The sequence below is a fragment of the Erythrolamprus reginae genome, chromosome 2 (genome assembly GCF_031021105.1).
Source record: "Erythrolamprus reginae isolate rEryReg1 chromosome 2, rEryReg1.hap1, whole genome shotgun sequence".
Lineage (NCBI taxonomy): Eukaryota > Metazoa > Chordata > Lepidosauria > Squamata > Dipsadidae > Erythrolamprus > Erythrolamprus reginae.
The window spans coordinates 109393945-109466033 of NC_091951.1; the positions used below are offsets into that span (position 1 = coordinate 109393945).

Sequence of the window (72089 nt, forward strand, 5' to 3'; positions counted from 1 at the left end):
TTCTGGAAAAAGGAAGGTGATCCAATTCCAGATGATCTGCAGCTGGCTGTTCTTAAATGGTTTTCCTTTGGGATATGGTAGATCACTTTGCACATGTGGAAAATATTGTGCCACCATTCATACAAACACGGGGCCTCCGCAGAGGGGACATAGGAAGGAACCTGCATCGTGATATCATGACTCATATAGCTTCCATATCTGCCTCAAGTATGTATCTTCTTCATGCACAAAACATATTTATGGAACATTACTTCATGGTACATTTTGCAGCACTTATACCTTTCTCTCTCTTTTTCTCTGGTCAAAAAGGGGGAAATGACTTTATAAGCTCTCATGGAATGTTTCAATATTTTATCTGTTAAAAGACAAAATCACATGTCTCGATAGTCACAGATAGAGTAATATTCATGATCCAAGAAAGAAAAGACTCCAAGATTCCTTCCAGATAGATCTTTTAATGTACATTGGCAGCAATTTGTGATGGCTATTTCACAGGGCGTCATGAAGACATAGTTATCCATTACATATCTAATCCCATTATAATAATTTTGACTCTATTCCTTTCCGTTAGCTCAGGGGTCCCCAAACTTTTTACACAGGGGGCCAGTTCACTGTGCCTCAGACTGTTGGAGGGCCGGACTATAAAAAAAACCTATGAACAAATCCCTATGCACACTGCACATACCTTATTTAAAGTAAAAAACAAAATGGGAACAAATACAATATTTAATATTTATTCTCCCTCTTTCTCTCTCTCTCTTTCTCTCTGTCCTTCTCTCTTTCTATTTCTCTCTCTTTCTCTCTTTCTCTCTGTCCTTCTCTCTTTCTCTCTCTCTCTCTTGCTTTCTCTCTCTTCTCTCTTTCTCTCACTCACTCTCTTTGTATCTCTCCCTCTCTCTGTCTCCCTTTCTATCTCTCCTCTACCTTTCTCTCTCCCTCTCTCCATCTTTCTCTCCCTCTCCCCCCTCTTTCTTTCTCTCTCTTTTCTTTCTCTTCTCTTTCTCTCACTCACTCTCTTTCTATCTCTTCCTCTTTCTCTCTACCTTTCTTTCTCTTTCTCTCTCTACCTTTCTATCTCTCTCTTTCTCTCTGTCCTTCTCTCTTTCTTTCTCTTGCTTTCTTTCTCTCCCTAAAGGCGGCAAAGGAAGGGGCTAATTTCAGGCCCGCTTTCCTCCCCACCCCCTTTCTTCTCCACTGTCTCTTCGCTCAGCAGATGACCGCGGTGAGTGGACAGGAGATTCGGGAGCTTATTATATCGATCAGTAAAATCTCGTGAACTGCCGCGGGCCTGTTAAAAGACCTCATCGGGCCGCATCCGGCCCGCGGGCCGTAGTTTGGGGACCGCTGCCTTAGCTAATGAAGATTTTAGATACATACTAGGACCCAGAGCACACACTATTGTCAAGGATATTAATATTCCGTAGCATCTCTGAACAATTCTAGATAAAGGTCACCTGGAGCAATGGTGGAATTGATACAACAGGTTGGCAATGAGCTGTGTAATTTTCAGTTAGAGAGAGTGCATTTCTGACAGCTACAATACCCACATTTTCTCTTTGAAGTTACTCTCCCTTCCACCTGAGGTTATCCTGATTCTTATTTGAACTGAGAATTCACGAGAAGGAAAAACTGTTCTATAGTATGCATGCAGAATCTGAATTGGTCAAGTAGGCAGATATACCATATTTTTTGAAGTATAAAATGCACCTTCTTCCCCCCAAAAAGAGGCTGAAAATTTGGGTGTGTTTTATACTCTGGATGTAAGTTTTTTGAAGGTTCTTTTTTTTTTTTTTAGCCCTAACGAAGCACTAAAAATATTTCCCGGTTCTTACTGGCTTAAAGGCTTTTTTTTCATTGCTAATCACTTTGAAGAATGTTTTTTCCAGCCCTAACAAGGTGCTAATGATCTTATTGGCTTGCAGACTTTTTCATTGCTACTCCCTCCAAAGATGATTTTTCCCATCCCTAACCAGGAGATAAAATAATGTGTTGAAGCTGACCAGATTAAGGATGCTAGCCAGATGAATACCTGCTAGGCAGGTATTTTTTCACCTATTTTCCTCCCCCAAAACTAAGATGCATCCTATGTGCTGGTGCATCTTATACTCTGGAAAATACAGTAAGTACAGGTGGTCCTTGACTTAGGACCTCAATTCAGCCCCAAATTTATGTTGTTAAGTGAGACATTTGTTAAGGGAGTTTCCCCCCCCCCCCCGCTTTATGACCTTTCTTGGCCCAGTTGTTAAGTGAATCGCTGCAGTTGTTAAATTAGTAATAATAATAATAATAATAATAATAATAATAATAATATATTATATTTGTATGGCGCCCCTCTCCGAAGACTCGTAACACAGTTGTTAATTGAATCTGGCTTCCCCATTGACTTTGCTTGTCAGAAGGTCGCAAAAGGGCATCACATGACCCTGAGGCATAGCAACAGTCATCATTATGTTTGAATTTTGATCAAATGATCTTGGGGATGCTGCAAAGGTCATAACTTTGAAAAACGGTTATAAGTCTTTATTTTCAGTGCTGTTGTAATTTTGAACGGTCACTTAATTAAGTTGAGGACTACCTGTGTTATAGGACATGTTAGAATAGAATAGAATTTTATTGGCCATGTGTGATTGGACACACAAGGAATTGGTCTTGGTGCATATGCTCTCAGTGTACATAAAAGAAAAGATACTTTCATCTAGAATCATAAGGTACAACACTTAATGATAATCCAGGTACAAATAAGCAATCCAATCATATTAGGAACCAGTCAATATAAATTGTAAGGATACAAGCAACAAGTTACAGTCATATAGTCATTTATGGGAGGAGATGGGTGATAGGAATGATGTTTTTTGCAATAAGACAGTTACCAAGAATAAAGGCTATGGATGACACCTAATAATCCCCCAAACAGATAAGTTAAGAAAGCAATCTCATAATATGAAATATTCATGACAGTCAAGAACAGGAATTTAAATTCCCAAAATAAATATTTACCTATTGAAGAACAAGATTTAACAATCACTTTAGCCAGTGAATGAAATGCAAAAAGTTATTGTCGAATGTAGTATGGGTATCACTACGAGGGTCGCCCATAAAGTAATGCACCACTTTTTTTTTTCTCAGCCTATAGTAATGGTATGAATGCAAAACTTTAGATATACATTATTTGAATTGTCAGGAGTGCATGTGTAAATTTTCTGTTTCTTCAGACAGATAGCATAGCTGCAGCAGTGTTTCAAAATGGCGTCTGTAAGTGATGTACAGCAGCAGTGTTTCAAAATGGCGTCTGTAAGTTATGTACAGCAGCAGTGTTTCAAAATGGTGTCTGTAAGTGATGTACAGCAGCAGTGTTTCAAAATGGCATCTGTAAGTGATGTACAGCAGCAGTGTTTCAAAATGGCATCTGTAAGTGATGTAGATTGCAAGTAGCGTGTCTTCATTGAATTTCTCACTGCAGAGAAAAAACTGTTGGGAACATTCAGAAACATTTGTGTACTGTTTATGGAGAATCTGCATGGATCTGAATGGATGCCATTCACAGAAGTCATTTTGAGGATGACAAAGAGCTGATTCGCACAGTGCAGAAATGGCTTCATGACCAGAACAAGGAGTGGTACCGACAGGGCATACATGCCCTTGTGTCTCACTGGAGGAAGGCCATAGAACAGGATGGAGATTACGTGGAAAAATAGGGAGTGTAGAAGAAACATCATTCTTTCGTGTAAGTTTCATTGTGTTCAATAAATAATTGGTGAAGAAAAAAAAATGTGGTGCATTTTTTTCTGGGCAACCCTCGTATTACCAACATTAGCCTAAAAACAGTTAGAGTCAATCCTTTCTGCTGGTAATCAAAAAGCAAATTTTGCCTTTTAATAATTGGAGAAGTTAGAATATATTACTTGAGAACAACTTTTCACAGAACCTTCATGTTATACATCTTTTTCATTCCTATTCTTTGGCTGATCTACGAATGCTAAGATAGATCTTTGGTATGAGAAGTGCCAAAAATTCTGCAGGAATTTAAAATAAACACCATTTATTTAATAAGTGCCATTGGATGCTGTGGTTTGTCAGTATTGTTGCAAACACCTTCATTCCCCCAAAACGCCTAAAGCAGTGAAATAACCCAGTCTGTTATTTCTCCTGTCCTTCCAATAATAGTAGAATTAATTAATTAATTCTCATAAATTAAAGCATGCTGGAATGACATGATTTCTGCTTCTTTTGGGACACAAAAAACACAAAATTGGAGGGAAGGATTATTTAACTTGGGAAAGCAGAATGGATGGTACACAAGGCTTGAGAGATCAATAGATAAGGTGCTTTCCTCTAACTATGACAGTGACAGCATTTTGGCAATTCAATACATTCTTATTTTTAGGAGGGGAAAACAGCAATTTTAAGTGGGCACCATTCAGGTTCACGCCAAGAGATGAATTCCTTCTGGTTCGAACCAGTTCTATAGAACCGGTAGTGGGAATTTTCCCCTCTTGCCAAACTGGCAGTGATGGCCAGATGGACACGCCCCTGAACCAGCTCTCTCAGTGGCACCATAGGCAGCGCCATCTTGTTTTTTGCTTCTGCTCACAAGCAGAAAATTGGTTTTTAGCTTTGCGCATGCACAAGTGCAGCACACAATGTGCACGCGCCCACATGGCTTGTGAGAAAGCGAACCAGCAGCAAGGTAAGTCAGAACCCACCCCTGTGTGGGCCCTATGTGGAGATGAAGCTGTTATTTACTAAACCGGCGTCGATAGCTGTCCATCCCCTATTGAGTGCTTGATGCTCCCATTCAAGGTAGTAGCCTTGAAAGTGAAGGACCTCCCCCGAATCGATCCCTCTGCATAGATCCTCTCTGGCTTTTTCTGACAATGGAAGAACATAAGGAATCCATTGCGGTAGTTCTTATTCATCCAGCCGTAGAGCAAAGGGTTTGCAAAAGTGGAGCACATAGCTATGACGTGAAATACCGTATAAAGGAGTTTATAATCATGGAGGGCAAGAGCCATATCTAAGTCTGCGGCAAGCTGGAAAGCATGGAAGGGTAGCCAAGAGACGGCAAACACCACCACGACCATGAAAAGCATCTTCGTGGTCTTTTTCCGGCGACAGTGAGTGTCATTTCTAGCAGAAGGACTAATGTGGCTTTTCAGTTTGAACCATATCCTGATGTAGGCATAACAGATGATAGAAAGAGGGAAGACGTATTGCAGGATGAGCATGGATAAGCTGTATATAGTGGCATCTCTGTTGTCAGAAGGCCATTTCTCTGAGCAGACAGCTATTCTGAGGTTGATGGATGGAATTTCCTCGTATCTGTATTCTCGGAAGATAGCCAACGGACTAGCTAGGAGAGCAGCAACCAGCCACGTAATCGCTATGATGGTGAAGCTGAGTTTCTTGGATATTCTACTGTCTAAATGAAAAACAATGCATCTGTACCTATCGAGGGCAATCACAGTTAGCGTGAGAATAGATACATGAACACTTAAAGCTTGAGCAAAGGGAACCATGTGACAAAGTACAGCCCCAAACTTCCACTCATCCAGCAGAGTGTAAGCCAAAGTAAAGGGCAAGCAAGTATCCACCATTAAATCGGCCAGAGCTAAGTTAGCTATGAAAAAGTTGGTTACAGTCCTCATGGTTTTGTATCTCACTATCATGTAGATGACCAAGGAATTGCCAATGAATCCCAGCAGAATGATGACAGAATAAGCCATTATCAGTATGATTTGGACTCCCAGGATCTTGGTGCTGTCCATCATAATTTCACTGGATCCGACTTGAAATCCTTGACTAGGGGTAACAAGACTGTCTGCATGCCAGCGAGACTGTGATTTCTTCTCTAAGATACACTCTTCCAAGATGATGGTGCTATTGACTTGATCAAGCAACCCCATGCCTATTTTTTGTATTTATATAGGCTCTGGGTTGACACTTAGTATTAGACTTGTATGTTTGTCTGCAGAAAAAGAAATAAATATAAGATTGAAAAAGATGATATTTAAAGACATTATTTTATCATCAAGTACAGCATTTCAAAGCAAGTTCTAAACTTTTGCAATATTAGAATGATTAATATTTGGTTTTCATGAATAGTTGATTGGAATACCTGAAAGAAAAAAAAATAGCCTCTGTAGATCCCATTATATCTGCAGGATAAAATTAAAGCCAAGCAAAGAGCAAAAAAAAAAAAATGACCCTAACTAAATCCTCATTATTTTTCACAAAAGATGGCCTTTTTTCCCTATCTCTTTGCAATTCTATTTATCTAAAATTGAATGGGTTAAAAAATAATCCTTCCAAATGTCATGCTCATATCATCACATAAACCAGATCACCAGTTTGGCTATTAGCAATTGCTTGTGATTGGTCTACAATCTGCCTTTGTGCTCTCTTGTGACCTTGCCTCTGCTTGTCAGGGTAATTCTATTTGCATGAAGAATGGCAAGGAAAGTCAAAATATAAATTAGCAATGAACTAGAAATACAATGAACTCTGCAACTGTTTTGTTCATCAGTATGCTTAAGGCTTCAGTTCCTTGTCCATAGAATTGGATATAAGTATATGATGGGACTGAGTGAGCAAGATCCTCCACTAAAGACTAACCTGGACAACATATTAGAAGTTTTCGATCCAAGGGATGTTGAGCAACAATAGGAGTCTGGATTTGCTATGTAAATAAAAGAAGGTTAGACATGTCTTAGATGCCTTAGAGTAGGGGTCCCCAACCCCCTGTCTGTGGACCAGCAATGGGCTGTAGCATGCGAGAAACTGGGCCATGCAAACAAGCAAACTCCCATCTGCAGAATGCAGAGAGCACATGAAACCATGCCCCCTCTAGTCAGCAGAACTATCTCTCTCCACAGAAATGTTCCCTGGTGCCCAAAAGGTTGGGAATAGCTACCATAAAGCCAGTCTGAGGAGAATCCTCTCTAATAGGCAGAGAACAATAAGGTAGCTAGTCTGAGCACTACAAACATAGATCTGCTTGTTTGCACCTGACAGATACTTTGTTCATGTAGCACAGTAAGCTATGGTTTGCTTATTCAAAATAATAATAATAATAATAATAATAATAATAATAATAATAATAATAATAATTTAGATTTGTATGCCGCCCCTCTCCGAAGACTGGTTGACCAGATAAATTGCAAATAGTTCACAAACATTGGACGTCTGGCCCACGGGTTGCATGTGGAGTCGAGAATTCTCTGATTGTTAATTTTTAAAAAAACCTTTTTTAGTTAAAAAGGTACTGTAAGACCCACAAATGACCAATTCACTTTACTCTATAAATAAGCAAACTGTTTTGGGGGGGCTTAGTCTGTTGTATGCCAATCTATATTAGGGAATTTTTTAAAGGTAACTCTGCATGAAGTCCATAAGGAGTTGGGCAGCCTACAAATCAAATCAAATCAGCCAATAAACAAACAAACAAATAAATTTGCTGTTTTCTGCTTTTCCTGCCAACTGCTAAGTTCATAGACTGAGATGATGAGCTCACCATAAGGGACAAGGAATCTCTTCAGAATTGGGGTGTTCTGCTGCAAAGACTAATCTAAGTCAAGACTGGTCATAGTGTGAGACTGAATGAAGCAATTGCTTAAGGCAGTCAATGTTTGGAAAGATGAATGGAGTAGCCCAATGGCTCCTGTTGATCTCCTAGGACAATGATACCAAACCCTTTCGACACTGGGTGGCCAAACTGGAACATGCGTGCATGCACGTGTATGTGCCCATGATGGAGCACCAGAAACCCAAAGACCAGCTGGCTGGTATGTGTATGCCTTTTGGGGGGCAATTTTGAGACTATTTTTGAGCCCCCCAAACGTTCCAAAATGGCATGAAAATTGCCCAGAAAATGGCCTGAAAAACAACCTGGAAACAGGCCAAAATGCTCTGAAAAGTCCCCTCAAAACTCCCAGAAAATGCCCTCAAAAAGTGACCTTTTTCAGGGTGTTTTTAGGCCATTTTCAGCACCCCAGTGCCTGAGAAGACCACCTGACTTGCACCAGAAACCAGAAGAGCAGCTGGTGATGGTGCACATGCCCAGAGAGAGGGCTCTATGTGCCACCTCCAGCATGCATGCCATAGGTTTTCCATCACGGTCCTAGGATGTTCTGTTGGATGAAAGATTGTACAGTGTGTACATTATCTGAGCCCCTAAATAGATACAGCAAAACAGATTATTCAACTGAGAGAAACCAGCAAAAAGCAGTGAATGTCTTAAGCCATTCCCTGAGAAAGATAAAATACTCACTGTAAGAGATATGATAAATGTAAGATCCCTTTTGTCTCCATGTGACTTCTAGAAACCTTACTATACACTACTGTATGATTTACTCAATCCTTTTTGAGATTCTTGAGACAAAATAACAAAATTGACTCATCCATGCTTGTCAGTAATGTCGCAGCTGGGCTTCATATACAGTATGCATGTAGCAGAATAAATACAGATTATAAATTTATGCCCTAAACCTTTTAAGAATATTTTGCCAAAGCCATAGGAAAAAATATCATCAGTTTGATCATTAGGCCCCATTCATTGATTTTATTCTTCATTTCCAGCCCCATATCTCTAATGGCTTAAAATTCAATGATGGTGAACCTATAGCATGGGTGCCACAGGTGGCACGCGGAGCCATATCTGCTGGCACACAAGCCGTTGCCCTAGCTCAGCTCCAACTTGTATGTGTGTGCCAGCCAGCTGATTTTTGGCTTGTACAGAGGCTCTGGGAGGGCTTTTTTGGCTTCCTGGGAGCCTCCGGGGGGATGGGGGAGGGCATTTTTACTTTCCCCCCGGCTGCAGGAAAGACTTTGGAGCCTGAGGAGGGCAAAACATAAGCCTACTGGGCCCACCAGAAGTTGGGAAACAGGCAGTTTCCAGCCTCCAGAGGGCCTCTGGGGGAATGGAGGAAGCTGTTTTTGCCCTCCCCAGGCATTGAATTCTAAGTGTGGGCACTCACACATGTGTGGTAGTATGCACCCCTGCTCTTTCGGCACTCAAGCAAAAAAAGGTTTGCCATCACTGGCTTAGATACATGTAATTAACCTCTTGGATACCTATGGAGGTTTTCATCTTGGTTTGAAAGCAAATGTATTCAATTATTTTGCAGAACAAACTTGGTAACTCCTCTTGGAAGCTCCAACAGGAATTTAGACAGCTTGGCTGGAAACCTCAGTTGCTTGGGACGTATGATGATGAGTGGGAAGAAGGGCTTGGTTAGATTGGTCTCAGCTACTTCCTCTTCTTCTCAGCTCTGTGTGAGTCTGTGTGCATGTGTGTGTGTAAATATTTTACCAGCTCTTAGAAGCTGACACGATGGAATTAAATTAGAAGAATGAGCTTGGCAGCAGGCTCGGTAGTGTGATGCCTGAAATTAATCTGCCTGTATGATACTCCGGATATAACACTTGTTGCTTTATCTTCTTCATTGCTGTTCCAAACATTTGTAATTTTTCATGTCTCCCTTAAGCTGTAGATGTCACGTTGACCCAGGATTTTCTTTATGAGTTTCTAGAACTGCCTAGAACTAGTAAGATGCAAGACGGACATAGTTTAACCTAGGTTTTCACATGTTACCAAGTTAAATTGTACAATTTAACTTCAAAATTACACAATTGGAATTATCGTTACCATATTTTATTCTTGGTCCGATTGATGTTGCTTGCTGTTTTTTCTGCCTTTTTCTCCCTTTGCTGACATCTGTTTCCCCCCCTACCTTCCAGGGACATGGGTTCCAGGATGGAGGATGGCCACCGCGCACAGCTCCATGCCCTGGATCGCCATGGCCAGCCAAGGTCCTGTGGGGGGCAATGGGCAGCAGTGCAGGGGGCATGCAAGGTGCCCCCCATTGCCAGGGCCAGCCCAACCCCCCGGGGTAAGGTGAAGGCCCCGGTGGGGGGGCGCCAAGGCAGGCACTCTCCTTTCAGTTCTAGCCCAAGGGATGCGGCAGGCCAGTGGCGGGCCAAGGTGAGCTGGTGATGGCGGTGGCAGCGAGGTGGGCAGGGGCTGTAAGGAAAGGTGGGAAAATTTGAAGAAAGTTTGAAAGAAAGTCCCTGCAATGCTGAGCTGCTGCGGCTTCTCCCCGGGCGATGGCATTGCTCCCGCCTGATCCAGTCCGGCTCAGGAGCTCCAGGAGTTACCCAAAATTATCTCTGAAGTACCCTGGATGCTCCCCTCCTGCTCTCCCCCAGCCGCTGGCCATCCCGCTCTTCCATCCAAAAATGGTGACATTTTGGAAAGGCGGCGGGACATGGGACAAATCATTCAAAAGCAGGACTGTCCTGCCTAAAGCGGGACATCTGGTCACTTTAATGAAGCGGCTAGATAGAAGCATTTTAGATTAGGCTGATGCAATATTTTCTATTATTCAATCTAGACGTCTATTGTAATAAAAATACAGTGGTACCTTAAGATACGAACTTAATTGGTGCCGGGGGGAGGTTCGTAAGACGAAAGGTTCGTAAGACGAAACATTGTTTCCCATAGGAAACAATGTAAAGTCAATTAATCCGTGCAACAACAAAAAAAACCCGCAAAAAAACGCTGCCGCCTGGCTGTCACCATTTAAAACAGCCGTGCGGCAGGAGATAGGCTTTGAGTTTTTGGCTGGGGGGGGAGAAGTAGGACCTTCCTAACTCCCCCCCCCCAGCCACAAGGAGCGGCGAAGCGGCGAAGTGACGTGGAGGAATGAAGTGACGTCCCGCTCATCGCCCGTGTCTGGCAGAAGCTTCTGCCCGAGTGCTCTTGGCCGGCGGGATTCAAAGTGCTGGGGTGGGAGGTGTCCCGACAGCCCCACCCCACCCCAGTGCTTCGCCTCCCGCTGGGCAAGAGCGCTCGGGTGGCAGCTTCTGCCAGACACGGGCAATGAGCGGGACGAGCCGCGCGGAAGCCTCTTGCAGCAGCTGCCACAGCCATCGGCTTCCGCGCTGCTCGTCCGGCTCATTGCCCGTGTCTGGCAGAAGCTGCCACCCGAGCGCTCTTGCCCAGCGGGAGGCGAAGCACTGGGGTGAGGTGGGGGGCTGTCGGGACACCCCCACCCCAGCACTTTGAATCCCATCGGCCAAGAGCACTCGGGCAGAAGCTTCCCCCTCATCGCCCGTGTCTGGCAGAAGCTTCTGCCCGAATGCTCTTGGCCGGCGGGATTCAAAGTGCTGGGGTGGGAGGTGTCCCGACAGAAATGGGCTCCGAAGCGGCGCAAAGTTATCCTGTCTCTCCACCTCCTCCCCCTGCAGCCGCCTTCCCAAAGGAGCTTTCTGGCTGCCCAGGGGGCGGGGTTAGCTTTGTGCCGGGGGAGCGGGGGCTGCCACCCGAGCGCTCTTGCCCAGCGGGAGGTGAAGCACTGGGGTGGGGGGTAGGGCTGTCGGGACACCCCCCCACCCCAGCACTTTGAATCCCGCCGGCCAAGAGCACTCGGGCAGAAGCTTCTGCCAGACACGGGCGATGAGGGGGAAGCTTCTGCCCGAGTGCTCTTGGCCAGCGGGATTCAAAGTGCTGGGGTGGGAGGTGTCCCGACAGCCCCACCCCCACCCCAAAGATCTTCCCGTCTGCAGAGGCTGGCTGAGCCGGAAGATCGCAGCGCACGTTGCCTGCGCTGGCAAGGGAAGCCAAGCCGGGAGCGATCTTCCGGCTCAGCCAGCCTCAGTGGATCAAGCCCGGCCCGGCAGCTGCCTTCAGTCTCTGAGCCTCGCCGGCCGGGAAGATCACAGCGCGCGTTGCCTGCAGCGGCGAGGGAAGCCAAGCCGGGAGCGGCGGCGACGCTGCTCCGGTTGCCTGGTCCTCTCCTGCCTCCCATGCTGATATTCCCCGCTGCGTCGGGCGCCGCCAGCCCCGAGTCAGACGCACCCTCCCCGCAGCACCCAGCCGCTGCCCGCCCCGTCCTAGCCGGAGCCTGAGCCGGGTCTGCTCGGTCGCGCCTCCTCGCCCGCCGCCCGCCCAGGATGCAGACCTGCTGCCTCTCCCCGCGCCCACCGCCGGCCCGATCCTGCGCCTCCTGCTTCCCCCCCCCAGCCAAAAATACAAATGCGGTCGCCCGCGGAGCAATGAGAAGCTGAAGCCGCTGGTGGTTTCAGACTCCCACTGCTCCACGCTGCTCCGCCCTGCCTGTCATGCGGCGGCAGACCCTCTTTGTGTTTTTCGCTGAGGGTGGGCGCAGGAGGACCTTCCTGACTCCCTCCCCCAGCGCCGGACCTCCAGCCAAAAACCCAAAGCGGCCTCCCAACCTGCCGCCGCCGCCGCCCGGCTGTTACCTTTTAAACAGCCTCCCGAAGTCGAACGCCAAACCCGAACTTCCGGGTTCGGCTTCGGGAGGCTGCTGGGAAGCCCCCCAGCTGTTTTAAAAGGTGACAGCTGGGCTGCGGGGCTTTTCAGTAGCCTCCGGAATGCCGAACCCGGAAGTTCGGGTTTGGTGTTCGTAAGACGAAAAAAGTTCGTAAGAAGAGGCAAAAATTTCCTCAACCCCGGGTTCGTATCTCGGGTTGTTCGTAAGACGAGGGGTTCGTATCATGAGGTATTACTGTATACATCAAATTATAATAGCAACAGCCCATTAGATCAGATCATTATCACACTGAAATATAAATTTATTTTCAATACCAAGTCCTATGGATTCAGTTCTTCGAACTCAAGTTAAATACATTTGAAAATAGTAATAAGTTTCATTTTAGCAATAATATGCTGTTCACCTCTAGTTATTTATTCCAAATTTTCATTTTCATTGAGAATTCAAGAAGGAAGAATATTAGAATTCCAAATTAAAATAATCCTTGGCCAGCTACATTGACACAGATGAGCAGTTCCATTTTGCTTTGAAACAGCATTAATATTCATGCAAGCTGCATGTACAAATATCAGTTCACACAAAATATCAAACATATAGTATTGTTTCTTTTGTGCAAGCCCACAAGAGCATTTTCTCTAAAAATTGTCATTTTATAACCCAGTTACTTTCATCTCTTTCAAATGGATTGATTCAAATGAGTAAGGGATATCCAGCAGATTGTTTGATAAACTGATTTCTTAATATCTATGGAGATACTCAGTCATCCATGTCATGGTTGTTCCAAATGTGCTTTTTTCAAGAGGCAACTGGACTTTCTTGAAAAAAACACCTTTGGGTGTTTTCTAAATATCTTACTCTATCCCAAATAACATCTGACCAATGGCATAATGTCGAAACAGCAGCCCAACAGCCACTAATATAGCCAAGATAACCTAAGACAGTGATGACGAATCTATGGCACATAGAGCCATAGATGCTGGCACGTGAGCCATTGCCCTAGCTCAGCTCCAACATTCATGTGTGTGCTGACCAGCTAATTTTTGGCTCACGCAGAGGCTCTGAGAGGGCATTTTTGGCTTCCAGAGAGTCTCTGAGTGTGATGGGGTAGAGTGTTTTTACCCTCTCCTGGCTCCAGGGAAGCCTTTGGAGTCTGGGAAGGGCAAAACACGAGCCTACTGGGCCCACCAGAAGTTGGGAAACAGGCTGTTTCTGGCCTCCAGAGTGCCTCCAGGGAGTAGGGAAATCTGTTTCCACCCTCCCCAGGCATTGAATTATGGGTGTGGGCACTTGCACATGGGCGACAGCACGCGGACACACTCTTTCAGCACCCGCAAGGAAAAAAGGTTTGCCATCACTGACCTAAACTCTCTGTTCTCTGAAAGGGATTTTTTTTTAAAAAAGGCTAATTTTTAAGAATTAATTAACCAATGATGCCAATAATTATTGCAATGCTATTTCAGTTTGATCAAAGGCAATTTGCAACGCTTTGGATTGTTCAGAATCATATCATTCAGTACTATCTCACCAAAAGCAAACGTATTAAACTCACTGAAATGTTCATAGCCAGTTACCACTTTCTGCTGGGTTACACAACGCCACCTCTGGCATTCATTTTGTTTTGTAAGAATGAAGCAATGGCTGTGCAGACTCACTGACTGGGCCAGGCAGAAATATTTATTGCAGTGTCTTGACTATGTCCTACAGTAATAAAATCCCTAAGAGGCTATTAATTTTTTTTAACCTGATAAACATTGGAGAGCTTTTCATATATGTGTTCCCCCATTGAAATAATAATTAGGCAGTATTGCTCCAAACAGTAAAGACAACGTCTAATGTGGTGAACAAAATGCAAGACTTGGGCTGAGAATTATGTGAATTATTGAGCTGTTCAGTTATAATTTGAACATGGAGCAAGCTCTTGGGGTTATCAACTTTTTTTGGGGGGGGAGGCTAAGTCTTAAAAAGAAAGCCTCTGTCCTGCTTGTTTAAACTGGCTTCAAACATAATGTAATTATTATTTTTGGTTTGCATTTTGAGACACTATGGTTTGTGTTTAACCAGAGCTTTCACCCTTGGTATTGGACCAAAAGAATGGACACCCCTTAAGTACAGTATCAGAAAGATTATAAATAGATCCATCCAGGGTAATACAAGAGGAGGGGTTGAATGTCTGAAATTTTACATATTGCATTTCCAGCGGGGGAGATTATGATTATTCTATTTTACATTATTTGCCCAAATAGTTGCTTGTTCAGATAAGCTTGTCTTGATTGTATATTAGGTAAAATCACAAAATCTGGGCTGCACAAATTTGAATGACCAATCAATAGCAACAAATCATCGGACGTTTGTTGTTTAAATCAGTGAAGGGCTGCAAAAAAATTGGTTTTGTGGGTGTGGCTTGCCAGCCATGTGACCAGGTGGGTTGGCTTAAAGGTCATATGACTGGCTTAAAGGTGGCCAACTTGATGTCATTCATGTCAAGGGTTTGGGTTAGGGTTAGAAACATAGAAACATAGAAACATAGAAGACTGACGGCAGAAAAAGACCCCATGGTCCATCTAGTCTGCCCTTTTACTATTTCCTGTATTTTATCTTACAATGGATATATGTTTATCCCAGGCATGTTTAAATTCGGTTACTGTGGATTTACCAACCACGTCTGCTGGAAGTTTGTTCCAAGGATCTACTACTCTTTCAGTAAAATAATACTTTCTCATGTTGCCTTTGATCTTTCCCCCAACTAACTTCAGATTGTGTCCCCTTGTTCTTGTGTTCACTTTCCTGTTAAAAATACTTCCCTCCTGAACCCTATTTAACCCTTTAACATATTTAAATGTTTCGATCATGTCCCCCCTTTTCCTTCTGTCTTCCAGACTATACAGATTGAGTTCATTAAGTCTTTCCTGATACGTTTTATACTTCAGACCTTCCACCATTCTTGTAGCCCGTCTTTGGACCCGTTCAATTTTGTCAATATCTTTTTGTAGGTGAGGTCTCCAGAACTGAACACAGTACTCCAAATGTGGTCTCACCAGCGCTCTATATAAGGGGATCACAATCTCCCTCTTCCTGCTTGTTATACCTCTAGCTATGCAGCCAAGCATCCTGCTTGCCTTTCCTACCGTCCGACCACACTGCTCACCCATTTTGAGACTGTCAGAAATCACTACCCCTAAATCCTTCTCTTCTGAAGTTTTTGCTAACACAGAACTGCCAATGCAATACTCAGATTTAGGATTCCTTTTCCCCAAGTGCATTATTTTACATTTGGAAACATTAAACTGCAGTTTCCATTGCTTTGACCATTTATCTAGTAACGCTAAATCATTTACCATATTACAGACCCCTCCAGGAATATCAACCCTATTGCACACTTTAGAGTCATCGGCAAATAGGCAAACCTTCCCTACCAACCCTTCCCCTATGTCACTCACAAACATATTAAAAAGAATAGGACCCAGAACAGACCCTTGTGGCACACCGCTTGTAACCTGTCTCTGCTCAGAATACTCGCCATTAACAATAACTCTCTGATGTCTATGCTTCAGCCAGCTTGAAATCCACTGAACTATACAGGGATTAAGTCCAATCTTCACTAATTTATCTATCAGCTCTTTATGTGGAACCGTATCAAAGGCTTTGCTGAAGTCCAGATAGGCAATATCCACGGCACCACCTTGATCCAACACCTTTGTGACATAGTCAAAGAACTCAATGAGATTAGTCTGACACGATTTGCCTTCAGTAAAGCCATGCTGATTTGGGTCCAATAAGTTATTGTTTTTTAGATGCTGATTTATCCTCTTTTTGAGTAGAGTCTCCATCATTTTAACTACAACTGATGTCAAGCTAACTGGCCTGTAGTTTCCAGCTTCTTCTCTACTGCCCTTCTTGTGGATAGGCACAACACTGGCCATTCTCCAATCCTCAGGAACATCTCCTGTTAACAGGGATTGGTTAAACAAATCAGTCAGGGGTGTAGCAATGACAGATCTGAGTTCTTTAAGAACTCTGGGATGGATGCCATCTGGACCCATTGCCTTATTTATCTTTAATCTTTCAAGTTCTTCTAAGACATCGGCTTCTAAGATCACTGGAGCTGAATCCGTACAGCTGGAAGCAATGCTATATCCCTCTATAGTATTATTTTGTAAGGTGTCCTTTGAGAAAACTGAACAGAAGTAGCTATTGAAATGGTCAGCGATCTCCTTATTCCCATTAATGCATGTATTATTCCCGGTACTAAGCTTTGTGATGCTGCAGTTTTTCTTCTTCCTATCACTAATATATCTGAAGAAGGTTTTATCCCCCTTCTTTACAGATTTTGCTATTTCTTCCTCTTTTGAGGCTTTAGCAGCATATATTATCTGTTTCGCCTCCTTCTGTCTCATTTTATACACCTCTCTATCAGCTATACTTCCAGACTCTTTATATCTCCTATAGGCAGCCTTTTTTTCATTGACTATAGCCCTTACATCATTGCTAAACCATAGCGGTTTCTTCTTCCTTTTACCTTTAGTTACTTGCTTTACATAAAGTCTTGTGGCTTTTAGGATGGCCTTTTTTAATACAGTCCACTGGGTGCTCGCTCCTGCCATTTTATCCCTCCCCTTTAATTCATTATTTAAATATTCCCCCATTGCATTAAAATTTGTTTTTCTGAAATCCAATACTTTGGTTGCAGTATAGGATTGCTCACAATCAGTTTTTACATCAAACCACAAACATAGATGGTCGCTGCAACCTAAATTTTCTCCCACCTTGACCTCTGAAACCCGATTCCCATTTGTAAAAACTAAATCTAGAATATTCTCCCCTCTAGTTGGTGTCTTAACTAGCTGTGCCATAGCTGCTCCTGTAAAGGCCTCTACTATATTCTTACTTTTGCATGTAAAGGCACTGGGGATATTCCAGTCAACATCAGGCATGTTGAAATCACCCATAACCACAATATCTCCCTTTACTGCCATTAGGGTAATCTCATCCACCATCTTGTTGTCATGTTCCTCAGATTGCCCTGGAGGCCTATAGATCACCCCAATTCTAATGACAGAACCGTCTTTATTTTGCATGCAAATCCAGAGGGTCTCCAGATCTTTACATGTATTTTGAATTAGTATTGTTTTTAGACTTTCTTTAACATAAATGGCTACTCCACCTCCCCTTCTCTCTATTCTATCCTTCCTATACAGTGTATATCCTGGTATGGATATTTCCCATTCATTGGAATCCTTAAACCATGTCTCAGTTATGGCAATCAGATCCAAATTATCTCTAGATATTATGGCCATTAACTCACAGAGCTTGTTGCTCAAGCTTCGAGCATTTGTGCACATTACCCGAAGAACATTATTTTCATTATTAGTTTGCCCCTTATCATCAACAACTACATCTATATTATTTGCAGCTCCCTTTTCATAAGCTTCCAAAAACTGATGTATCCTCATTGGTCGGGGACAGAAATCCTCCACATCTGGTACATCTCTGTCCCCTTTACCTAGTTTAAATGCCTGTCCAAAAAAGCTCTGAATTCCTCACCGAGCACCTGGGTACCTCTGTATGATGGATGCAAACCATCCCTCTTAAACAACTCCCTATTAGACCATCTACTGACATCATGACTTACATACCCAAAACCTTCAGCTTTACACCACTGCCTTAACCACGCATTAAACTCTCTGATACAACTTGTTTTACCCTCCTGGCCACAAACCGGTAACACCTCTGAGAAAGTCACTGAATCAGTTATTTTACCCAGCTCCACACTTAGACTTTGAAAATCTCTTTTTACTACATTAACATTTCTCTGGGACAGATCGTTTGTGCCAAGATGCACCACCACATCAACTTTATTACCTTTACTCACAGCCCTGACAATGTTTGTAATCCGCCTCCTGTCCCTGTGGGCAGTGGCTCCTGGAAGACACCTCATCACCTTCACCACATCCTTCCTCTGTCCCAAATCAACACCTCTGACAATCGAGTCACCCACAAGAACATGTGTCCTCTCTTTATTTCTACTAACTGGACTTGGTTTGGTGACACTATGTTCCTCATTTACAACAACTTCTCCTTTGAACATCCCCTCATTCTCCGCCTGAGGGGCCTTGCTAATATCTACAACATCCTTACTATTTAAATCCGCAAGAACATTATAGGAGTTGGATACAGAGAGACCAAAATTGTTATGTTTTTGTTCAACTGCACGTAATCTTCCTGAACCAACAGTTGTCCAAACAGCCCTCCTCCTCGGGGGGCGCTGTGGAAGTGGAGGCTGTACACATGGCTGCATTACAGCACGTGGCTGGGACAATCTTTCCACTTCTGCCTGCAAGCTACAAACTAAGGACTGCAATCTAGAGATCTCGCCATCTAACCTAGATGTCCTAATGCAAAGAGGGCAGTACCCCAAGTTCCACAAGGTACTACGGAACACAACAGCCAAACAAGTGTTACACTGTACCAAGCCAATCATCTTAATAAGAAAGAGAAAAAAGTTTGGGTAGTGGAGACAACATAATAGAAGAGAAAGAAATGGAGAAAATCACAAAATATAAAGAATTTCAAATAGAAACAGAAAGACTGTGAAAAAAAGGCAGCTTTACTTGGAACAGCTTATATCCTGCCACAACTTGTTCAATAACTCCATAAAAGACCAACCTCTGCCTGTCCCTTCCCCTTGGGAAGGACTCAATGCCAAATGCAGTCTAAACTTAAAACTAAACTTTCAACAGCATGAAAGTTTATCAGAAAACGCGCGTACTCGCCAAAATGCAACAAAGCAGACCTCGTAAATCATCGCATTTGCACGCGTCCTTAACACCACCAGGGGCACGGATGTATGACCCCAAACTAGCGCACCCCGATTGTGAAATAAAAATCCCGAACCCGCAGGACTCTTACATGAATTTTAGTCGCTCCACCGCAAAATTATTGTTGGAAAGCGATGAAATCTCAGGCAGAGGCAGGAACGCTTCTGCACAAGCCTCAAAGGGAGGCGGGTGCCTGGCCACTCCTCACCTCAAAGAGATACAATTTCCCTATCTATTTGCTATTACTGAACATCCAAAATATTTAATTCTATGTATATATGCCATATGTATACATACATATTACACACAGGCACACAAAAATATACATTATGTGCTATATAAACTGTATGTGCATGTATATACACACGCACAGCTCTTCTAAAATTATACACATTCAACCTCATTTACTGCAATAGGAAAAACATACCCAGAGCCCAGAAGAGGGGGAAAAATAAAAGTATTCAAAAATTTTCTACTGGTTCTGCGTACCTGACCCTACCTGTAGGAACGCATCACTGGTTCAAATCTGTTACGCTTAATGTTAGGGAGAATTGAAGTGGTTTGGGGGTTTTTTTAGATAAAGCTGTAAATAATTTGTATAAATGGAATTTCACTATCAGTTTTGAAGACCATTTTTGCACAGCAGTGTATTGTTAGACATCAAAGATATAAAGATGAAGTCTCTGGGTATAAGTTAGAATTGGATCTTTTTCTTTCCTTCCTTCTAATCAGATGAAAACAGCATACATATGAGCTGGAAAATGTTGAGTGACTGTTTCCTGATAAACTGTCTTACAGAATTAAATTGCTTGCCTTGTTTATAGCTCAGTGGATTCTGTATATCTTCAAAATAATTTAGCTCAGAGGTAGTACTCAGCCAGTTTGGAATGGTTTGGGCGAATCGGTAGGGAAAAATTGGACCAGTCCACCGAACTGGCAAATACCACTCTGGTTGGCCCTGTCCCCACCCACTCGCCAGGTCACACCCACCCACTCACTGATTGTCCCACCCACTTGTTGCTGATCGCCCCGCTTGCCCCACCCTATATATCTGCAATCTAATTCTGATCTGATAATCAAATCACGGGTTCACAATTCACCAGATCTGTATTCTGATGACAGCAAATTATTAAACTGATGGGGGTGGGGTTGACAATTTTCTGACGGATTGGTCTCCAGGTATACAATGACATAAATGAAAGCCTCAAAACATGCCTTTTCACTGTCTCTTAATTACTCTGAATTTTTATTTCATGTATGACTCCTATATTGATTCCATATTTTACCTCGTAATAGGGTTGATGGTGTTTAGTCTGACATGTCAGAATCGACATGATTTGTTGTTCAGTTTGTCATACCAAAGCTCAGCATGCAATTGTACATCCATATGCCTATATTGCTTCTTCACTGCCATCCCACTTTTTCTGTCTATCTTAGAACCAAAATAATACTTTGGTAGCCGAAGAGTTGAGTTGAGCTGAAGCTGATGCAGTATTATTTTATAGGATGAAAAAAATCTCTGTCTAAATGGAAGCCAAATAATGAGTGAAAGATAATTGCCTACTAAATATTTGATCTCTACAACTGTCATTCATCATAGTTGATAAATTGAGCTGCAGTTTAAAAAAATCCCTGAAAGAATAGTTCTGTATTTAATGTTCTGTCTCTTACCGGTTTGTGTAGATTAGATCAATATTCATCAGTGTTCAAGTGGATTTTAAACTCTTTTGACTCTCTAAATTTGTCCAAAGCTTGACAGTCTATAAATGACTCTTTATATCAAAACTCCAGTGGGATATTGGTAAGTCATACGTTTCACTAAAGACATGAATGCTTCTTTTTCTAGACATGTTTATAAATCCCCTTATCATTGCAGAATATTACTAACAGAATGGAGACACATAATTCTTTCCTTTTCCTGGGGATCTGCTCAGGCGTAGTGCAACAATAACATTTCAATATTAAATGCTGCTTAAGTAGGGAATAACATTGGCAGGAACATTAAAGCAGTTTGGGGGGAGGGTAGAACTATTGGTCCCACAGAAGTTTCTTAAAAAATAATAATCTACCTGGATAAGATATCCTTTCCTGTAGCAATTTTTAATAATGAGATACTGTGTTCATTTATCCAGATCCCAGATTATTCTATGTCTTCCAGCTCTTGGGGACTATGCTGTTGGAGGGGAAATCCAGCGGGGTCTTCAGTATCTCATGACTAAGAGGCCACAAAATTAGAGACCAATTTTGTTGGGTTGTGTCACTTGCAAAGTTATGGAGTCAATCATTAACCAATCCATTACACTTCATCTTGAAACTAATAACCTACTTTCCAACAAATAATATGGCTTCAGAAAAAAGTTATCCTGTAATCTACAACTATTACACTGCAAAAATATATGGACTACTCAAATTGATCAGGGTAAATCAATAGATGCAATCTACATTGACTTTTGTAAAGCTTTCAATTCTGTAGTTCATGACAAACTGCTTCATAAACTAAAATCCTATGGCATCGCATCTCTGGACTGGTTAACAGGATTCTTGCATAACAGACAACAAGTGGTTAAAATAGGAATGCCATATCTAATCCTGCTCCTATCAACTGTAGTCCCTCAAGGCAGTGTCTTAGGGATCAACTCTCTTCATACTCTACATAAACTATCTTTGTGACCATATTACAAGCGACTGTGTTCTCTTTGGTGATGATGTTAAACTATTTAATACTACTGACAATGCTGCTACCCTTCAATAGGACCTTGATTGTTTAGCTAAATGGTCTAAAAACTGGCAACTTCAAATATCAACCAACAAATGCTCTGTCTTACACATTGGTAAAAAGAATCAGAATACTAAATACATACTTGAAAGTAACAAACTCATTGCTAACACTCACGCTGTTACTTGGAGTACTCATATCCAATGACCTAAATGCCAGAGCTCACTGTAATAACATTGCTCAAAAAGCACTAAGAGTTACAAACCTAATCTTACATAGCTTCTTCTCCAGAAACACTGATTTACTAACCAGAGCTTACAAAACATTCGTCACACAATACTCGAATACAACTCACCTGTATGGAACCCATATTGCATAACTGATATTGACACAATTGAGAGAGTCCAGAAATACTTCACAAGGAGAGTCCTTCACTCCTCCTCTCGAAACAAACTACCATACTCTTAAAGGACTTCAAATACTATGTCTAGACAATCTACAACTACATCGCCTCCAAACTGATTTAACTGTTGTTCACAAGATCATACACCATAACATCCTTCCTGTTAGTGACTACTTCACCTTCAACAACACAAGAGCATGTAATAGATACAAACTAAATGTAAATTGCTGCAAACTTGACTGCAGAAAATATGACTTCAGCAACCAAGGGATCAATGCCTGGAACTCACTACCTGACTCTGTTGTTTCTTCCCCTAACCCCAAGATCTTCAACCTTAAATTATCTACTGTTGACCTCTCCCCTTTTCTATGAGGTCTGTAAGGGGCGTGCATAAGCGCACTATTGTGCCTACCATCCCTGTCCTTCTGTCTTATTATCCTTTTTATCACCTCTTTATACTTTGTTATGTTAATACAAACTATAATTCTATATTTGTATGACAAACGTAGAAAGAAAGAAAGAAAGAAAAAAAGAAAGAAAGAAAGAAAGCAGTAAGGTGTAGAGTATTAAAGATTTATCCTGTAGCCCAGCCTTGTCTATCATTCTGCCTGTTCTCTGTCTAAGAAACTGTTGACTTTGTGTCACTTTGTATTATTTATTTATTATTTATTAATTATATTAATTGGACTTATATGCCGCTGCTCTCTGTGGACTCGGGGCGGCTCACAACAGACAAAAGATGCGATATAAAACATTTCTAAGCCAATAAATAGAATAATTACTTTAAAATTATCTTAAAACTAACCATATTAAAAATGAACAATCACATCCATACTGTCACATTCAATACATTTACTGGGTAGAGTTATCTTTTTCCCCAGGTGCATGCATACCAGAGGTGGTATTCAGCAGGTTCTAACCAGTTCTGGAGAACTGGTAGTGGAAATTTTCAGTTGTTCAGAGAACCGGTAAATGCCATCTGTGACTGGCCCTGCCCCCATCTATGATCTGCCCCCTGAGTCCCCGTTGATTGGGAAGAAATGGGGATTTTGCAGTATGCTTCCCCCGGAGTGGGATGGGAATGGGGATTTTAGAGTATCCTTCCCTTGCCAGGCCCACCAAGCCACGCCCACCATGCCATGCCACACCATGCCCATCAAGCTACAGCCACAGAACCCATAGTAAAAAAAATTGAATCCCACCACTGATGCATACAGACCAGTAGTGGTTTGCTACCGGTATGGCAAAGGATGGTGCACCAGTAACAATCTTGATGCTGTCCACATATACAGTGGTACCTCTACTTACGAACTTAATTAGTTCCGTGACCAGGTTCTTAAGTAGAAAAGTTTGTAAGAAGAAGCAATTTTTCCCATAGGAATCAATGTAAAAGCAAATAATGTGTGCGATTGGGGATACCACAGGGAGCATGGAGGCCCTGTTTCCTTCCAGGAGATTCCTAGAGAGGCCCTATGGAGTCTTCTCCCCGCCTTTTCTGGCCCTGTTTTCTCCCAGGAGATTCCTAGAGAGACCCCACAGAGACTTCTCCCTGCCTTTTCTGGTCCTGTTTTCTCCCAGGAGATTCCTAGAGAGACCCCACAGAGACTTCTCCCTGCCTTTTCTGGTCCTGTTTCCTCCCAGGAGATTCCTAGAGAGGCCCTACAGAGGCTTCTTCTCACCTTTTCTGGCCTTGTTTCCTCCCAGGAGATTCCTAGAGAGGCCCCACAGAGACTTCTCCTTGCCTTTTCCGGTTATCATTTTGGAGGCTCGGGTTTGTAAGTGGAAAATGGTTCTTGAGAAGAGGCAAAAAAAATCTTGAACACCCAGTTCTTATCTAGAAAAGTTCGTAAATAGAGGCGTTCGTAGGTAGAGGTACCACTATACAGAAAGACAAATGGGAACTTAGATCCTGAGACACAAAAATGCCCTAAAGCATTGTTTAGTTTGATGATGGGGGAAGAGGGGTGAAAACAATTATGTAGTGTTAGGTTTTTGTTCCACATGTCAACCAAACAGCAAGCAAGCTTTGAAAAATCCATATCGCATGGCAAGAATCTCATTGCATGGCAGAAGGAAAAATTGAGGCACCACTGTGCAGATTCTCCAAGAGGTCCAAGAAGGAGACTTCACTGCAAAGGCTGTTTACGTTACAAAGAGCAAGCAAGCAAAATAACCTCACACATGGAAGGACATTGAAAAAGATGTCAGCCGCTGAAAAAGGCAAATAGAGAAAAAGAGTTTGAAGCCACCAAGGACCACTATACTCATGAAAAGGACCAATTGAACCAAAATATGTCCTTTCAGAAGGGGCATGTTCATTCAAACACATAACCTTTGGATTGGTACATAAGCTCCTGTGAAGGGGTGTTTGGAGATGCAAATTTGGTGCACTGATTGTTTAGCTTGTCTCACTAATTCTTCTTTAGGTTAAATTCCTTATGCCATGGATACTCTCTCTCCCTCCCTCTGTCTCTCTCTCCCTCTCCCTCCCTCCCTCCAGATTCCCCCCCACACACACACACGCACATACTGTATTGTATAATGATACAAGCTGAAATGATATACAGGGGTAGAAAAAGTGGTAATGATTAAAAGGAAAGGCAAAATTGAAGAAAAGGTACAAAGATAATAGCAATTCTCAAAGGCTAATAATGACAAAATTACCAGTCACCATCTGGTTCAGATCTGATTATCAAGAAACAGTTTTTGATATTAGCTTTTAAGTATAGATTACAAAGAAAATTTGGCACTCATATTTTCATCACCTAACCCAGGCTCGTTCCCACTTATTGGGCTGCTTCTCTATGAGACCTTGTATCCACCCTTGCGGTTTCACAGAGGAAGAATGTTGACCTGCCTTGGGAAGCAGGAAGAGAGAGAGCTTCAGCAGAGATTTCTCAGTCCTGGGAAAGAGGAAAGAATAAGAAACTCAAGATATCTCTCCACTTTTTAATTTGTTTGAGGTATGCAGCAGAAAGCCCTGGTGGGCTTCTCCTACTGAGAAGTTCTGGTGGGCTTTTAAGATTCTGTTATTCCACCCTGCAACAATACAGAGTATTTCTGGCCTATATGAAATAATTAAAAAATCAGTTTTGATTCTTCCTCTTAATATTTTCAATTTTTGGCTTCCCTGAACTTCACATTCTAGACTGCTAAAAGCCTTCTGATGGGCAGAGGGAAGACAAGTGGCCTCTGAGAGGCATCAGCAATGCGTTCAAGACCCAGTTCCCTCTCCTGCATACTTAATAGGCCTATAACTTGAAGTGCCCCATAAATTGCCTTTGCTTCCTGAATTTCAAGTTAAATCTCTCTCTATATTGGCTGCAGGCCTCCCCTTAAAATATCTTTAAGCATACATGTTACTTTGTAAGATCCACAAGATGTGGGAAGCATTGTCTGTGAATAATTCCTGCCGGTCCAAGCATCAGATCAAAGCAATAGTGAAATCTGAACGAGAAGCACAGATCAGGTAATAAGAAATTGGAAAATGACAATTGTATACAACAATTGTCAAACTTATTTTGTCACTTCTTTTGACTTTTGTGCTAAATCTCTCAGTCCAGGAATGTCCAGGCTTGATTACCACCTGGTAGCGTCTCCCAATCCAATTATCATTTATTTGCACGAGAGTGAATCTATGTGACCAACAGAGGAAAGGGGTAAGTTCAAAGTCCTCTTTGACAAAGGAACTCACTCAAGGGAATGATCTGGGGATTATAAAATGCCACCAGAAGAGGGCAATCACAATACTCCCAGTAACGTTGTTTTGTTGAGGATTCTAATAAAAGCCATGTATACATGTAACATGATAGTCAAAGTGAAAAAAACACAGTGCTGCTTTATCCCATATTCTTAGCATCCTGCTTTTTAAGTCCTAGCTGTTCAGCTACATCAATCTCCATGGACCCAAGACCTAAACAAAGACAGATGTTAGCTAGATTGTGGAATGCTTTCTGACAAAGTAAGGAGATGCACAAAGCTAGAAGTTAAGGAAACATGCTTCTATGCCCAAGAATAAACATCCACCCCAATCCTTCCAACCAAACACGTTTTCTAGCCAAGCCAAGAGTCTTGTGATTAACATGAAAAACAAAAGCTTCAGACTTATGGGCCAAAAGCCAGCAACACAAGGTGAAGCCTTTCAGCCTTGTCAAATCAAACTGACCTGGATCAAAAGAGCAATCCCACTCAACGGGAGTCATTTCCTGATATTGCATGACATCTGGCTTCATATTACAATTGTATTTATTTGATGGGGCGCACACAGGTTCACTGTAAAAGGTGGTTTGTTTTTGTTTTGTTTTTAAAAAAAAACAAACTCTGGGCCCTTGCAGGAAGGATGAGTTTATTGAAGCACACAGTAGTCTTGTCCTGGATGAAGTTCTCGGGTGCTTATAATTAAGGAAATAAAAATGCAAGCTGGAGCATGACAATACACAATTTGTGCAACAGCTCCATTAGCCCCACTTAAGACATTTCCATATAGTCACCATTTTCTTTCCCCAAACTCTCTTATATCCATTCACATATCAAGTGTCTTCCCCATCTAAGGAACGTGCATAAGTGCACCAGCGTGCCTTCCATCCCCTGTCTTAATGTTTCTCTCTTACTGGTATCATGTATATAAATATTGTTATATCTTTGTATACCACCAATACGTACTTGACAAAACAACCAAATAAATAAAAATAAATAAATCTCTGTTGTTGCCACGTTTAGGAGTTGTCAAGGAATGTTTCCCCCAGCTGGCCAACAGAGAACACCAAAAAATGATAGAGAGAGCCTTCTAGTTTCACCGCCATCTGATTTTGCAATTTGTTACTACCGGTAAAACAAAATCTCAGACACTACGAGAGGGGATTCAACGAGTACTCACTTTTTAAAGAAACTGATGAAGAAATGCAGAGAATAATATGGGATTTTAACTACTGGAGGAAAAGCTAAGGAGGTGGGACAAAGGGACCATTCTTCCCAACAGTTTGAATCCTACCCTATATCATCTGACTGTCTATCTGTCTGTCTGTCTGTCTGTCTGTCAGTCAGTCAGTCACCCACACACACACACCTGCCTCTATCTAATTTTGAAACTACCCATCTCTCTCAGATTTGCAATGATTCTCATGTGCTGCCATATGAGAGCTGAAAAATCATGGGCTGCGCTATCTGATAAGGATGATGGACTATGTTCCTGCTGGCACAGAGCCAACCCAGGAGCAGCATTTGTCTCCTGTGAAGGGAAGAAAAAAGTTTCAGGACTAGGAAGACTAGACTGAGATGATTCTCCTACTTAAAACAAAAAGCAACATAGTTCTCCAACCGCTCTCACTAAGAGGAGTTAGCAAGTTATATGCAATTTCATTCCCTCCACCCCAAAAAAGAAAAAAAAAGAATTTAGAGGAAGGAGAATGCCACTGCGATAGCTATTTCATGCTGGCTAAAAACACAGCTAGCCTTCAGGACTTTAGCCAAAACATACTGCGGGCATTTATTTTAATTCCCAAATTGTGCAGAAAGGGGAGGGTGTAATGAGGAGGACATTTTCACAGATGACTGCAAAGGTATCTAGCCGAGCTGTATGAATTAACTGCAAGGAGTCCTCTTTTGAAAGTCACCTCTAAACTGAGCTTTCTGTGGGAGTTTTGAGTTCTCTACCTAAAAATATCACGCTGGGATATACTTTTCTCCTTTTTCTGGGAGTAACCCAAGAGCTCAGCCTGCAGAGCACAAAAGAAGCAATAAGCTAGGATGGAGGCAGAGAAGAAATTGTGTTCAAGAAGTACTAAAAGTGCTGGGTCTGCTGTTGTATCTTCACCAGAAATCACACCATATCTGATCGGTCTAAGTATTATATTGTGGGATTCCTTTCTATAGAGGAAGCCTATTCTCAAAACTATCAAATGTTTCTAAATGCTCAAAAGCCAAAGCACAGAGTTCATTCTGAGTCTGCCGGCTAGATTCAGAAGCAAGTGGGCAAAAGAGCAGGTCAAAATATACAAAAAGACCAAAGCAGGCAAGAAAGATAGACTTTGGTTCTATATATCTAGTCTTTGTGGACCAAGGACCAAAGGGAGATTAACCCACAGAAGAAAGCAACAGGTTTCCAAAAGTAAAAATGATGGAGAGAATTTTTCTCTTAGGGAAACATCCAGGGAACAAAAGGAAATAGGAATATTAACCAATCTGTACATTTCTCTTCCCTCGTCTCCCTGCTTCCCGATCTCCACCTCACCATGCAAACATTTTGACATTCCTAGGAAAATTGCTTATAGCACGTGCAGTCTCACTTCACTGCTGAAAGTTAATAGCAGGCAATATTTTCTAATAAACGAAGATGGTGAGTTGCATCATTGCCCACGACTTGAATGCTTATTCCTCTACTACCGCCATGTAGTATTTCCCAAACTGCAAAGCCTACTTGATCAGAGATGACGGCAAATAAAAGAAACAAGTCTATGTCCGGCGTAGGAAGCTGCATGCTTCCTTCCATCCTATGTCCTGCACCTCCTTAAAAAAAAACCACTGTCACCTGTCAAAAATTAGCAGCAAAAAAAGGAAGTTTTATAGATGATAACAGTGTCAATGCATAAAACTGCATGCTATGAAATAAGCTCTTCTCCCCCCAAACCTAAATAGAAATAAACATCTTCCATCTCATTTCCTTCCAACTTCCTTGAATGGAAAATGCGTTTTTAAAAAAACCACTTACCTGGAGTTACTGTTTCATTGCAGTATCTGACCTAGCTCTTTGTTCTTAGATTTCCACTCTTTTTCCACTCTGCAGAATCTTGTGGTGAGCTCAAGGCACGGGGTCTTGTTCAAAGTTTTCTCTTTTAAACAATACCTCCCTCTCCTGCCCCTCTAAATGACAGAAGTGGACTTTCCCTGAAAGCTGTCCTGTTTTTATAATGCTGATGGACTAAGGGTGTCACTGGTAATCTGTATCCCATGAAGCTGGATGTTCTGTCAGACTCTGCCTGAGTGAAAGCAAGACAGAAGGAAGCGTGTTTAGCAACACAGAGAGAGCAGGAGGTGGGGGGAGAGAAAGAGAGAGAGAGAGAGGCAGTGGCTGCTGTTCATGCATTGTTCAACCACTGCAGGGCTTCTTACATTGCTGAAACATCCTGTGACGATTTAAAAGATTCACTCCCTGTGAGATATGGGTTGTGCTGGGCTGTGTGTGTGTCACCCTGCGTATGTCACCAACCGTGTGCATCTTCTTTATAGGACTAAAATTCAGCAGATTAGCACCATGCTAACCTCCAGGACTTTATTGCTTAATACCCCTCTGTTCTTATTCGTGCCTAATATAGATGTTTGATATTAGGTCTTATTCCCTCCTACATTCATCTGCAAACAACTTGCTTAATACTGCTTTTTGCATATGCACTCATCATAGATTTGTCTCAATCTTTGGATATGCATGGTGCTCCCCCTGTAAAGTTTTATATTTGATTACTATTTGATTGATTGGTTGATTTCTTTCTTTCTTTCTTCCTTCCTTCTTCCTTCCTTCCCTCCGTCCCTGCCTCTCTACAAGGTTTTGTTTTTCCTATCACAATTATAAAAAACAAACCCCACTGCACTTTTAGGACAGGTAAACATACAGAGAACTCAGCTGCAAGCAAATTTCCAAAACCAGTGCATAGAATAATACAGTTACAGAGGCAGTAACTATATATTCTTTCTGCCCAAATCTGAAAAATAAACAAGGGTGAATTAGGCACCTCCAAGATTTTAAGTTCATAAAGACAGCAACACTTCCCCCTCAAAAAGTAGCACATTCATATCCTAAATCCATTCCTTCATATCTAGGGTTAGTTTCTTTCCAGTTGCATTAAATTATACTCAAACTGAGATGGTTTGGTGAATGCAGTTTTTCCTATTAGTAAAATGACAATAGTTTTAAAAGGGCCACTTTTAAGACCTTAAGTCATGTGAAAGGAAAATGGACAGGACTAGCTAGTTGCATAGGATGTAGGAAAATCCCAACATTAGCAAGTTTTGTCTTAAGTAGAATTTGAGTACAAATTATAGAATACAAATAGTGAAAAAAATCCAACATAATGAAGAACATAGAATCATGGGGCTGGAAGAGACCTCTTCTAATCCAACCCCCTGCTAGAAGTAAGAGATCTTATACCATTCGAGACAAATGGTTATCCAGCCTATTTTTGAAACCATCCAGTAATGGAGCATCAATATCTTGTTGTCTGGAAATTTCTCCTTATGTTGGATCTTTCTTTAATAAACTTACTTCCTGTCTTTCCCTCTAATAAGAGAAGCCATTAAAAACAAATCTATGACTAGTACTTGTGAGTCCTAATTTGAAGAAATATTGATTCCAAAGAGGATCATACAGCTGCTGATACAGTTCTAGAGAGAAATTATTAAGTCTCTTATCTGCAATTCTATAACTGTCTGGTTCAGTTCTGCAACCCAATAAGACAGACACAGACTTCAGAGGATAATCAGAACTTGCAGGAAAAAACAATTGTTCCCAACCCGCCTTTCATTGATGACTTATATCTTGCACGAGTCAAAAAGAGGTCTGTGAAAATATTTAAATTTATTTGTTGACAAATGTATCTTGACTTTTTTTGTGTACACTGATGCACCAAAGATAAATTCCTTGTGTGTCTAATCACACTTGACCAATAAAGAATTCTATTCTATTCTATTATCAAATAAGATTTTTGCCCATGCTTCAGCCTAAAACCGTAACTGAACATTCAATACCAAATCTACTAATGCTACTCCAAGCTGAACCCTTGCATCTTACAAGATACAAGTATCAAAATAAGCAACACTGAAGTGGATTTTTAAGCACATTGATTTTCTGGTTGCAAAAGGAGTCTTTCTGGAAGCATTCCAGATGGGGAGAGAAAAACAGCTGCTTATTCAACATTCAGTCCTTCATTCTGGCACATTAGCATCCCTTTTCAAATCACCTGCAGCTTCCAGCCATTCAGCAAATGTGCATATTGAGGAAAAGTAACCAAGCATAACTTCATTGGTTAATGTACTAATGTACTAAGCAAGCTGCACTCAGAGATCTCCAGGGAGCATTTGAGCTACATATATGGATATAGGAGATCCCTAATGAGACCTTGGGGTGCTTTCTCATTGGTTCAAGATACTCCTACAAACCAGTTTGTAGCTCAGGAATAAGGAAAGGAAATATACTTTTTGTATGACTCACCTGGATTCTGCACCATACTATTATTGTTCTGTTCCACTACATGGGACTGGCAATAACATATTGCTAAGAATAACTGAATGTTTTGGTTTGTTGAGTGAAGAACATATTTGAACATTAGTTCCAGCTTGAGAATTTATCAAGGACACATCTTTTAAGATCTTAAGTTGACTTAGGCATCTACTTTTATCCCCAGGAAAAAAAATCTATCAAAATAAACATTGCAATGTCACCACACAGACATTGGACTTACTTCCAGACATTAGATGCACGTACAAATGTAGGGGCTTTGTATTGTGATACCATGACATATGATGTATTGTTTGGGCTGTTCCAGACATCCAGAGATATGTATCTACGGCAGACCTGGGCAAAGGATGGCCCGTGGGCCGCATTCTGCCCGCATTCTGTTTGTGACCGGCCCGCCCGCTATCTGTGACCAGTTTCCTGGAGGAGAAAGCCATGGAGTTGGTGGGGGGGAAACAAGTGCCTTGAATGAACAGGACAAAAAAGCACCCACCAACAAGGCTCTTTTAGAGTCCCACCATCGTGGGACAAATCGGGGTCGACCTTTTTAGTCCCATTTTGCCACAGGAAAGCAACAATCCCTCCTTCCTCACGGCTCTCTCCTCTCTGTGGTGTCAGACAAAAGGCAGCAGGTTGGGAGGGGGGCAGTTGCTGAGGCTCAGGGCGGCAGCAGCAGCAGCCCAACCATGGCGGGAACAGGCTGGGCAGCTGAGATGGGGGGAACAACAGCCCAAAGGATAGGATGCAAGGGCAGAGGGCTGCTGGGGGAGGCGGTGGTGGGCCGACACAGAGGGGAGGAAGGCGGGCGGGCGGCTTCATGCCATTTTGGGTGTTATTGTGCCATAAGTGAGTGTTATTGTGATAATGCAGGGGCAGCCGGCAGTGGGGGTGTGGGCTGCTGGGGAGGGGCAGCACGAGTGAGGAAGTGAAGGGAGGAGGGGGAGGAGAGTGGAGGGGCAAATAAATAAATAAGGAACAGGGGGGGTTTGCACTCTTTGTGTGTGTGTGTATTTGGGAGAAAGAAAACAAGGAAGAGGGTAGAATTGAGTTAATTATATTAGTCCGGCCCTCTAAAACCATCCCAATTTCTCATGCGGCCCAGGGCAAACTTAATCTCCGGTACCGCCTTCTGCCGCACGAATCCCAGCGACTGATTAGTTCTCACAGAGTTGGCCTTCTCCAGGTCCCATCGACTAAACAATGTCGTCTGGCGGGTCCCAGGGGAAGAGCCTTCTCTGTGGCGGCCCCGACCCTCTGGAACCAGCTCCCCCTGGAGATTAGAACTGCCCCCACCCTCCTTGCCTTTTGTAAACTCCTTAAAACTCACCTCTGCCATCTGGCATGGGGGTATTGAGGCATTCCCCCTCCCTCCCCCGGGCCCATATAATTTATGTATGGTGTGACTGTGTGTATGACTGGTTTAATAATGGTTTTTTTTTAATGTTTTTTAAATTTATTAGATTTATTGTGAATTGTCTTACTGTATGCTGTGAGCCGCCCCGAGTCTACAGAGAGGGGCGGCATATAAATCTAATAAATGAATGAATGAATGAATGAATGAATGAATGAATGAATGAATGAATGAATGAATGAATAATTGCCCCCTCACACACACACACACACCGATCTATGGATTTTCTCAATCATCCAGGTCATGGTTGTCCCAAAAATGCTTTTTCCAAACATTTTACTTCTCAAGCAGGAAGTAATGAAAAAGCTCCTTGGAATAATAAACATATACAGTACTACGCACATACACACGTGGGGTCCTTGGTGCTCTCTGAGCGTGGTGGTTTTCTTGCAGACATTTCATTATCAAACTATGATCTGCGATGAAGTTATCTAGTCAGGTAATGAAACTTCTTCGGGAAAACCACCAAGTTCAAAGAACACCAAGGACCCCACACTTCAACCCTGAGCTACATTCTCTTTTATCAGCAACGCTGCACATGTATGAGGCAAGTTGTAATCTTAAACAATGACTGGATTCTGGTGTGAAATAGAAGTGTAATGAAACCGAGGGAAAGCCTTAATAAAATTACACACTGTATTTAGTATGTTTGCCACTCAAAAGTAGCCAGCAAGGTCCAAAATTGTCACTTTTGACTACAAAAGGCGAAACGTCTAAAAAAGGAAGGAACTGATGGAAAGGGGCCAGATCATTCCACAATGCCAGCAGTTATTTAAAACCGCAATAATTGAAACCCGGTGGAATGTATTCCACAGTGTAAGGAAATGTCAGCCAAATCCAAGTTGCCAAAACAGTTTTCTAACATCCAGGAAGCTATAAAAATTAAGGAAATGTGGGGGCGGGGGGGTTAGGAAATAGAAATCATAAAGTAAAACAAAAAGAGTGTAAACTTTTAAAAACATATTTCCATATGATTGGAATAATCCCACATGATTGGAAAAGTTGGTTAGAAAATGGGTAGCCATGTAAATGTTTTAAATGCATCAATAAAGTAAAACACAATGTAAAATTATATTACATCATTTTATTATATGTTGTGAGCAGTCCCAAGTCCTCGGAGAGGGGCGGCATAAAAGTCCAATCAATCAATCAATAAATAAATATTCAACCTAGAAAACTGGACAAGGAAGCAACTTGGCTGAAAAATGCAGAAAAGGTTAGAAGATGCAGCGATTGTTGAGAAAAAGAACAAGTTCTTTACACGTTTTTAAAAACATCTAACAGACAATGTAGAACAGGCATCTAAACCATAATAAACTTTCTCAGGCAGCTAGGGAAATAGAACACTGAAAAGAAATCAGGGTAACTAGAAAATATTCAATGATATTTTGAGAAACTGTACAAGAAATGAATCACTATGTACCAATAGCATTTACTATATCCAACAATTCTTAAATAAATCAAATATGCCTTTATTTCTTAATGAAATGTGCAGTTTTGTCCTCAAATCAGGTTTGTGCCCAAAGACGAGAAAGAACTGACGTGATATCAATTTTTAAACATGACCCAGAAAAGATTTAGGAAATTATAAGCCACTCGGTTTAACATCTGGTTCATGAAAAAATGATGGAAATGGTAATCAAAAGGGAAAAAATAAAGATACAGAGAATGAAGTCGTTTTGTTAGAACATGAGAATGGATTTAGTAAAAGCATGTCCCATCTAAGCAACCGAGAATTGGTTTTTAAAGTGCCAACAGGTACAAAGGGGAAGGAAAGGAAGAGGATAGGAGAGGGCAAGGCAAGGCAAAACAAGACAAGATAAAAGATCACCTTTATTGTCACTTTTTTCGGTGAACACACTGGTATACATTAAAAATGAAATATTGTTGCCTGTTCTCAAAAAGACACGCACACACACCAAGACGTGGGTTCTTCCTGGTTTGGATCAGTTTGTCTGAATTGGTAGTGACCCACTGGTGACGTCACGATGATGTCACAGAACCAGTTCAATTGGTGCCAATACGTAGGCACTACCATCTTTTTTTTTAAAAAAAATTTTTTTATTTTATTTTTTGGGGATTTTTAAAAAAATAAATTCTTCTGAGCATGCACAGAAGCTGAGTTTCCGGCACTGTGCATGCATCACCATCGTGTTTTTGACTTTTTCCCCCAGGATGTTTTAGCAGTGCGCATGCACTCACACACAAAGTCCATGCACGCCCATGAGGCATGGCCACGCAGAGTGAGAGGAAGCGAACAAGCAGCGAGGTAAATTAGAACCCACTCTTGTCCATGCTCATGGAGGGGCGAGGAAAGAATAGAATAGAATAGCATAGCATAGCATAGAATAGAATAGCATAGAATAGCATAGAATAGCATAGAATAGAATTCTTTATTGGCCAAATCTGATTGGACACACAAGGAATTTGTCTTTGGTGTATATGCTCTCAGCGTACATAAAAGAAAAATATACATTTGTCAAGAATCATGAGGTACAACACTTAATGATTGCCATAGGGGTCAAATAAGCAATGAAGAAACAATCAATATTAATAAAAATCTTAGGATACAAGCAACAAAGAGAGAGAACATAGAACATTAACATAATATTAACATTATGTCCTTGCATTTTCAACAGAATCTATACAAATTCCTCATCAATTGCTTTTGACTAAATTTAGTGGCCATAACAAGACATGTCCTTTTAGGGATTGCCAATAGATTAAAAACAAAGAATAAAGAGTAGGAATAATGAGGTGCGGGAGTGGATTTCTTTAAGGAAGCATGTGGGAACTGGTGCTTTTAAAAAATTTTGTACCTGATCTTTCTTTAAGGTAACTAATGCCACTGCCAGGTTCACTGAAGATAACAGCTGCAGACAGTCCTCAATTTACGACTACAGCTGGGACCAGAATTTCTGTTGCTAAGCAAGGTAGTTGTTAAGTGAGTTGTACCCAATTTTTTGACATGGTTGTTAGTGACTTTGCTTGGCAGAAGCCAGCTAGGATGGTTCCAAGACTCCAGGAAGCTGCAACTGTTATGCTGGTTGCCAAGCATCCAAATTTTTATCGTGTGTCCATGGTGATGATGCAATGGTCCTAAGCGTGAAGACTGGTCCTAATAACATTTTCAATGACATTTAACTATGACATTTAACTGCTAAATGAATGGTACTAACTTGAGGGCTACCTGTATTCAGGACAGTGAAAGGCAAGAGTAATTGCAATGTTTAAGGAGCTATTTAAGTGGAGGAAATGATCAGCCAATTGTAAATGGCTTTCAGTTTAAATATGAGTCAAGGGATGCACACTGGAGCATAAAACTTTTGACTTCACAAATATATTTACGGGGTTTGAGCTGCCTGTGAATAACCTGGAAGAAGATCTTGAAGTCCTGGTTGATAGTGAATGAATATATCAGTGACAGTGACACAATTTCCTTATCAGAAAAGCCTTGAATATATATATTTTTATATTGGATAAAAGTTGGGTTTGGTGTGACTGAAGTCAATTTTCACCTCAAGAAGATGGCTACTCCAGAAAGAAGCAAGAGCACCAACAGAACCCAGGTTCCAGAGCCACAACATGGATGGCAAATTATAATTAGATGTTGTGTGGCTGAAATAGCTTTTATCCACCAACACATGAACAATTGTATTTTGAACCAATCACATTTCTAAATGCTATTCAGGGATACTGCAAGTCTCTATAGAGTGCCTTCTCTTAGATAGAACAAGACTGGCAAAATCAACCAAAGGACAATGAAGGTTACCCCTGGTCATGACCTCCACCTAACTTACACACAGTAATATGAGTCTAGAACAGTGTTTTCAACCTCAGGAATCTTACAATGTGTGGACTCCCCAAATTTCCCAGCCAGCGTGGGCGAAGCAGTGGTTCAGAAGCACAATCACAAGTCTGCTCTTCTAGGGGAATAGAAGAGAATAGAAGAGAATAGAATAGAATAGAATTCTTTATTGGTCAAGTGTGATTGGACACACAAAGAATTTGTCATTGGTCATATGCTCTCAGTGTACATAAAAGAAAAGATACACTTGTCAAGAATCATGAGGTACATCATAATGATTGTTATAGGGGTCAAATAAGCAATGAAGAAACAATCAATATTAATATAAATTAATATTGAATGATCACATCATTCTACTCTGTGGATGACATCACTTTATTGCATCATTCTACTGTGCAAATCAGAGCCAAACCTATTTATCTGCAGCACCAAAATTAATATATGAAAGATGCAAGCCCCACTTGCAAGAACAAACTCATTTTCCCAAAGGGGTTTGAGACAGTAAAGGTGGAAAAAAGTGTTAATTTGGGGGATGTGGTTATGTTGCAATACAAAATAATAATCTTGACAGCTTGACTGTCAGCATAGTTAATGCAGAGGCTTCTGCCAAATGGCAGATACCCTTGACATTAATCCTCCCACTTCTCTCATAGTTAACACAGGTCCCAGTGGAGAGTTTATCCCCCAAAGATTAGCTGCTGGAAGAAGGGACAAATATGGAATTTACTGGACAACAAACAACTAATATTATTCTGCAGACTCTGAGTTGCTTAATCAAAGGGGCAGACAAAGTTACTACCTCTCCCACAGCAAAATAAGGTCAAGGAGCCTGGGAGATTGAGCAATCCTCATGGGGCCCTGATGGAACACAAACTCCACCATGATCACAGCCTATCCAGAAAAGCCTTCAATAAAAAGGACAAGTGTTGCCCAATAGTGCTAAACCTTGCCATTTATGTGCAGAAGACCACAGGCCATTACCCCAGCAAATTAAAGAAACCCAGTTTAGGAATACAAGAGTAAAACCATTGCATACCTAAGGAAACTTTCCATCATTGCCTGAAGAACCAGAAACCCATTCAAATTTCAGTGCTATCGTTTCATTATTTGCAGAAAGAAAAGGAAAACCAGGTGTACCACATATCATAATCTTGCTGTTCTCCACTAGGCTATCCTAGATCATTAGAAAGCATGATCAGTCTTTGGGATACTCAACCTTCCTTAACACAGCTCATAAATGTTTATGTTCATCGGATTATTTCACTAAACTCCTCAAGTCACACCTTGTGAGAGCGATAATATGAATGAATAGATGCAGTAGGACATATGATACAATACATCCAATCAGAACATACTTATCATATCACATAACCCTGCCACTTTTGATTATTCTTAATGCTCTTGGTGGCCTATGAAGATGTTGAGTTTCCCAGATCAGATGCAGAGAACTAGAACTTCAAGGTATCATATGTCATCTGCTCAAAACCTAGTCAGTTCCACCCACCACTATGTACTCAAAATATCATGACCGTCATTTTAGCCATTGTCTATCCACTGCAGGATGAAGGCCTCTTCTGCATGTTTCCAACCAATATGGTCCCAAGCTCTCTTTTTTTGCCAATTAGGCCCACAATCTTTGCTAATGTTGTTGATCCATCTTGTTTTTGGTCTGTTTTGTGGATGCTCCTTGGAGAGAGGCAGCATACAAATCTAACAAATTATTATTATTATTATTATTATTGTTGTTGTTGTTGTTGTTGTTGTTGTTGTTGTTGTTATTGTTATTGTTATTGTTATTGTTATTGTTATTGTTATTGTTATTGTTATTGTTATTGTTATTGTTATTGTTATTGTTATTGTTATTGTTATTGTTATTGTTATTGTTATTGTTATTGTTATCAATACAACACAGCAAACGAGATCACTGCTGGATTTCGTATTTCATCACCAGTCAGGCGCTTCCCAAGCGCCTAGGACTGTGTGATGTAGCGGCGAATTATGTTTGCCGATCCCAGTAAAGCGGCCTTTTGCAATTGACAGATGGAGATTTTATCAATTCCAATGGTTTTCAAATGTCCGCTGAGATCCTTTGGCACTGCGCCCAGCATGCCAAGTACCACTGGGACCACTTTCACTGGCTTATGCGAGAGTCGTTGCAGCTCGATTTTTAGATCTTCGTATTTCACTAATTTCTCTAGCTGCTTCTCCTCAATTCTGCTATCCCCTGGGATTGCGATGTCGATGATCCATACTTTCTTTTTCTCCACAATCAGGATGTCGGGTGTGTTATGCTTCAGAATTCGGTCAGTCTGAAGTCGGAAGTCCCACAGTAGTTTTGCTTGGTCATTTTCGACCACTTTTTCGGGCTTATGATCCCACCAGTTCTTTGCCAGTGGTAAATCATACTTCCGGCATTATTATTATTATTATTATTATTATTATTATTATTATTATTCAAGTGGGTTCTATTCTATGAGTGTCTAGTCCACCTGCCATCAGTTCTTGTTATGTGACCAGCCCATTTTCATTTCAATTCTTTTAATCTCTTGATGATATCGTATACTTTCATTTGTGGGATATATTAAGCAAAGGAATAGAAATTTAGCTAGGTATTTGGTATGGCTTGAGAGCAAGACATCTCAAGCATTCTGTAATAATACATTTTTATTATCTTCTTCTCAAAACTATGGTCACAGGAAAGTGGTATAAAATGGTCGCAGGGAACTTTTTAAAATTTGCAATGCTCTTTTGCAGTTAACTTTATTTATTTATTTATTTTTATTTATTTATTCATTTGTCCAATACACAAATACATAGGAAGAAAAATAGACATGTAGTAATATATATAAGGATAAAGTGAACTTAGAGGAGAGGATATATGAAAGAAAGAAAATATATATAATAAGTGAGAGAAAGGAAAGACAATTGGACAGGGGACGAAAGGCACACCAGTGCACTTATGTACGCCCCTTACTGGCCCCTTAGGAACCTGGAGAGGTCAATCGTGGAGAGTCTAAGGGAGAAATGTTGGGGGTTAGGGGTTGACACAATTGAGTCCGGCAATGAGTTCCACGCTTCGATAACTCGATTGTTGAAATCATATTTTTTACAGTCAAGGTTGGAGCGGTTCGTATTAAGTTTGAATCTGTTGCGTGCTCTTGTGTTGTTGAGGTTGAAGCTGAAATAGTCATTGACCGGTAGGACGTTGCAGCATATGATCTTGTGGGCAATACTCAAATCGTGTTTTAGGCTCCATAGTTCTAGGCTTTCTTACCCAACAATAACTTTATAAAGAAGTTATTTTCCAAGGTGTAGAAATCACAGACACAGAGTTTAACCTTTTGCTCTTAGCTAGAACAATGGAGGAGCTGAATAAGTAAGTAACCTTTACCCTAGATATACAGACAGCAGAGCAGGTAAACTTTACACTTAAATAGGACAGAAGAATAAGATGCTTTATTGACAAGATAGGTTTTCCTTATCTTTGGCAATATTAAAATAACCTACACCAAGGTCTTTTACAACTTGATGTTTCAGAAATCATTTTAAGCTGAAACTTCTTCATATTGCTGCTTTTTTCTATATTCTTGTTATTAAATTGATGGTTAATTAGCGCAAACCACTTTGAAAGATGGCATATTTATTTATTTTTCTTTTATTTATTTTGTTTGTCAAACATGTACGAGATAGCAGGTATAATATAAACATAAACAAAGGAAGGGACAGTAAGACAGGGATGGTAGGCATGCTGGTGCGCTTATGCACGGCCCCTATATGGACCTCTTAGGAATCAGGTGAGGTACACACAGTGAAGAGCTACCAAATTTTTTAGTACCACACTGTGGGTGTGGCTTATGCAGGATGCCCTGCGTTTTCTTTCAACATATTTTAGTGCAAATTGGGTGCTCTGGGGTGGAGCTCCATTTTCACTACCTCACTGTGTCCGTCCGTGTCTCTCTCTCCCCCCCCCCCCCCCGTTTGGGCAGCAGCCCATTCCTGGGTCCACAATAGACAGTTTCAGGTGGAAACTGTGAAGGTTTGAGGCTGCAAAAATGGAGTTGGGTAGAGCATTCCAGGCATTGACCACTCTGTTGCTGAAGTTGTATTACCTGCAATTGAGTTTGGAGCGGTTTACAGTGTTCCCTCGATTTCCACGGGGGATGCGTTCCGAGACCACCTGCGAAAGTTGAATTTCCGCGAAGTAGAGATGCGGAAGTAAATACACCATTTTTGGCTATGGACAGTATCACAAACCATCCCTTAACACTTTAAACCCCTAAATTACCATTTCCCATTCCCTTAACAACCATTTACTCAGCATTATTACTGGTACTCACCATTGAATAAGACACTTAGTGATCCTGATATTTATAAACATAATTATTTATTAACAATAATTATTTTTTTGTTATTTATTTGCAAAAATTATTAGTTTGGCGATGACATATGATGTCATCAGGTGGGAAAAAACGTGGTATAGGAAAAAAACCGCGAAGTATTTTTTAATTAATATTTTTTGAAAAACCGTGGTATAGGCCATAGGTCCCCAACCGCCGGTCCGCGGACCGGGACCGGGCCGTTGGAGCTTTTCAGCCGGTCCGCGGCGCCAGGGCCCCCTCGGCCTTTCCGCATCACCAGCGGCGCTCCCCCCGCCAGCCAGCCAAGCCCCGCGCCCGCCGGAACCGGCTCCTCGCTCTCCCCCCGCCGCCCGCCGCGTTTGCAGGAGGTGGGGAGGGTTGGGCGGCCCGCCAAGGCCAGGAGGGACGCCGCTGCCCCCCCCCCTCCTTCCCTCTCTCCGCCCGCCGCTGCGCCTCCTTGACAACGAGAGGAAATGCCGGCAAAGGCTTTCCTCAGCGGAGGCCGGCGAAGGTGATATTGAATGTCGGGGGAGAACGGGTATTTGCACGCGCTCCCTATCTCCCTGCTAGCCCACTCGGAATATTCAAAATAAGAAAAACCTTTGCCGGCGAAGGCTTTTCTTATTTTGAATATTCCGAGTGGGCTAGCAGGGGGATAGGGAGCGCTTGCAGCCGCCCGTTCTCCCCCGACATTCAATATCACCTTCGCCGGCCCCGCCTCTCCTCCAAACCCCCTTGCTGAGAGCCCGGGGCGAAAGTGCTCTCGCAAAGGTGAGGCGGGCAGGGCGTGCGCGCGTCATCGCTGAGAAGAATGGAGAGAGAACGAGAGTGAGTGAGAGCAACAGACAGCAAGATAGAGAGAAAGTGAGAAAGAGAGAGTGAGAAAGGGGGGGGAGAGAAAGAGATAGCAAGAGAGAGAACAAGAGAGAGAAAGAGCGTGAGAAAGAAAACAAGAAAGAGTGAGAGAGAGAGAAAGCAAAAGAGACAGAAAGAAAACAAGAGAGAGAAAGTGAGAAGAAGAGAGAGAAAGAGGGGGAGAGAGAGAGAAAGAGAGAGGGGGGAGAGAGAGAAAGAGAGGGAGAGGGAGAAAGAGAGAGGGAGAGGGGGGGAGAGATAGCAAGAGAGGGAGAGAGGGAAAGGGGGAGAGAGGGGGAGAGAAAGAGAGAGGGAGAGAGAGAGGAGATAAAGGAAGAGGAGAGAGAGAAAGGAAGAGAAAGAAAGAAAGAGGGATAGAAAGAGAGAGAGAGTGAGAGATGCTCAGTGAGCCTTTCTTTGAAGTTGCCTTTCTTTCTTTCTCTTTCTTTCTTTCTTGCTCTTTTTCTTTCTCTCTTTTACCTTCCCTTCCTCTATTTCTTCTTTTCTTTCTCCTTCCTACCTTCTTCCCTTACTCTCCCCTTTCATAAGTTTCCTTGCTTCCTTCCTCTGTTCCTGTCCCTTCCCCCTTTCTTTCTTTCTTTCTTTCTTTCTTTCCTTCCTTTCCTCCCTCCATTTCTTGCTTTCCTTTTCCTTCCTCCCTTCCTTCCTCCCTCATTCCCTTCTTTCACTCCTTCCTCTCTTACTCTCCCCTTTCACACCTTTCCTTGCTTCCTTTGCACCCTTCTTTTGTTCCTGTCCCTTCCCTCTTTCCTTCCTTCCCACCCTCCGTCCATTCATTCACCCATTCCTCTCTTGATCGCCCCTTTTACGGCGCCGCTGACAGCTAGCTCTCCCCCCCCCCCCCCACCGGGCCATGGAAAACTGGTCTAGCTTAAAGCCGGTCCCTGGTGCAAAAAAGGTTGGGGACCTCTGGTATAGGCTATTCGCGAAGTTCGAACCCGCAAAAATCGAGGGAACGCTGTACCTTGAGTTTGCAAGGATTGTTTGCCCATGTATTATTGTGGATGAAGCAGAAGAAATAGTTGACAGGCAAGACAATATGACAATATACATTTTGTCATTCAGAATAAAAATAAGAATAATAAGCATGGGAGGGGAAGACAGAGGCCGCATTTGTGGATCTCATGAAAGCCAGACATACCCAATCTTTCCTCCTATCTTTTCAGAACTATAGACCAGATCCAGCATTTCCTATAAAATGTACACTGAGGACATTCCCAAACCATGTGTTGGTTTATGGAATTGGTTTATGGAATTCATTTCCTGAAGAGGCTGTGACAGCTGTCAGCCTGGATAGCTTCAAGGCAGGATTAGACAGATTCATGGATGCCAAGTGTATTGGTGGTTATTGAAAGAGATGTCAAAGTGCCGCCTCTATCATGGCTGAGGCAGGCAGGATTCCCTTGAGTACCATTTGTTGGAGGTCAAGGAAAAGGGAGGGTTTTGCCTTCTCTTTCTGCTCAAGATCCCCATGTACAATTGGTGGGTCACTGTGTGACACAGAATGCTGGACTCCATGGGCTTTGGCCCGATTCAGCATGGCTCTTCTTATGTTCTTATGCATTCATTCTTTCAGAAAGCCAATTTCGGTTTTGTGGGATACTACTGAAGAAGCCACTTTGGCTAGAGCAGTGGTGATGAATCTTTTTTGGTTTCTTGTCAAGTTTTTTATTTTTATTTTTTCTCGTCCATACATCAAATAGTTACATCACCATAAACAAAGCTTAATAAAGAATCACCAAAAATACTTTGTTTTGGCTTGAATCTAAATCATTACTATCAGTGTCTGCCAGTCTGAACGTCCATTATCTTTTCATTCAACCCTCCTTTCCCTTCCTCTTCTCCTCTCCCATCTACTTTCTTTGACTTTCTCTCCACCCTCTATCTTCTTCTACCTTCCTACTTCCAGTCCTTCTTTCTTTACCCTTCCCCAAGTGAAATATCTCTAGTTCCAACTTCCAACAATAATTTATTGAAACAGACTGACAGTTTCTTTCTGCATTCTTATAGTCTTGCCAAAGCTTTTCTTATTGTGTTATTATTTTCAATCTAACATTAAAATTTATCTTGAATGTAAAACCTTTATCAGTGCTGCCTCCCTGCTCCCTGCTATTCTTGCCACCTGTGTTAATAATAATACTTCTAATCCCCCCTTTCTTTTTAATCTTTACTCAATCTCTTTCCCCAGAGATTTGCACTGCCCCCACCCTCGTCGCCTCCCGCAAGAGTCTTAAGACTCATTTATGCCGCCAGGTTTGGGGCGATTAGATCTTAGCCCCCTGGCCAACTAATGTTATGTATGGTTCTGAATGGGTATGATTGATTTTTAACATAATTGGGGATTTTAGATTAGTTTAATTAATTGGATTTAGCTAGTGTATTTTATTGTTTCCTTTTATATGTTGTAAGCCACCCCAAGTCCTCGGAGATGATCGGCATATAAATCCAATAGATGATAGATAGATAGATAGATAGATAGATAGATAGATAGATAGATAGATAGATAGATAGATAGATAGATAGATAGATAGATAGATAGATAGAAAGGTGGGTGGGTGGGTGGGCGGGTGGGTGGGTGGGCGGGTGGATTGGGTGGGTGGGTGGGTGGATAGATGGATAGATGGATAGATAGATGGGTGGGTGGGTGGGTGGATGGATGGATAGATGGATAGATGGATAGATGGATAGATGGATAGATGGATAGATGAATAGATGGATAGATGGATAGATGGATAGATGGATAGATGGATAGATGGATAGATGGATAGATGGATAGATGATAGATAGATAGATAGATAGATAGATAGATAGATAGATAGATAGATAGATTTGAATTGCACTGAATTATCACTTTCTCACCAAGCGTGTCATACTTGGAAGGAACAAGCAAATTTGCTCAGGATATCATAATCCGATCATAAGTCATAACTAGCTTTTCGATGGATAAGAATCCCATTCCTTATTATCCCCTAGATAACATCTACAAGCAATCCAAAATGGAGGCTGGGATAATGTCCATCTAAAGCTTCTGCCATAATTGTTTCTACATATCTTTCCTTCCTCACTTCACACAGGAGCTGGGCGAAATGTCCGTCTCTTTCATCTCTTTTATACTGTAGCGTAATTATGACTGAATAATATGTCCCTTCTCTTGCTGAAAATGCTAGCCATTTCTTGTGCTTTGAATTGTTTTTAATGAACCCCAGAAATGCCTATGACATCAGTAAACCAGAAATAGAATTCTAGCTTTATCTCTTGATTAGTAGAAATGAACTAGGGGACTTGAAAAACTAGGAAAAAATTGGCAGCCAATCTCGCCTTTGAAGTCTGAAAGGCAGTTTACTGACTGATGTAAAAAGTCAGAGTCAGCCTGCTCTCCCATGCCAGCCCCCCAAAGTCTCATTAGAATTCTGGTCAGCAAAATATTGACTGCTTTAAGTGCAGAACATTCATTCTTATAATAAATTGAGCCCACTGCCCTGTTTTCTTTTAACATACTGTATTCTGACTAATGAATGGAAGGTTTTATTATAGGCAGTCGAGAGTTGTGTCCCCTTAAAAACTACCAGATCGATTGTGGCATCAAGTCCTTTTCATTACAGCCAAAGCTAAAGATAACACAAAACACTCTTGATCCTTCTACAGATACCAATGCTCACCAATAGGCAAATACTGCTACTCTGCACTAAGCCTTCGCTTGAGAAAGTGGTACCTTAAGTCTCATCTTGCAGCCACCTTGTGGTGAGAAAAATGTCTGTAGAATTAATTTTATGTTAGAACTAAACTAAAAATTTACGTTTATAACAGAATAACAGAGTTGGTACGGACCTTGGAGGTCTTCTAGTCCAACGCCCTATTCAAGCAGGAAACTCTATATCATTTTAGAAAAATAGCTGTCCAATCTCTTCTTAACCACAACTTCTGAAGGCAAGACATTCCACTGGTTTATTGTTTTCACTGTCAAGAAATTTCTCCTTAGTTTTCGGTTGCTTCTCTCCTTAGTTAGTTTCCAACCATTGCTTCTTGTCTTGCCATCCTTAGGAAAAGAGGATAATTGGTTAATTGGTCTCACTTTGTTCACAGGTGTTCCAATCTTCTCTGTGAAATTCAGGAATTGACAACAAAGGATCAAACCTGAATGGTAATTGTGATAGAGAATATGACAAATGTGCTCCCAACATTCAGGGGAAACCACAGATAACATTGAGGTGAGGGACAACAGAGGATTTATGCCACATTATTTTTAACAATGACACTTCAACTCCCTGCTACTAGCAATGAATTTTTGAGACAATTGCTTTCTTGACTTAAAATAGCCTACTTGCAGAGTGGCTTCATAAAACTCTGGTAAAACAAAAACAATGTTTTCTAAGTTAATAGAAAAACAAAGAGGACCATTAGTAGGCATAGATGTTTGAAAAATCCATGGTAATGTACAGAGTTCTTTAACTTTTACTTTTGTTCAGTCTTCTCCTTAAAGGACAGCTATGTTCAGGTGGACACGAGCAGAACAACTGACAAAAGGACATATGAAAATAGGAGATGTTTAAGTGATGCATAGGAGACAACAACTGAAGGATTATTACAAGAGAAAATGAGGCCACCTGTGGTTGGGTGGAGCTGCTGTAATTAGTGCTACAGATAAAAGTGCAGCCTAGTGTTTTAGCCTCATGGCAGTTTATCTGATTCATTGTTTCGTCAAGAGCGTGGTTTTTGTGCTGTTCAAGATTGTGTGTGGACTCTCTGGACTTTAGAATTGGACTCAATTTCCCAGTTATTGGGTGAGCAATTGGATTGCATTTAACCTGTGCCTTGTGTGTACCAGAAAATCCCTTTGACATTTAAAAAGGGAGCTGTTTCTTTTTTTCTGTTTATAAAAACTTTTGGCTTTTCCTTTTATCATGTGGTGTGTGTCTTCCTGGACTAATTACCCTGTAATTACGGGCAGTTGAAACACGCCGGCAGAACACTACTTTAAGCAGGGGGTTGGACTAGAAGACCTCTGAGGTCTGTTCCATCTCTGTTATTTCTATTTACTGACTGAGATCACAGTCATTCCCTTACGTTTGAAAGCTGACTTTATGACTCCCTGATAACTTTTTGGACAGTAAAGTTAACTGCTCTATGCAACAGATCACGATGACACTCTGTAGAAAAACAAGAACGCTGGCAGTAGGTTGTGCTGGCAGAAACCTATCAGAATGAGAGTTATACATAAAGTCGGGATGATTAGACATGAAGTGAGATTTGATGAGTCTTTCAGATGCAATGCTCAGGAAAGCTGCTTGATTGAATCAGAGAGGGTTATTTCTCAAAAAGCCTAGCTTTCTGTTGCTGGGCTTTTTTTTTTTTTAAAGAAGCTTCAAGGACTTACATCAGCGTTTGCTAATGAACAGGTGCCCTGTGAAAGGCTGGTCTTTTGGTGGCTCTCAGGGGAAGCTATCCAGCTAGAAAGCCATGGATTTCAACTATGAAAATCAGGGTGATGTACAAATTTATTCATTAAATGCAGCAAGCAAGGGAACTAGTTTTTTAAAGCACATTTTATTAATTTCCAGTGTAGTCGATCTTGTTCAAAACTTATGCAAACTTATTTGGGATTTTTGGGTCTTCAAGGCACTGTTAACTCTTGGAGTCTGCCTGGAGAAATCCCTGCAATTTTCTTGGCAAGATTTCAGGAAGTGGCTTGCCATTGCCTGCTTCATAGGACTAAGAGAATATCACTGGCCCCAGGTCACCTAGCTGGCTTGGTGCCTAAGGCAGGATTAGAACTCACAGTCTCCTGGTTTCTTACCCGATGCCTTTGTCACTGGATTCAAAAACTCATTTGTAGATATTGCAATATACAGTGCCTGTTTTAAAATATTCATTAGATGGCAAATTTCTCCTTGGACTATTCCTTTCTGATAATTGTAAGAAACAATTATATCTATGATATGCAAATGAACATATTAATATTATACAATGCTGGTCTCTATGTAACCATAATAAAGATTTGATTTGATTAGTATTGTATTTCATCTTAATCTCTTTATTAAAAACTTCAAGGTTTTTATTATCTGTTGGATTCCAGCTTGAATCTATTGTTAATACAATTCCAGCAACCTATTCTCAAAACAGTTAGATGACATAACGCTATGAGCTTCTACTTTACCTGTTAAAAAAGATACACAAATGCCCATTTATATATATATGCACACCATATATGGAAGGGACTTTGGCGGTCTTCTAGCCCAACCCACTATAACATTCCAGACAAATTGTTTGTTTGTTTTTATCATACAAATATAGTATTGTAGTATGTTTAACATAATATAAGTATAAAGTAGAGCTAGAAAAGATAAAAAGACTTTAGGACAGGGATGGTAGGTGTGAAGGTACACTTATGCACACCAATCTCTTCTTAGAAACCTCCAGTATTGATAGATGATAGATAGACAGATAGATAGATAACAAATGGATAGACAGATATTTATTTATTTATTTATCTATCTATCTATCTATCTATCTATCTATTTATTTATTTATTTATTTATTTATATTTGTATGCCTCCCTTCTCCGAGGACTCGGAGTGGCTAACAACAAGAACAATACAAATCCAACATTTAAAACAACTTAAAACCCTTAATATAAAAACAATCATACATCTCATACAGACCATACGTAAAGCGGAAACGGCTCAGGGGAATCAATTTCCCCATGTCTGGCGACAGAGGTGAGTTTTGAGGAGTTTGCGAAAGGCAAGGAGGGTGGGGGCAGTCCTGGAGGGTCGGGGCTGCCACAGAGAAGGCTCTTCTAAGTACATAAATACATAAATAAACAGACAGACAGCAATTCCATTCTAGATTACCATATTTTTCAGAGTATAGGACACACCGGAGTATAAGACACACCTTAGTTTTGGGGGAGGGAAATAGGGAGAAAAAAATCTGCCTATCAGATATTCATCTGGCTAGCATCCTTAGTCTGGTCAGATTCAGCACATTATTTTATCCCCTGATCAGGGCTTTAAAAAAAACGTATTCGGAAAGAGCTTGCGAGCTGCTTAGAGCTGGGAACATCATTAGCACCTGGTTAGGGCTGGAAAGAAGCATTCTGATTAAGTAAAGCAATGAAAAAACCCTGCACAGACTTAGGGCTTCGAAAGCATTCTTAGCAGAGAGAAACAATGAAAGAGCCTTCAAGGTAAGAGCTGGGAAGATCGTTAGCAGCTAGTTAGGGCTGGGGGAAAGAAAAGTTACATTCAGAGTCTAAGAATTTCCAGCCTCTTTTAGGGAGTAAAAAGGTGCATCTTGTACTCCAAAAAATACAGTATTCTGTGTAACTAAAATAAATAAAAGATTCAATGGACAGAACAAGGGTAATATTCCAGTTACAGTGGAGTAGAATGTTATTAGTGTAATCAACTCACCCCGGAGATTAGGATTGCCCCCACCCTCCTTGCCTTTCGCAAACTCCTCAAAACTTAGCTCTGCCGTCAGGCATGGGGAAATTGATTCCCCTGGGCCGTTTCCCATTTTACGCAAAGTTTGTCTGAGATGTATGATTGTTTTTCTATACTAAGAGTTTTTAATTGCTTTTTATTGTTCGATTTGTACCGTGTTTTGTGTTGTGAGCCTCCGAGTCTCCGGAGAGAGGCGGCATATAAATCTAATAAATCTAATCTAATCTAATCTAAATTAAAAGGATTGCTGAGTCATGCTGGATTAGCAGAATGTGCTATGATCTGATTGGTTAAGAACTGTATATACTGTAATGCATCTTTGCATAGGTATGGTTAGTCTGTGGTTAGTCTATGGTTGTGGTTAGTAGTGGTGTATCATCTAGTAAGGTAGTGTTGGTGTTATGTAAATAGAATATAGAGAGCATAGTTTTGCTGCAAAGAAGAAACATCTTCTCAAGAATTCTTGCTGCATTGTCTTCATTCTGAAACGTCTCCAATTCCTGATATCGTATCGGATTCTGGGTGGGTAGCTTCTGAACTCAACTCTGACAGTTATGACTCGCAAGAGACCACATCTGGACTTCATGAAAAGAAGTATCTTTTAAGCACAGCTGATGTATATTAAATGAATGAATTTGAAAACACATTATCAGATACTTATCAAATGAGAAAGAAAGGACCACAACATGGTTTCCACCTACATATACTATATTATTCCTATGCAACCAATGTCTGCACTATATGAGGTTCCAGTGCTTTAAACTATGGGGAAAGAAATAAGTGAATTTACAAAATTTATCAGTTTTTCGAACGTTCTCTCTCTCCACTCTCTCCCCAACTTCAGCTGAATCAGAGCATTTCCATTTTTAAAATGTACCTAAGAAGCTCATCAAGCAAAAGTTGAAGATACTCTACACACACACACACACACACACTTTTTAAAAAAATCTGGGAAAGGGACCATTCAAAGTAAACTTATTTTTCAGAAAGCAATTATCATGCATTCATAAGAAATAGAGTAGACAAAAATAAGCTCTTCATAGAAATTGCATGAATTCAGAAAAAATGCATATAGCATTACAACATATATTGATTTACTGTATATATACAAAGAAAAAAACCCAGAGTTGTATCTTTCTATTAAGAATTATATAACAAAATTCACTCCTGGTTTGATCTTTTTCTGCAAAAACAAATTGAATCGTTTTTATCAAGAAGGGTATGCTAGTTTAAAAAAAAGTCATTTCCAGAATAAATCCTGGACTATGTGCTTGACATCCAATATCCTTAGAGACATTCTTTCTTGCTTTGGCAAAAAGGTTCATCTAAAGACAGAAAATAGATGAGTTTGTTTAGAAAAATATCTAAAAGACTTTTGCAAGGTGAAAAGCAAATATATTTCCTTGGCATGTGTACTTCCGTTATGCTACATGCAGTATATGAATTTGGACGTAGTAATATTTCATATTAATGCATTTATGGAGGGACAGTCCATTGAATTAATAGAGTATTACCAACAATATATGCTGTGTGACACAGGGAAGGAACAATTTGCCCCAACATCTTAATGTAGCTATCAAGTTTCCAACCAATGAACCCAACCGATTCAGCACTCCAAGACTTTCAGTTGTCCCAAAGAACTGTTTTATTGAGTACATTTCCTAAGTCTGCACTACTGTTAATCTTATCATTCCCATCACCCATCTCCTCCCACAAATGACTGTATGACTGTAATTTTGTTGTTTGTATCTTTACAATTTATATTGACTGGTTCCTAATATGATTTGATTGCTTATATGTACCCAGACTATCATTAACTGTTGTACCTTATGATTCTTCTTGAACTTTTCTTTTCTTTTATGTACACTGAGAACATGTGCGCCAAGATGAATTCTGAACCCTTTCAGAATTGACAGTAGCCTTCTCCAACTTAGGATCATCTAGATATGCCAGTAAAGGATGTACAAAAGTTGATTAGAACGTTCCCCCTGCCCCAACTATTGACTTTAAAGATAGCTCAGTAGAGAAGATCATATAAAATGATTGTGTTCTTATGGATTAGAAAATCATCTTGTCTTCTAGGTAACAGCAAAATGATAATATAATATAATAACAGAGTTGGAGGGGACTTTGGAGGTTTTTTAATCCACCCTCCTGCTTAGGCAGGAACCCTATACCTCTCCAGATAAATGATTATCCAACATCTTCTTAAAAACTTCCATTGTTGGAGGACTTCCAACTTTTGGAGGCAAGTTGTTCCATCGATTAATTGTTCTAACTGTCAGGAAATTGCTCTATAGTTCTAAGTTGCTTCTCTCCTTGATTAGTTTCCACCCACTGCTTCTTGTTTACCTTCAGGTGCTTTAATTATTGAGATCAAAGACAGCAAAGATTAATTGTCTCAGCAGATGATGATTAAATGTCTCTTACAGCCCTATAGACAAAGCTTGATTTATTGAGTAGTGTACTTAGAGATCTGTTTGGAAAGAATGAGTGACAAGGGCCTCAAATTTAATTTATAATGTTTCATTTCATTTATAATAATGTTTAATTAAAATTTGTTAATATTAAAACTCATATATTATGTATTGAATAATTATCCCTGTTACATTAAAGACTGCAATTTTGCAAGAATTAGCTGGTTTCCAAGCTTTTAGAGCAGAGGTGGGTTTTAACATACCTCACCACTAGTTCACTTCCTCCCACGCTCTGTAGTGCCAAAAACTCATCATGCACAGTGCCAAAAACTCAGCTTCTGCACATATGCAGAAGCAAACACCAGCAAAAAATAGTTTTAAAAAGGCAAAAAACAATATGGTTGTGTCCATGAACCAGCATCAACAGAACCAGCTCTATGACATTACCACTGGTTTACTACCGGTTCTATAGAACCGGTGCGAATCAGGAGAAACCCACATCTATTTCAGAGATTTCAAAAATTTTGAAGCCTTAGACTTGGCACCTAAAAATTATGGCAGCCATGGAAAATACTGAAAAACATTGGTTGCAATAGAAAGCAATATAGCTAGCCTTGTGCAACCCATTTGTTAAACAAAGAGAACCATAAAGTTTTAGAAGCCCTGTTCTGTGTTTCTCTGTTTAAAATCTTACTCTCCCTCCAGCCAGCCACCTGCACTCTCTGGAAATTCAGAGAATGTACCTTCTTGGTATATCACCCTGTCTTCTAAGTATAACACCACCAAGGTACAAAACAAGCCTGTGGCATGTGTGATGTCCTCTGGTTCCCATGGCTACTGGAAACAATTTCTGGAGTTCATTCATATGAGACCAAGTTTAGAGAATCCTGCCACATGTAGGTTTACAGTTTTTTCCCCTAAGGCAATAAATAGAAATGTACTTTTGCCTAGGCTCTCCTAGTGGATTTATTTTTCTACAGAGTGGAACAGATTCCTTTCTACCACGTAGAATCGCAATGCATTTATGGAGCACATTTATCAGTGATTCAAAGGTTGATCAAATTTAGCACCTTCTGACCTTCGGAAGGTCAGTCCATCGTCATTCGCAAAAGGTCACATGATGATCGATAGATCCCTTTGCAAAACCACTTTAAGAAACAGTCTAGGAAAGTGGCTTTGAGACTCTAACCCATGTCAGCCAATAATTGCAGGGTCTAACTGGAGTCCCTGGGGAAATTGGCCAGTCTTACCCCAGGCATGAAATGGTTCCTCAGTACAGACATAAATGGTGTACATCTTAGCAATGTGATCACTCAAATAACATATAGTTGTAGGTTCCATAATTGGGCATTTTCTGTCCCAACCCTATTTTTGGCAAACCTTGAGCTGTATGTTTTCTGAATCAGCTGCCTTAAATTCACCCAAAGAAAGCACTTCATCTGACCATAATGTCTAGATCTGGAAGGTCATAAGTGACATAAAACTTTCTCTGTTTGTTATGTCAGAAATAGAATTACTTTTGCTGGAAAGGCCTTTTATTGTCCTTTGAATTGTTTTTTTCAAATTCTGGAACTATCATTTTGATAGTTTTTAAGGGAATATCTAAGCATTGCTGCAAAATATCCATGATAACCTTGAGTATCCATGATAACCAGATGAGAAAGCTGACTTAGCAAGAGGGAGAAAGAGGAAGTATAAAGGTAAGGGAGGAGAGAAGGAGAAGAGGGAAGTAGGAAGGGGGAGAGAATGAGAAAGAAGGTAGAAGGAGGAGAGGGAGAGAAAGGGAGGGGAGCATAATGAAACAAGAAAAAAAACAGACTGATGAATAACAGTATAAATGGGTGCAAAAATATTGATTTATGACAGATCGGATAGAAATGTAGAATTATATATGGTATATTTTGATATGGCTTATGGTACGTGCTTGGATGTATATATGGAAATTGTGGAGAAAATAAAATAGTTTATTTTAAAAAGAGAAAGCTGACTTAGAATTACTTAGAACAAGCCTTCTCTGTAGCTATCCCATGTTTTGAAATATACCCCTCGCTCTGTATAATATTCCTAGTTTTAACTAAATTTTATGGTCGTATCTTTGTTCTTATGGTAAGTCATCCAAGTCTAATTAATGATGGTGATGTTGCTGTTGTTGTTGTTGATGATGATGATGATGATGACGATGACAGCAACAAGAACAATTATCCTGCTCTAATCCAGAATTTGATCCAGGGCAGATTCTACATTAAATTCTCCTGTGTGAGAAACTGCAGTGACAGTAGCAGCTCAGTAGGCACCTGACAAATAGTCCAGATATCTGCTGCAATTAGTACAGTACAGTGGTACCTCTACTTAAGAACTTAATTCGTTCCGTGATCAGGTTCTTAAGTAGAAAAGTTTGTAAGTAGAAGCAATTTTTCCCATAGGAATCAATGTAAAAGCAAATAATGCATGTAAACCCATTAGGAAAGAAATAAAAGCTCGGAATTTGGGTGGGAGAGGAGGAAGAAGAGGAGGAGGAGGACAGTCGCTGCCGAAGGAAGAAGGTGAGGTGAGGGGAATCAAAAAAATCCAAAACTTTAAGGTTTTTTAAAAAATAGAGGGACTTTGAGGCGACGAAGAGGAGCACGCACCTCCCATACACCTGGTGCGAGGCTGCCTCCCATATACTGCACCACAGAGAGAAACCCAGGGGGAATGGCAGGAAACTGGCTGGGCCTTCATTTCGATTTCAAATTTCCTGGGAAATTTTTCCGGGCTCGGGTTCTTAAGTAGAAAATGGTTCTTAAGAAGAGGCAAAAAATCCTGAACACCCGGTTCTTATCTAGAAAAGTTCTTAAGTAGAGGTGTTCTTAAGTAGAGGTACCACTGTACTTGGATGCAGCAAAAATAAAGGTATTAAAAAGATAAGTGTGCAAAAGATTGGTGATTGAAAGCTCACCCTGCTAGTTCATGTGTGCATAGGTTTTAGTCCAATTTTATGGTAGCAGATAGACACAGACACCATTGTGTTTCCATTATGCCGCCCCGAGTCTACGGAGAGGGGGCGGCATACAAATCCAATAAATAGATAGATAGATAGATAGATAGATAGATAGATAGATAGATAGATAGATAGATAGATAGATAGATAGATGATAGATAGATAGATAGATAGATAGATAGATAAGTAAGTAAACAAACAAAGAAAAAAACAAACAAATTTTTTAAAACTATTTTTTTCTACAAAAAGGAAATGAATACTTTTTGAGCTGCAATCCATGAAGGAAGAATCAATGCAGCCCCTTTTGTTATCATGTCCTTGGCACTTTCCCCATATTTTAGTGAATTGTGCAATGGATATTTACCAGTTTCTAGTGAAGTACAAAGTCCTGATGCAAAATTGCTCAGCTTATTTTTCTTGCTTAAATACTTAGTATGCCTGTTCCACAGAAAGGTTCTCGTGAATGCCAGAGCTTCGAAATATGTTGCATTGACTAATGCACGGGACTTGTAATTGTCATAACTATCACAAGAAAATTGATATCAGGAGGAACGGTGGGATCTTGTGCCATAAGAACATATATCACATGGACATGCTAGGATACCTGTATGGATTTGCCCTAACTATTTTCTAGCTCAACTGTAGATCTTGCCAATATTATATCTAAGCAGTATTGAAAGAAAGAAAGAAAGAAAGAAAGAAAGAAAGAAAGAAAGAAAGAGGGAGGGAGGGAGGAAGGAAGGAAGGAAGGAAAATTAATATTTTAAATACCAAGGCAATTTTTTCTAAAGCATGTTTCACAGCTTGTCATGGTTTCAGATTATTTGTTTCCTAAATAATTTCTGTGCAAATCATTATTCTATATATGAATAAACCAACTCGAGACAAACTTTATGGAATGAATTGTTATAAAATCAGTGGTTAAGTTGCCAGCTTAAAATTCTGAGTTTTTGTTGTGTTTTAGGCATGAAAGCTGGCTGAATGACTTTGAGCCAAGTAATCTCTCTTTCTCAATCCAGTTTACCACACAGGTAAAATAGAACCAGACTAGTATGCACCACCACTATAGGAAATAGGAGTGTTAGGTGTGATCACTACCTTGAGTTACTTATAAAAGTAATAAAGACAGAATTAAACTCTAATAAATAAAGCCTTTTGATGCAATCCATGCACATCTTCTGTGAGTAATCAGGCAGTGAGAATTGTGATTATGAGAAATCAAGCGAGGTAGAAACCTTATCTCCAGCTAGAGCTACAGCAGAGGGAAAGCAAAACAAATATTCTGCCATTTAGCATATCTAGTTTGCAATCAAAAGAATATAAATAAATGAGTTCTGGAGTCTCAGATAAACAAATAATTAAAAGGACCTAGTGAATTCTTGAAAAACCTTTGCTGACCTATTCAACCTACAGACTTAGTCATCATTAATTGTATTCTCTCCTCCCCTCCCCTCCTCTCCCTCTCCCTTTCCCTCGCTTCCCTTTCCTCCCCTCCCCTCCCCTCCTCTTCTCTTCTACTTCTTAGATGCATCCAACTTCCCATAAAGTAATGTGTCTATGGAGATATTGCTTCTATAGAAAATGCTAGTTTGACCAACAAAAAGGAGGAGAGGAGTTTGTTTTTTTTTAATGGCATATTGCTAACCACTTTTAAAGTGAGAATTTTTTCATGGCAGGCAAAGGAAGATTAGGCTGTGTTAAAATTTAGTATTCTCCTGCCCACATCTAGTGTTTAAGGGTCTTGTTACTTGGCTTTACTATTAGTCGATTAATCATCACGGCTGCTGCTTATACTGTACTGTACTTATTTATTCTTGTGGGTGTTTTTATTGTTTTAATGCCTTTTAAATTGTTTTCATTGTTTTATAATTTAGAATTATAAGCCACCCAGAGTCACTTGGTTGAGCTGGCAACTAGAGTAAGTAAGTAAGTAAGTAAGTAAGTAAGTAAGTAAGTAAGTAAGTAAGTAAGTAAGTAAGTAAGTAAGTAAGTAAAAAAAGAAATAAATCATCTTAAACCTAAAATCTTGCTGAACCTGGATGCAATTAGATTAAGGAGAGCCTCGTCTGGGTTCTTAGTTTGAATTTGGCAGTGTCATCCAGAACATCCAATTTAACTTGAATGCTACCTACAAAATAATGCAACATGATGAAAAATTATAGATAGCAAGCAAGTTTTCTTGTATCATATTCTTAATACTGAATCTTGACTTTGTGGCTGAGACCAAGGTACAGTGAGGATTCCACATGGAATGGAGACGTAAAGGTCTCCAGGTAAGAGTTGGAATGGCAAATTTTTCTCCCTAACATGCCAAAACAGATCATTTTGTGATTGTTGGAGGAGAAAAGGCTATGCCAGACAAACGTTATATGGCTTTTCAGCTCAATATTTAACGACACAAAGGATAGAAATACACATTCCAAAAATAGGCCAGCAATCCAAAGCAGCATCCCTTAGAAAAATTGCCTCCCACTCATACTTTGATTTTTTTTTCCTAAGAGAATATCAAGGTACAAAATTTGAGATATATACTTCCATCTGGACATGGGAGCTGTGAGGGTGGGAGAAGCAAGTGGCCCAAGAGCAAGCTATGTATTGCAATGTCATAATACAAACTCCTCCCCTTTTGTATTTGCTTCGCAACATTGCCCACATGTACATGTAAGAGGCTGAGCTTCTATCATGATGTCTGCCATGTTTTCTCATTTTAGTGAAAGCTTGCTCACCTGTAGAATTTATGCGAATGTAAGACAGAAGACCAAGCAATTCAGTACAGTATAAGCTATTTCTAGGTGTAACTTAATTTTTAGTATAAACAAGTTTTAAATATATTGAACAAATGGATGTTAAAACAAGTATATATTTTAATTTATATTCATTCAAGTTTTTCTGAAAGCCCTTCAAGGCAGGCCAGACTAGGAAACTGACTCCATTAAGTAAACTGGAATATTACTTTAATAAGAAAAACTAAAATAAAATAATCTGATGGTGTTTTCCTTCCTTCCCTCTTATATTCCAGAGAGTGAAGGCTGAAACAGTTTGAGTTTCTTCCTAAAATTTAATTTCCACAGCTTGAAGCACATTTGTGCATATGTTGTTGAAACTAACCATCTCTGCATATTTTCTCCAAGGTTCTTTGTAATAGCTATTAATAATAATAATAATAATAATAATAATAATAATAATAATAATAATACCAGTGTTGGTAATGACCTTTAAAGCCCTACATAGCAGTGGACCAGAATACCTCCGGAACCGCCTTCTACCGCACAAATCCCAACAGCCGATAAGGTCCCACAAAGGTGGCCTTCTGCGGGTCCCGTTGACCAAACAATGTCGTTTGGCGGGCCCCAGGGGAAGAACCTTCTCTGTGGCGGCCCCGGCCCTCTGGAATCAACTCCCCCCGGAGATTAGAATGGCCCCCACCCTCCTTGTCTTTTGCAAATTACTCAAGACCCACCTATATCGCCAGGCATGGGGGAACTGAAATACTTCCCCAAGGCTTTTATATTTTATGTATTGGTATATATATGTCACATGGTTTTTAATTACTGGGGTTTTAAATATCTTTTTTTTAAAACATTTGATTTGTTGCAATGTTATATTGTTTTTATTATGTTGTGATTCGCCCCAAGTCTTCGGAGAGGAGCGGCATACAAATCTAATTAAATAAATAAATATTATTATTAATTAGATTTGTCTCCGAAGACTGGGAGTGGCTTATATACCACTTTACAGTGCTTTACAGCCCTCTCTAAGCGGTTTACAGAGAGTAAGCATATTGCCCCCAACAATCTGGGTCCTCATTTTACCAACCTTGGAAGGATGGAAGGCTGAGTCAAGGTTGAACCTACTGAGATTTGATCTGCCAAACTGCTGGCAGCCAGTGATCAGCAGAAGTAGCTTGCAGTACTACCCTTTAACTACTGTACCACCGAGGCTCTTCTACTTTTTTCTAGTACAACATTTTGTACTATCTCATATTTTTCTAGTACAACATTTGTACAATTGTAGCTGTCTACTTTTTTCTAGTACAACATTTTATGAATTAGATAGGGAATTTGTTATAGGGAGCACACATATAATTAAAATGTAAGTTTACTTTATTGTCATTGCACCTCGTACAATGAAATTAAATGCCATCTTCAGTGTACACCATACATAAGAAAACTATTCTAAAAACCCACATCCTTCACATTCTACACAACTGAATTGAAAACCCTGATATTGCATTAATATTACACTATTTTGTATGCCGCCCCGAGTCTTCGGAGAGGGGCGGCATACAAATCTAAATAATAAATAAATAAATAAATAAAATTTTTCTCATCATTCCTATCACCCATTTCCTCCCATGTTGACTGTATGACTGTAACTTGTTGCTTATATCCTAAGTTTTTTATTAATATTGCTTCTTCATTGCTTATTTGACCCCTATGACAATCATTAAGTGTTGTACCACATGATTCTTGACAAATGTATATTTTATTTTATGTACGCTGAGAGCATGTGCACCAAGACAAATTCCTTGTGTGTCCAATCACACTTGGCCAATAAAATTCCATTCTATTCTATTCTATACCCATGATGGCAAACCTATGACAAATATGTCACAGGTGGCATGCAGAGCCATATCTGTCGGCACACAAGCCATTGCCCTAGCTCAACTCCAGCACGCATGTCCGCGCCAGCCAGCTGATTTTTGGCTCACGTGGAGGTTCTGGGAGGGTGTTTTCAGCCTTTGGAGGGCCTCTGGAGGCTGGGGAGAATAGCCTCTGGAACCTGGGTAGGGCAAAGAATAGGGCTACTGGGTCCACCAGAGATCAGGAAATGGACTGTTTCCAGCCTCCGGGGGGTGGGGGAGGCCGTTTTTTGCTCTCCCCAGGTTCCAGTTGGTGAGTTGCATGGGGGCATTGAATTATGGGTGTGGGAACATGCAGGCATGTAACAGTGAGTGTACATGCACTTTCAGCACCCAAGCAAAAAGAAGGTTCAACATCACTGCATTGTACAGTAGAATTTAACACTTATTGTTATGTTGAATGCCATCTTATGGGATTAAAATCATGTTTTCTCACTTGTTCTCTCTCAAATTCTCTCTCTCTCTCTCTCTGAGTTTGTTTTCTATCTTCCCATTCCTGGTCAAACCAATCCATAGCAACTAACAAATTTAAGTCAATATTAAAACCACTGATAAATAGCCGTGATAAACAGACATCAAGATTTATAATTACAATCATAAATTCTTCAGGTTACTATAAAATAATAATAATTTGTTGCATAGGTAACAATTCTACTCAAAGGGAACAACGGGATGACCAGCCATGTCTGAAGATGCTCTAGCTTCCCTGTCTGAAAATGTACATTTATATGGATGAAAATCCATCACAAGAAGGATCTTTGCTCTTGGCAATCATACCAGCATACCCAGACATGGAATTACTTACAGAGAAAAACATGGAGACAGAGAAATTGGCATCCATTCTTGTAATAATAAAATTGGCTTTCTTGTTGACATTGCAAATGCTGCTTTATTGCAGTATTTCCCTCAGAACCCTCTCAGGGGTCACAAAATCGGAATTATTTGGCAGCTTATCTTTTAAAAAGAATATAATATTAATATCTCATCCAACAGTCATGAAAAGCAGTAGTGGCAGATAATGCATCAATTTTAATTTTTAATGTGGTAAATATCAATAAACATAACCCATAGAAACAAAAGCTGTTTTGGGGTGCTCCATAACTTTCAACTCTGGGCACTGGGATTCTAATCTGACAGAATCCTTTTTCCTGTTTCAGAAAGTGTCTCTCTTTCTCTCTCTCTCTCTCTCCCTCCCTCTCCCTCTCCCCCTCTCTCTCCTTTTTTCCTCCTGCCATTCTCTCCCCTTCTCCTTCTCTTTCTCCTTCTCCTCCTTCTTCAGTGTTTCCCAAACTTGGCAACTTGAAGACATCTGGCATTCACTGGCTGGGGAATTCTGGGAGTTGAAGTCCAAATATCTCCATATTGGGAAACACTGTTCTATAGCATATGGTCAGGGCCACCATCAGGAATTTTGGGGCCCCATACAGCCTAAGTGTCTGGGCCCCCCCGCCATTTTAAAACTATTTTAAGTCGCCAAGCCACTCCATCCCCCGGGGATCATTTCCCGCTTCACGCCAAGTGAGGAGGTCCCATAGGCCAGTGTTTCCCAACCTTGGCAACTTGAAGATATCTGGACTTTAACTCCCAGAATTCCCCAGACAGCGAATGCTGGCTGGGGAATTCTGGGAGTTGAAGTCCAGATATCTTCAAGTTGTCAAGGTTGGGAAGCACTGCCATAGGCTATTTCAGGAACTGGGTTAAGCCGATTGTGTGGACTCGTCCAGGAGAAAGAAAGAAGCGGGAGTGACAAGGGAAAGAAAGATCCTGGCATCGGTCAGGCGGAGCGAGGCTTATTTACAGCTCCTTGGCACTTCTCCCTTCTTGTTGACAAAACCATGTGCTTTCTAGCGAGGGGAGAGGGGAGGGGGATCCCACACCCGGCAGCCACCAGAGAGGAGCTGGAAAGGACGAGGGGAGAGAAAAAGCAGGGTACCAGCAGTCAGGCAGGTGTCTTGAGGGGGCACTCCCATCTGGAAGGAAGGGAAGAAAGGCGAGGGCGAGCTATGAAGGAAGGAAGGAAGGAAGGAAGGAAGGAAGGAAGGAAGGAAGGAAGGAAGGAAGGATAAAAGGGGCGATCAAGAGAGGAATGGGTGAATGAATGGACGGAGGGTGGGAAGGAAGGAAGGAAAGAGGGAAGGGACAGGAACAGAGGAAGGGTGCAAAGAAAGCAAGGAAAGGTGTGAAAGGGGAGAGTAAGAGAGGAAGGAGTGAAAGAAGGGAGTGAGGGAGGAAAGAAGGGAGGAAGGAGAAGGAAAGCAAGAAATGGAGGGAGGGAAGGAAAGAAAGAAAGAAAGAAAGAAAGGGGGAAGGGACAGGAACAGAAGCTGTTTTGGGGTGCTCCTTCCATAAGGAAGGAAGGAAACTTATGAAAGGGGAGAGTAAGAGAAGAATGACTGAAGGAAGGGAGGGAAGAAGGTAGGAAGGAGAAAGAAAAGAAGAAATAGAGGAAGGGAAGGTAAAAGAGAGAAAGAGAAAGAAAGAGAAAGAAAGAGAATGAAAGAGAAATAAAAAGAGAGAGGGGGAATGAAAGAAATGGAAGGAGGGAAGGAAGGAGAGAAAGAAAGAGGAAGAAAGAAAGCAAGAGAAAGAAAAAAAGAATGAAAGAGCAAGAGAGAAAGAGAGAAAGAAAGAAAAAGATACGAAAGAAAGAAAGAAAGAGGAAAGAAAGAGAATGAAAGAGAAATAAAAAGAGAGGGGGAATGAAAGAAATGGAAAGAGGGAAGGAAGGAGAGAAAGCAAGAGATGTTGTTATTATTATTAAATGCAGATCCCAGGATTCCATGCTGCTGCCTTGGAATTCTGGGAGCTTCTCTATGGCACTGAGTTTCCAAAGATCTTGAGCACATTTTGGGGTAGGAAAATGTCTCCGATTTGAGGCGTGTGGGATGAATTGGGGAGCAAAATTTAGAACAAGGGAAACTTCAGTGTAGCCTGCTTTCCTTCTGGGTTAACTTTGAGGCTATGTCATGATGAATTTCATGGGGAGTGGAGGGGATTCCTGGGAAAAAGGGCTTTGGAAGGTGAGTCTGCAGAGCCCACCTTTCTCTCTGATGGGCAAAGAGGAGGCATCCCCCGAAGAGAGGTGAGGCCCCCTCCCCAATTGGCTAACTAGCCTGATTTCCCTTTGCTGCGTCTGGGGCCGTTTCAGGCGAGGAAGTGTTCCAGGTGGGGTGATCTTCATGTCCCCCCCCAGCACCCACGGGTCAGACCCCCGCCCAGCCCCTACTTTCCGCTCCCTCTTGCCTGCTCAGGTTGCTGCACCGAGGCGCCCCCGCCCCAGCCCCCTCCTCAGTTAGCCTGCCTTCTCCGCGGTCTTCCGCGGCGGCTTTTCGGGCGAAGGGGGCCTGGCTCCGTGGTGGGTCCGAGCCCCCCTGGCCTCCCCCACCCGGGGCATTTCCTCTCGGCGTCAAGGAGGCGCAGCGGCGGGCGGAGAGAGGGAAGGGGGGCAGAGGCGTCCCTCCTGGCCTTGGCGGGCCGCCCGACCCTCCCCACCTCCTGCAAACGCGGCGGGCGGTGGGGGGAGAGCGAGGAGCCGGCTCCGGCGGGCGCGGGGCTTGGCTGGCTGGCTGGCTGGTGGGGGGAGCGCCGCTGTTGGTGCGGAGGGAGACCCTCCTCCGAGAGGGAGGGGGCCAGGCAGCAGCTAGCCAGCCAGTCGGCGAGATGGCGCTTCCGAGTTCGCAGCCAAACTTTGCACAGGTGGCGGCCGGCCGAAAGGAACGCTAGAGCGGGCGCGCCTCCAGCCGCAGCAGCTGGGCTCAGCAGGAGAAGCACCGGGGGCCCCCATTATTCAATTTCCCCGGGCCCGGTACACCCCTCCCAGTAATACCCGTCTATCGGCGGCCCTGCATATGGTAGCATTAATCCTGGCACACCAAGGCTACGGAGCATTAATCCTGGCACACTGAGTCTACGGAGAGGGGCGGCATACAAATCTAATAAATAAATAAAGGCTGGTGGAGCTGAGCAGCTAAGCAATAGTTCTGAAACAGCCATCTCAACAAGGCTTCAATATTTACTTTAGTCTAAATAAAATTATACAAAGGATAAAAGGTTTTATTTGTAGCTGATGCTAGATCAGTTCTGACATGGGAATGCCATGTTAGGGAAGGGAGCAAAACGATCATCCTCTCAAATAGCATCATCATCATCACGTTGTTGTGATCATGATTATTAAAAAGAAAAGGTCTTTGCATTACTGTATAGCATTAGTTTTTAGAAGGCAGAAGCAATTCTTTTTTACATGCTGGTCTCCACAGCATCAACATCTACAGCTCCTATACAGTGGTGGGTTGCTGCCAGTCCGGGCCGGTTTGCCTGTACTGATGGCAGAAGTTTGCACCTGGTCACCCAACAGGCAGCAATGGCCGGCTATCCATGCCCTTGAATCGGTTCTTCAGTTGCCACGGCTGGCAAAGAACATTCCTAAAAACAATTCTGAAGATCGAAACATGCATAGTGGTTCATTTTTTCAACATGACATAGGGTTACAAAACGCGCACTTCCATTGCGATGTGAACCAGTAGGGAAGGTAAGTGTAACCCACCCTTGCTCCTATGAGATTTTTGACAATGTAGGACAAATAATTCTGAATTCCTTTCGTATGTAGGTTAGTACTCTTATCCTTCACTTATGAATGTGGTGGCCAAAGCTGTTTTGATCTTCAGAATTTTATATATTTGTTTGTTTGTTTGTTTTGTTAAGTACTTATTGGTGGTATACAAAGATATAACAATACATACATGATACTAGTAAGAGAGAAACATTAGGACAGAGGATGGAGGGCACTCTGGTGCACTTATGCACGCCCCTTACTGACCTCTTAGGAATTGGGAAATGTCAACAGTGGATAGTCTAAGGGTAAAGTTTTTGGGGGTTAGGTGATGATACTACAGAGTCTGGTAGTGAGTTCCATGCATCAACTATTCAGTTACTACAGTCCTATTTCCTGCAGTCTACTTTAAGTTTGTATCTGTTGTGTGCTCGTGTATAGTTGTGGTTGAAGCTGAAATTCTCATTGACGGGAAGGACGTTGTAGCAGATTATTTTATGGGCTATGCTTAGGTCGTGTTTAAGATGACGTAGTTCTAAGCTTTCTAAACCTAAGATTGTAAGTCTACTTTCGTAGGGTATTCTGTTGCGAGTGGAGGAGTGGAGGGCTCTTCTAGTAAAGTATCTCTGGTCATTTTCTAGAGTGTTTATGTCCGAAATGCGGTGTGGGTTCCAGACGGATGAGTTGTATTCAAGGATTGGTCTGGAGAAATTGTTTTTAGGAATGTTTGTTAGAGAAGAACAGTGTTATTACATGGACCAAAGTGGTTCTACAAATGCATCTATTTGCGGGCTGGATTCAGATTCTATATTGTGTAGCTTCTATGAACAAACCTTAGTTTTATTGAAAAGGGGGATCAAGTATTAAGCTATATTTAAGCCCCAGAATTCTACAGTTAATGAATACTGGCATTTCAGGATTTCAGACCCAAAACAAAACTCTTTTAAGGTAAGATGCTCCTTATCCCATTCCCCCCCTCCCCCCCCAGAATCTGTCATTTTCCAACTCTATCTGTCCTTGGAAGTACACTTGCTAATTCTCATTTTGAAAATTGTCCCTCAGGTTTCATCAGACTTCTAGGCTCCATATCCTAATTGCCAACACCATCCCCATTACGGTAAAGCATCATATCTTAACTTTCTTGCTATTCGTATTAAAAAACTAAGACTTTTTTGTGCAACTGGATTCTTCTTCTTCTTTTTTGCAAAAACTTTTTTTTCATTTTTTCTTCATCACTCCATCACTCCATACATAAATCTACCTTCAAATATTACAATATTTCAATGAAATACAAAGTTACCGATTTTAATCAATCATTCATAAATTCTTTATATATAATACTTTATTCCAGGTATATTTTATTAAAATAGTACTGCTTCTAAAAACAAGAAAAAAAATCTAATTTTGTCTTTTGGAATCTCTATCAATTAATTAAAAAAAAAATCCCAAATTGACCGCTATCAACTTAATTTAATTATTCTTTCTCTTGCTTCTTAATATTAAACCATATTGCTTTCTCACCTTTCTTAATCTTTTTATTCATCATTCATTTTTCTTATCCCCTATTTTATCATAACCAAATGCCCCATAAAGATCAATACTCATTTGTATTGGACAATAACAGTTATCTTATTTATCTTTATATTATAAACTAGCTGTACCTAGCTACGTGCTTCTGTGGCTCAGCCTGGGTTTTCAAAAAAAGCATGTTTTACCTGTCACAGGTGTGACATCTATATAATATAAGTACAAACACATGCATATTCGGATGCAACGTTGTGTCAAAATTTCAAAGCAATCAGTGAAGAACTTTCAGAGGTTTAAAATTTTGAACAAAGAAACATTTACATTTTTATTTATATAAATCAGTGTTTCCCAACCTTGGCAACTTGAAGATATTTGGACTTCGACTCCCAGAATTCCCCAGCCAGCATTTGCTGGCTGGTGAATTCTGGGAGTTGAAGTCCAGATATTTCCAAGTTGCCAAGGTTGGGAAACACTGATATAGATTGTCCGCAAACTGCATAATCATTGAATAGTATAGCTTTTCATTCTGAGGTACTCCGCCTAAAATAGCTTTCCTCTTGATAATTTCCTGATCTATTGGGAATATAATTCCCAGAATTCCTCCTTGATTCTTTTAATCTGGGAATTCTTGCAGCTATGGGCTCAACAAATATGAATTAATCAGTGTCGTTTATCATAGCAGTTATGGTTGGAACCTCTATATGTGTTCAGGGATTTTTTTGGAAGACTTTCCTTGTTTTTCCATGTCTTTTTTCATCTTCAGTGCCTCTGCATGATAAATCGCTCTCCTGCTTCATTTCAATTTCTTGAACCATACAATCTACATTATTTCACGTTTCCAACTCTGGCATTCCAGGCTCCAATTACAAGAAACACATCTTGCTTGTATGTTCTGCCAGTGTCAAACTGAATTTGGGCAGCTGGGATGATCTCCTTGCCATGGGTGACCCTGTTCTTGGCATACATTCTGTGTTCTTTGTTTGTCCCTCCCAGAAATACACACACACACACACACACACACACACACACCCCACAATGACACAACAAAGCAGGATTCAAAGCCGAATTTTGGGCTTCATTCTATAGTAATGACATAGTTAGATTTGCCAGCTGTAATTAAAAGCAGCATGGGTAGAATTAAATATGCACACTTGCAGAAATGTATAGCTGGTAGGAGAATGTCACAGTGGAAACATTAGCTGTAGGAGAATGAACAATGGTTTAAATAATATAGTTCCATGTTTTACCATTGAAATATGTTATCAGTGCAAAGTTAATGTAAGTTAATTTACAATATGTTAATGAGTTACAGGTTTTCCAGAGACAGAATCCTGAATTATGGTTCTTTTTGAATTCTTGGGAAAAAAAACCACTTGAAATAATTGCAGAATTCCAGGGTTGGGCAAGATTCCTGTTACATTTCCAATGCAAATGGCTGCCACCATTTGTATCAATGTGACATGTGCTTAAAGTAAAGCAAGTGAAATAAAAGGACTGTCATCATCCTTTATCATCCTTTATCATCCTTTTTTATGCTAAGCTGGTCTAAACTGGACTCAGTGAACATTATTTCAGCTATTCTGTTTGCAAGAGCAATTATCTAAAGGTTACTTTCTTGTGGAAATGAAAGCCTTATCTATACACGTCAGCCATGCTACTTTTTCTCTTCTCATTGGTTTTTTTTAAGGGTCACTACTTAGTGGAAATGAGGTTCTCGCATTAATGTAGAAGACCATTTGTCATAAACTGTAGCTATTTTTTTAATGGTTGCAGTCAAAGAAGAGCTCCATATGGCTCTCACCCCAATGATATATAAGAAGTCCTTGAAAACCTGGCTGTTTCCCCAGGCCTTGGGTTAGGATGGATGTCAAGCCTCTTATAGGATTTTAGCTGTTATGAGGAATGTTTTCTGTATTATTGTCTTGCTCTTACCATTTTAATATTGGATAGATTAGATTAGATTAGATTTATTGGATTTATATGCCGCCCCTCTCCGCAGACTCGGGGCGGCTCACAGCAATGGCAAAAACAGTACATAGTAACAAATCTAATATTTAGCAATCTAAATTACACTTTTAGGTTAAAAAGTTCATAAAAGCAACCCCAATATATATAAAAAACAAGCACACAATCAATCATACACCAAAACAACATGGGCAAGGGGGAGATGTTTCAATTCCCCCATGCCTGACGGCAGAGGTGGGTTTTAAGGAGTTTACGAAAGGCAAGGAGGGTGGGGGCAATCCTAATCTCTGTGGGGAGCTGGTTCCAGAGGGTCGGAGCCACCACAGAGAAGGCTGTTCCCCTGGGTCCCACCCAGGATAGTTCCAGAGTCTTACGGAGTTGGCTGGCCTTCTATATTTAATAAGGAAAAGAATAGAATAGAATAGAATAGAATAATAGAATTATTTATTGGCCATTGGCTATGATTGGACACACAAAGGATTTGTCTCCCTTGTGTGGTTGTGCACACTCCATGGGACTGGCTTGCCTCCTATGGTCTCTTCCTCCAGCAGTGTTTTGAAACATGCTCCTGCCTGTGAGGAGGAGTGGGTGAGGCAGGGATCAAGGCTCTGGAGCTGCCATGGCAGAAGGGGGAGAGAGTGCTGGTCCCCGTCCCCCAACAGCCAGTATGATGTGGAGAGATGTGGTAGGGCCCTTCCAGGCACCCACCTTGGGATCCACTTTCCTGCATCTCTGGCTTAGTGGGTAATTCTCTCAGCAGGCTCCGTAGCCTTCCTGCCACCTCAGTTCTTTCCTGCCACTGATCACCACGCCACACCTCTAAGTATGAGTTCAATTGCCGGGTGAGTTGCTGCTGAGGAAAGGGTGGGAGGTTTGGAACAAATGGGAGCCCTGTGTGCTGGGAGCAGCCACCAAACAAGGGAGCGGCTGCATCTGTTGCAGTGGCGACGGGAGGGGGATTTGACAGCTAGAGAGAGAGAGATACATCAGCCTTATTGGCAAGGCATGGAGCATAAGGCGGCAGGCAAGCAATGCGCCTCAGTAAGGGCATGTGGGGTGCATGGGGCATGTCCCCCCTTTCTCTGGAAAGCAATTGGAGGGATTATTTGGGGGGGGATTATTTTAGCCCATGTGCTGAAAAGCATGATATTAGGGAGTTTGATCTAACATTCGATCAAAAAAATTTTTCCATTAATCCATGCCTTGTATTCTGAAGCGAATCAGTCCTAATCTTCTATGTAACATCCTTTCACAGAATGGAAGAGTACTAGCATATCCTATTCAATTATCTCTATTCATGGTTGGGTATACCCATTTCTGTCAGATTTTTTTCTCATGAGGCTTTGTTTCGGGACCCTCAAATATCTATGTTAACCTGTTCTACTTTTGCTGAACTATTTCTCCACATTTTCACAAAAGGAAATATTTATATCACTACAGAGAGAAAGAAGGATTAAGTGAATGCTCCTATCCCTCTTTTTAGAACTACTACATTAGTTTTATTTTTTAATAACAGTATTAAAAATCAGATTTTATTTCGTATTCAAAGTCTCTGCTAATAAAAGATTTGACAATATCTGCCACATACAATATATTCAGAGAAAGGCAGTGAAGGAAAAATGATTTTTTTTAAAAAAAACACATACCAATTGAGTATAGAACAAGTAGTCAAAAGGGAAGATAGTAAGAAACTTTCGGTACATTTCAGGTTTCTCTAATAACCCATCAGTCTGCAGTTTCACTTAGCTTTGAGATTTGAGCTTTGAGGTTTAATGAATATATTTGCTTTTTGCAAAGTCTTGGGTAGATTGCAGTGATCCATAAAGTTGGTGCCTTGAAGCAACAAGTTATTGATTTCTAAATACCTGCTTCTGGAAGATACACTATTCTTTTCCAGAATGACCTCAGCAAATAAGTTATCAAAATAACGAAATCCTTTTCCTGTGCAAGTGAAAAGGCACAATTACACCTTTGAAAAATGCCCTCTGGCAAAAGATGGCAAACAATACAAATATATCAACCTACCAACAAACATGCAGAAATGACAATGTACTTGTTGATCCATGCATAGTTATAAAGTTGATATCCACTTACTGTTGACTAGGGTGAAATGCAGTTATGGTTATTGGCTTCCTTGTATTCTCAAATAGTTTGGTGAGTTAGTACATTAGAAACTTTGCAGCACGATTCATTAGCACTTTGAACAACTGGAAAAATATGCTGCTACCTTAGTCTGAAACAATAAAGATATAGGAGTCCTTTAATCATGCTATCTTGGAGTGGAAAAGCTACTGGTAGAAGGAGGGAGAAACGATCCATCTGGCAATTTTTGAAAATTGTTCCAATCTCTTTATATGCCAAAGAGCCCCCCTGTTGCTATCTCCCTCCCCAAAATACCTTGTTCCATCTATAACAAATGCCATGCTTTCAGGCAATAACAGAGATTGGCATTCATGTTTAAATATAGAATGTATTATTTTAGGTAGCAGGAAAGATCTCAGGGAAAGTGTTATATAATATATGTAATATGCTCAGCTAAATTAGAAAGTGAATGAAGGTGCATAAAGAACAAAAAGACCAAACCGTCACCTGTCAATCTCCATACTCAAACTAGAACAACAGCTAGTTGTTATCTTGCCCACAGCGGCTTAGACTTGGGTTGCAAGCTCTATTCACCATGAGGCTCAATTTCTTTGAGGCACTAAGTTGAAGAAGGCTTAACAGAGGAAAATTATAGGAAAATATTACAGTTTTCATGCAAACGCTTCCTATAACAAGCTCTATTCCATCTTGAAAAGCAACTAGATGTCGCTATTATTTATTAAAACTAGAGGATTTATTTTCAATCAATCTCTCAGTCACAGCCAACAGTCCACTTTCTGGCACATATTTCCAAGTCCATAAAGTAGGGCTTCTGAAATTTTCAAGTATGTGAGTCCACAAATGTTAATATGCATTTTTAAAGGTTGGGTTTGCTTGATTTTGCACAATTCCTGCAATTTGGGTTTTAAATAGCTGCTGTCATTTTTTCTTCTTTATTTGTTTGTCATCTCTATTGGTTCTGTATAAGAGCAACTACAGTGGAACCCCGACATAAGAGCTGCTCTACTTAAGAGCAACTCGAGATAAGAGCTGGGAGGGGAGAGATATTTTTGTTCTACTTACAAGCCCAAATTCGAGATACAAGCGCCAAGGAGCTGTCTCCTGAAGCCAAACGCTAACTTCCGCGTTCGGCTTCAGGAGACAGCTGCGAAGCGGCGCGCGTGTTTTAAAAGGTTGCAGCCGGCCTGGGGGGCTCGGGGGGGGGTGCTTGCAGCTTTCTTTCTTGCTCTTTTTCTTTCTCTCTTTTACCTTCCCTTCCTCTATTTCTTCTTTTCTTTCTCCTTCCCACCTTCTTCCCTCCCTCCCTCCTTTCACTCATTCCTCTCTTACTCTCCCCTTTCATAAGTTTCCTTGCTTCCTTCCTCTGTTCCTGTCCCTTCCCCCTTTCTTTCTTTCTTTCTTTCTTTCTTTCTTTCTTGCTCTTTTTCTTTCTCTCTTTTACCTTCCCTTCCTCTATTTCTTCTTTTCTTTCTCCTTCCCACCTTCTTCCCTCCCTCCCTCCCTTCATTCATTCCTCTCTTACTCTCCCCTTTCATAAGTTTCCTTGCTTCCTTCCTCTGTTCCTGTCCCTTCCCTCTTTCCTTCCTTCCCACCCTCCGTCCATTCATTCACCCATTCCTCTCTTGATCGCTTAAAGCCGGTCCCTGGTGCAAAAAGGGTTGGGGACCTCTGTCCTACAGGATTGGGTGGCAGAGAAGTTGAACATATGTAAATTTAAAAGTTTAAGAAAGTTTACAAGTTAAGTGAAAGAAACTTCATTATTCATTTATATGTACATGTACATTTCTTCATTAAAAACATGTCTTTCTGCATAATTTAGACTAACTTTGTGAGTTTTTTGAGGGCTGGAACCAATTAAAATTATTTACATTAATTCCTATGGGGAAAAGTCGTTCGAGATAAGAGCTGCTCGACTTAAGAGCCCAGGTCTGGAACGAATTAAACTCGTATCTCGAGGTACCACTGTATAGTCTTGATTGGAATGAATAAAATATTACAAATGGAGTCACTGGGTTCCGAGCCTTCTCTTAAATCTTTGTTTGTTTGTTTGTTTTGTTTATTTTCTTTCTTTCTTTCTTTCTTTCTTTCTTTCTTTCTTTCTTTCTTTCTTTCTTTGTTAAAACGTTATTTGAAAATCCCCAATTGGCTGTCCACTATGGAAGTGATTATTCTGCGTATGCACAGGAAGCAAAATCTCACATGCAAAATTTTGGCAACTTTTTGCTTCTGCACATGTGCGGAAGCAAAAGAATCTCCAAAAATCTCACACGTGTGCATGTGCAGAAGCAAAATCTCGCTGGAACGCACAGGCGCGCACGCCAGGCACCTGAAGCTGAGCGCAGAGCACACCGGTAGCAGCAGGATCAGCAACCCTTACCTGGTATAATTATAGATTGGTGGCCATACCTTCAACTCCAATCAAGATATAAGAAAGGTAGTGATGAATTCAGAATTGAGATTGATATGCAACAATTAGATAAACTTTTAATGGGCTCAGAAGAAAAAATGATTATAAAAATATATAATTATTTATTACAATTTGACAGAACTAGAGATATAGT

The 72089-nt window shown here is 41.0% G+C and overlaps 1 protein-coding gene across 1 annotated transcript; it reads right to left on the reverse strand.

The window, feature by feature from the left end:
* Positions 1–2588: 2588 nt before the first annotated feature.
* Positions 2589–29234, reverse strand: LOC139160793 (neuropeptide Y receptor type 2-like). Its single transcript, XM_070739088.1, has 2 exons — positions 28931–29234; positions 2589–5965 (listed from the first exon to the last, which is right to left on the reverse strand). The coding sequence occupies exon 2, from the start codon at positions 5901–5903 to the stop codon at positions 4743–4745; it is 1161 nt and encodes a 386-aa protein (XP_070595189.1). The 5' UTR covers positions 5904–5965; positions 28931–29234; the 3' UTR covers positions 2589–4742.
* Positions 29235–72089: the final 42855 nt, after the last annotated feature.

Excerpts from the sequence above, each read along its gene's own strand:
- LOC139160793 (XM_070739088.1), bottom strand. The coding sequence starts at position 5,903 with ATGGGGTTGCTTGATCAAGTCAATAGCACCATCATCTTGGAAGAGTGT.